The following is a 59,025-nucleotide window of genomic DNA, read 5'->3' as shown; positions in this document are numbered from 1 at the left end:
AAAAGGTAGTGCTTTTTGACCTTTTTGTGTCTAATTTTTTTTTTTTTTAATATTTTTACGAAATGTGCATACATGCGCCCACTCATTACTAATATTTCATACCTAATTATTAATATATTATTATATTTAAGCAAAAAATAAGAACATAAATATTTATATATTTTGACTTTTTTATAACAAAAATCAGTGACATACATTTATGACTATTTAATTTATAGATTATATTGTTAGTTTATTAGTGCTGTAGCGAAGTGTAATAGGTAGGTGTAAATAAATACTTTTACTGTTTGCAAATTACAACTATATTACAAAAGCTAACAAATTTAAGCGAGAGATGGCGAGACAAAACGTGTAGACTGGCTGACGAATGACAGACTGTACGGAGCGATGATCTTGCGCTTATTTGGCTGTCGAATCTTCTAGAGGCGGCGGCGGCAATGCGAACCTTCCAGAACATTACCGAAGACGCGCGGCGCGGCCCTCGAGCATTCTAGAGCATTCGACCGCCACAGTGCCTATTTAAAAAAATATCTGTAAGTTCATACCAATATTACTATGTTATTTAAAATAATTAATAATCAATTTACCTTGTTCCTCTCCATTTTTGATAATCAATGTTTAAATAAAAGTGTTGTCCACAAAACAAAAAAGCAAAAGTAATTAAAAAAAACACGTTAATTAATAATAATTGTATTATAGAATATCAATTAAACAATTTTGTAGAGATGGTGCTGTCTATCTCACTGACCATAGACAAATAAACCAGTATTATTCAATACAATTAAAAATAAAATTCATATGCATCACAAAAATATTAAAGATAATAATATCTCATATCTATTATTAGAATAAAATCCAATATAATATGTTTAATTTAAATAAATCTCTTTATTAAATTTACTGTGTATGGAGAACGCTATAGTGCGTTTCACAACAAATGTCCCTCGATACTAACGCGCCAGGTGGCGATTTTTTATTATGGCTTCCTAAACTAGTATCTAATTATGGCGGGAAATTTAAAATTAAATACGTGTTTTTTTTTTTTTTTTATTTAATTCGATATTTATTTAACAAAATAATCTTAATGCTTATTTCGATTTATACTTTTTTAAACAACTTATATGTGCATCAAATATCAAAATAATAAAAAAAAATACATACATAATAATTAATAATTATACAAAGTAATAAAATTTTGTACTTATTACACAATATACAGAATATTTACAATTTTTACATAAATAATGTCTTACATATTTTTAGTAGTCGTCCTCGTCTTCACTCTCACTTGAATCTTCGGGATTGATTGTCATTATAATTGGCTCCAATATTTCATCGCGTAAGCCCTCTTTGATGAAATCTTCGTCTTGTAGTTTATTACAATGTAACACGCACCTTCTCCAGTCATCGGTTGTAATGGAATCCAATGCGTTGTGTACCAATTGTTCGACATCTGCCATTTTAAAACTCGTGTTTTGTTCTGCGACCTTTCCTTTAACCTGTGCCCATATGAGCTCGATGGGATTGTACTGACAGTGATACGGAGGTAACCGTATAACTTCATGACCCATTGACAATGCAATCTCATCGAGCTCGTATTTTTTTTCATGTGGTATTAACCGTTTGATGCGTTCACGTAATTCTGACACGGTTTCCACGGGTAAAAAATCGACTTCTTTTTTTTCAGCCATTCTTGTAATTCTGTTTTTTTAGCATTACTTTTCGGGTAGTTATTTATTTGGACCGAATGGTACGACGCGTTGTCCATTATTACCACACAAGGCTCTTCTAAATTACTGAGCATTTGTATGAACCATTCTTTAAAGACTTCCGAATTCATTTGAGAATGGTAATCTTCAGATACACTTGATGTACAACGGAAGACTAATTTTGAATTTTTCACAAACCCAAATGATTCCGAACCAGCATGACATATAATAAGGCGACTGCCCTTACCTGTAGGTACTTTAAAACCTTCAGAGTCATCAGAGGCTTGCCAAATATGATGCCGAGTGTGATTTTGATTCACCCACGTCTCGTCCAAGTAGACGACTGGCCGATCATCATTATTTGTACGTAGGTCCACCATCTGCCTTAAGAACTGCACTCGCGTTGCCACAATGTCATTCCTTTCCATTAAAAATTTTCGACCGTCATTGCATTTTTTATACCTGAATTTCATTTGTTTTAAAATTCTCCACATCGAAGTTTTTGAACCTTTATAGCCAGTTTTCTCTTGATAATTAGATAAAATTTTTAATGATGTAGGGAATTCGCCTTTATCGTAAAACTCGTGCACTGTTCTCCGTACGACGTCTTCATCGAAGTCATCGATTCCTGTCGCATATTTAAGGCGTTTGAATGTCTTACGAGGCGAAGTAAATGATGGTTCTCCACTTTCTGTATTTAAAAGGGCTTTAGAACCTTCTGCAGTAATACGTTTTACTGATTTAATATGTATTCCACATGCTTCAGATGTTTTTTTGTTGCGCTTGAAGAAAAAATGTAGACACTTCGGGTTGAGACGAATCCTTGGCCAAGTTTTTAAAATAAGTATAAACATTAAAAATATTTTTTTTACTTTGTGAATGTATATCTCTTGAATGGTGATTCATATTAAAAAATAACAATTTTAATTAAAAGTACAATACTAAAAAAACAGTTTAGAAATACAAAATATTGCAAGCGCACGTTGAAACAACACTAAGTACAAGTAACGCGTAGCAACGACAGTCAATGACAAACCATTAAATCGACAAACAGTACAGGATCAGGTCCTGTACTCTCCAGTACAAAATACAATAACAACATCTGTCCTATATAGTGCCCCGAATTCCTAAATTACATAAAAATACATAAAATTGTATAATCACTACTCATCATACTTTAAAAAAATACGCGCTCATTATTTTCCAGCCCAAACTGAGAACCCCTGTTTTCAGTAAAAATCTCCACCTGGCGCGCTAGTATCGAGGGACATTTGTTGTGAAACGCACTATAATATAAACATTTGGTGAAAATTTCAAGTATTTTCAGTGATTAGTTTTTGAATTACAAACATAAAAAAAAATCCATTTGGTCGAAAACTGGTTTTGCGTAAAAATTGCCGTTTTTCCGTAATTTTTTTTTTTGTTTTTCTCAATTTTTTTGAAAACTGTTGGAAAATGTTTATTTTTTACCTCTATAATGCACCAAGCATATTCACTTTTATATCGGAAACCACCCCCATAATTTGAAATCGGAGCATTATTTCGACTAGTTATGCTGTACACAGACACAAAAAAAAAGAAAAAAAACACATCATTGTAAAATCAATACATTCATCACTTCGTTCAGAATCTAAAACTTCGAGTGCCCAAAAAAACTTGAAAATTTAATACAACGTTTCTTATAAATCGTTTGTATTGTACTTAAGAGAAAACAAAAATTGTTAGTCACAGTTTTTTATTATAATCGTATATAGATCAAATTTTTACGAAATATGTCAAAATCGCGAAAATTTTCAAATAATTTTGTAGTTGAAAAATCATAAAATTGTTTGTGTTTATGTCTAAGGTTATAAAATTCAACACTAAGTTTTCCATAAGTTTTACTTTAAATAGCTATAGAGAAAACTCGAAGCGTTATTATAGGAAAAATGTTAAGTGTATTGAATTTATTTAGTTATTGCATTATTATTTTGTAGTTATTAATTTAGGGCTCGGATTTATATGTAAATACACATTTATAATATGACTTGATAAATTAATTTAATCTTACATTGGTTTGATATGTTTCCATTAAGCAACAATGTTTTTTTATGGGACCTCATTCTTGAACTATTCAAAATTCGGTCGATGTCTTGGCATGGTTTTATATACTTAGTTGGTCTCATATATTTTTTTTTTTGGCGAGAATGATCGTTTGTTTTGTTTTTTAATCCCATCCAACTTTCTTGTTCTTTTAATGTGTCAACGCTATCAAAGGAACATGTCGATGATCTACTGTTGTGGCTCATTGTATCACATACAAAATTCAGATCCTGAGAGTTGTCATCGGATTTATATTGTTCTGACGTTACGATTTGATCATCACAAAAATCCATCCAACTATCAGGTTGTATTGTGTTGTTAGTGCTGCCTGATGAACATGACGAAGATCTAATTTTTTGTTTCATGTTTATAGGTTTTGGGTAGTCATAGTTGTCTTCGAATTCTTTTTCTGAGGTTTTAGAAAATAATTTAAGCTATTTAAATGTGTAATAACAAAACGATCCGCTGTTATTGGCTTAAAATCATACCTTAAAATTTAGTTTTTAAGTTCAGAAAATCACCTTCTACCGATGCGGAAGTTGCTGTAGAGTAAGGAGATTTAAAATATTCTGACATCACATTTGACCATAAAGGAAACTGTTACGAAATACGTAATACATTTTTACAAAATTCAGGATGGTAGTATGCATTTAAATCATCACTTCGTACTGATGATCTCGCGGAGCTTTTCAAATCAATATATCTTAAAAAATCATTTATAAACGAACTTGACTCCTGTTCAATATCTTCTTCTTGGTCAATAAAATCTTCAGTTTCAGAAGTATCTTGATCTGAAGTATTTAATCTCGGAATTTCAAAAACCCCTAATTAAAATTAATATACCTACTATAACTTTACTTAATATTCAATTTCATAAAAATTTAAATTTCAAATGTCAATGAAATAGTTATGCTCTATATTATAATATACATATATATATATTTGTCTTTTAACTTTTTGTTGTGGTTCGTTTACTTGACTTGTGAGCCGTGCCCCTGCACTTGCGGTTCGGTGATTGATATATGATATCGTTATTATAAACGCAGTTTTTTTTCATTATTATTATTATTATTATTATATTAATTTTCCTTAATATCTTATATGCATTTGTTGTTGTTTCTTTTTTTTTGTTTTTCCTATTATTATTTATATTAATTTGTGCTACGTGACAGGCCTAAAGACTTGACCATTTCTTCATCTCCTAACTCCAAGGTGAATAGAGGATCGCTGACGTCCTTGCCAATATGCTTCAGTATACTAGATGAGTTCGAACACCACTTCCTTAGAGGTAATTTTGCGGAGACTAGAATGGATGTTATCTCCTGGTACAATTGGATACATTCTTTTTTGGTTACGCCTCCTGTCATAAGGTCATCCATATAAAAATCCCTTGTTATCGTCTTCGGAGCTCTAGGAAAATTTGCACGCGTTTGTTGTGCCAAATTTATCAAACACTGTGTTGTCATAAACGATGCTGGTTTTGTGCCGTAAGTCACGGTAACTAGTCGATAAGTACGGAGAGCTTCTTTAGGATTATTCCGTCAGAGTATCCGTTGCAGGTCCCAGTCTAGTTCTGCTACAGCTACTTGTCGAAACATCTCTATATATGATGAAATTACATATTGATGATTTTGAAAACGCGCAAGGATTGAGAATATGTCCTCTTGCGTTTTTGGGCCTCGCATCAGTACGTCGTTGAGTGACTACCTGGAAGAAGTCTTTGCTGAGGCGTCAAAAACGATGCAAGTTTTAGTCGTCAAGCTTGAGCTCTTGAACACCGCATGATGTGGCAAGTAACTTGATCGCTTAAGAATATTCGATTCCTGTCGAACTTCTTGCATATGGCCCATCTCCAAATATTCCTTCATGAACTTAGTGTATTCAATTCTTAAGTCTGCATCTTGCTGTAATTTTCTCTCTACACTAAGAAATCTAGATGTAGCTAAGTTTACACTCTGACCTAAATTTGTCAAATCCGTTTTGACAGATAACTGCAGCACGAAACGACCATCCTCATTCCGTCCGAACGTGGTTTGAAAGTGTTCAAGTGCATGTTTTTCCTCTATAGAACACTGGTTTGTCTTTGATTGTCTGTCATACAATTCATCCTCGTGACCAAGAATTACCTTTGATTCTTCTTCCAACGATCTGCCAACACTTAGCAAACATGTGTGACTCATATCGCCAGTGACTATCCAGCCTAACTTGGTATCTTGCAGATATAACATTTTAATGTCAAGTTGTACACGACTTGGCTGAAAAATGTCTAAAAATGCACCACCTCCAATCAATAGGTCGATTTGCTTAGAATCACAGAAGTGTAGTGAGCCGGTCTTAACTATGTCTAATTCTTAATACTACCACAACCCATTTTATATTAAACTATTTGGGCGTAGTCCCCAAAATATACGTACGTGTCATGGTAAACAGGAAATTCGACTATAAGTTTCTATTTCATGTTTACTATGACCAATTATTTAAATACATAATTTTAATCTTAAAAATCTATATAAACGATTATTAAAACCATGTTCGTAATCCAATTATCTATTATTAAATATAATATATTAATATTCAGTATTCTAAATCTAATTAACTAATATCAGCTCAGGGTAACAGGAATGATGTAATTAAATAGTAATGTAATATGCCGGATTACTACAGAAGTGAGGGTCTGCTAACTGTGGTTCACTTGGAATTGTCCAGCCTTCAGATGGCGTAGGAACAGGATGTAGTTGTGACATGATGACTGGCAAGGTATGACAGGATAACTTGAAACTCGAGGAACCGAATCTGGATTCAACATGTACATTAACACATGTGCTGGACTGGAGTGCGTTTGCTCCTATGCCACAACTGGGAGTGTCAATCTTGTTGTCGGTTGTTGTAGTTGTCTTGCCAGACCCTTTGATATGAAGTTGATTTGCGAACCACTGTCTAATATGGCATTGCATTTCCTACGTTTTCCTTGACTGTCTCTTACTAGGACTATTGCTGTTGACAAAAATACATGTCCATGTCCTTGATGAACTAATAAGGCCTTTTTCGAGCTACCTTGATTCGAAACTGAAGCTGAGTCTTCTCCTGATTTTTCCTCAGAATTGATATTTGAAGATTCATTTTGCCTTTCATAATGAAGTAAAGTGTTGTGTTTTCCTTTACAAATAAAACAATTATATCTTGATTTGCATTTATCAACTGTATGAGATGGATGAACTAATCTTGCTGCACTATTCCCAATTATTAAATTGTGAGATCGACGAAAATGATATGGATGATGAAGGCCCTCTTTTTTCAAAATTCTCCATACAGAGGTCTTTGATACACCCAGCCTTGCAGATATGCGACGGATACTTGTAGTCGGATCCCTAGTAATTATACCCAACACTTCTTCTTCTAATTCTACATCCAACATTACGCCTTGTTCATTACGATTTCGTACTAATCCAAATTCTGCCAGGTGTCTATAAACGATAAACGATCGATATCCTAAAACAGGTCTTTCCGGATATCGGAGCCTATACTCTTGCACAGCGGCTCGAGCATTGCCATTACAAAATCCATACACAAAATGCATATCAGCAATGTGACCAAATGGCAAATCAAATAATCTTGGCATTTTGAAACCTTTTTTAACAAATTTACTTACAAATTATTAACTGAATAAGATGACACGACAAATTAAGTGTACTGAAGAAAACAAAATGACAATTTAACTAAAATTTACCGAAATAAATAAAATTTAACGATTAATTAACGAGCGATATTCGATTCTAAGAAAACCAAGATAGTGATTAGTGACCATTAACAACGTATAACTCTGCGATTATGTAAGATATGAAAACCAAACTTATAAGGTATTCAAGGTATTATTCTGTAGAATAATACATAACCAAAATAACCCATACTAAATATTGAATTATTTTGAGTAATACGAGATTTATTTTTAAAAATTCCAACTTTTGATAAAAAAATTTTTTTCAATTTAATAATAATAATTTACATAAGTTTGGTTTAATTGCGTATGTTGGTTGAAAGGACAATTAAATAGCTTTAAAACAAAAAAAAATTATGTTAAAATGTTGAAAAGTTTCGGAGAAACATAAAAAAATTCGTGGTAGTTTTTGTTAGGTTTAAAAAAACTTAAATTGCCCATAACTCAAAAAAAAAAAAAAAGAGTTAGACCCCCACTTTAACGGTTATTTCTTCGTCATTTTAGGTATACTTTCATATGACGGCGGCCGGTCACTTCGCTCCGGGACACATTGTATATATATATATATATATATATATTTGTAGTTTACATTACCACTCATTAAGAAACCAATTTTAAGTTTTAAACATTTGATGATTTTAAGTTTTAATTTAATTATTTCAAACTATTCCCATTTCATATTATGATATCGTAAAAAGACTTAATACACTTGTGTAGTTGATTAATATTTTGTTTATTTTATTTTATTTTACTTTTATTATTATATATACAGTGTGTATTGTACCAAACAAAACTTTGACTTAATAGCTCTATACTTATTTTTACTTTTAATTTTGTATTATAACAAGTAATATATTTTTTTAACAATATTTACCCTTCAACAATGATACATAACATAATTAATACTGTGCTGTGCTGTTGTTTAGGTTACACTTGCATACGGTTAACTATAATAAGTCTTATTGAGTTATTTTGCATACAAGTGATACATCATATGGCTTTGATTGTACAACAATACAATATTATTGAGTGACTTTGCCTTACAATACTTACAATTTTTGTTATTGCATCCACAATTCTAATATGAATATTTAGCAAAAATACCGAAAATTGAAGTGTATGATTGAACAAATTTCATAAAACATGATGTGCACTATAAACTAGCCTTACCTATAAACCATACATACAATACAACCAATCATACAGATAATAACTATAATTATATTATTAATTAATTACATAAAAATGTTTATATATATACTGTACACATATTATGTGAACATATATACATATACACATATGTTTTAATTTATTTTGTTACAGAAAGATGCGACAAGTATGGCAGAGGGAACAAGATGCTGCTGCTGCCAATCCCATGTTGCAACCGAGAAGGGTGACCATGCACATCATTGCCGACACAAACAATGATCCACGGCGATACAATCAACCAGCTGCTCATGTGAACGAGGTAGCTATCGTCTTTGTTGGTGAAGATAGTCAAAAAACATGTCTTAAAAAACACATAAATAATTTAACAAATAATGAAACGGGACAATGTCATAATATTAATTCATCTTTAGTTGACAATGGTGTTATTGTGCATGGCATAAATATAGTAAACTAACTGGTTTACCCGGCTTCGCCCGGGAGGTATTCAACTATTTTATATAAAAAAAATTAGGATGAAAAACTACTATTTTCTTATATTGTACCTTTTTTATTTATTAATTTATAATTATCTCTGTACATATTTCTATTAAGGTTATAATATTACTTTGTAAACAATATTTTTTGTTCTTCGGTGAGGCGCATACACATATAGATTTTTTGCTGAACTGACACGGGAACAAGCAACATAAAATTGTCCGTGGGTAAAACAGGGATTCGTGATGTAAAGGCCTGCAACCTTCAGTGTCTATTCCTGTGCCTTATTTATAGACATAACAAAACAAAGCTTTATAGGAAATTGGACTCGTTTAAAATTTAAATTCGAACGAGTATTCATTAGTAATCATCGGTATCCTAGCTGACCCCGTGCACTTCGTTGCCCGTTAAAACTGCCAATTCTATATAATATGATTCGAATTTTGATTAATTTGTTATTTAATATTCGGTTTAACGGTGTTCAAAACTTACGACATTTTCATTGACCGTTTTGATTCTCAAAAATCTTGTGAAAGCACCACTTTAATATGCGAATTTTGTAAAATGTTTTCTTATTGCACACTAAATTTGTGGTACGATTTTACGAATATACCATGTAATTTGCAAGTATCGATCTATCATTGTTCAGGCTCTACGTGACTACGTTTATTAGTCAGTGAGTTACTCAAGTCATAATATTATAGTCATTCTGCTTGCCGTTGCCGTAAGACTCTCTTATGATTATGCGAGCAGTATATTATCATGTAGGCAATCCACGTGGATTGCGGACCCCGCGAGATGTGTATGTAAGTTTATAATTTCTAACACTTAAGAAAAAAAAAAAAAAAAAATTGAAATTCAAAGTTATATCATTTTTTTTTACTACTATGGGTAAAATACAATTATGTGCCATCTCGTGGTTTTTATATTTAATTTTTATATATTTTTTTTAATTGTTGCCTGTTGGTAAAACAATAAAACTTGGTATAACCTGCATGTTGGCTGTTATGTTAGTCTATTGCTGTGAATTTGAAATTTACTGTGTACATTGACTTATTTCGATAATTTTTATTTTTGTTGTTATGGTTTTAACAAAATATAACAACAGGTCTATAACAATTATAATAAATTACAATAATAATCAATAGCGACCTCAATATAGTTTATTTTCTTGCTGGACTGCCTGCAGTGACAGTTGTTGTTTTTTGCATCCAGATTCCGAACTTTTCTGGTGGATTTTCCTAAAATTGTATTACATAAGCTCCTTTTCCTGCGACCAATAAGAGCGAATCATCAGTGAAAAATGTTAAAAAAACGTGGAAAATAAATAATAATAACAAAAAAATTGTTACCATGGTTACCGAAAATAAAATAGTAATAATAATAATAATAGTAATAATAGTTATCGGTATTTTTTATTTTTCGTTGTATTTTTTTTTTAATTTTCCGTGCAATTTTCTTAACTTTTTCTTACATAAAAACCTTCTCCTGGCAATTACGATCCAAACAAAAAAAGAATGAGCGAAATCGGTCCAGTCATTCTCAATTGATGAAATGTTATACATTTTTGTCTCCATTTTTATGTATATAGAAGATAGAAGATAGATAGATGGTTGCCATTGACTACCAAAAATAATTTAGTTTACTATTTTCTGGACAGATGGCGCCTCTATAATTTCATCACCACCTCGTCATATTTCTCTAACCCAATAACTTTCTCAAATTTTTCGTTCGTAAGAACCTCCTGGCAATTACGACCCAAACAAAAAAAGAATGAGTGAAATCGGTCCAGGCGTTTCGAAGCTTACCCGTAACAAAGATTTCCACTTTGACTTTTATGTATTTGGCGCTTCTGTAATTTTATCACCACCTCGTCATATTTCTCTAACCCGATAACTTTTTCAAATTTTTCTTCCGTAAAAACCTTCTCCTAGCAATTACGACCCAAACAAAAAAAGAATGAGCGAAATCGGTCCAGGCGTTCTTGAGTTATGCGCTTACAACACTTTTGCGATTCATTTTTATATTATAGACTAGCTGGCTCCGTGCACTTCGTTGCCCGTTAAAAATGCCAATTCTATATAATATGATTCGAATTTTGATTAATTTGTTATTTAATATTCGGTTTAACGGTGTTCAAAACTTATATATTTTCATTGACCGTTTTGATTCTCAAAAATCTTGTGAAACCACCACCTTAATATGCGAATTTTGTAAAATGCTTTCTTATTGCACACTAAATTTGTGGTACGATTTTACGAATGTACCGTGTAAATTGTAAGCATCGTCTATCATTGTTCAGGCTCTACGTTTATTAGACAGTGAGTTACTCAAGTCATAATATTATAGTCATTCTGCTTGCCGTTGCCGTAAGACTCTCTTATGATTATGCGAGCAGTATATTATCATGTAGGCAATCCACGTGGATTGCGGACCCCGCGAGATGTGTATGTAAGTTTTCAAAGTTATATCATTTTTTTATTTTACTACGGTGGGTAAAATACAATAATGTGCCATCTCGTGGTTTTTAAATAAAAAAATACATTTTACCTGTTGGTAAAACAATAAAACTTGATATAACTTGTTATGTTAGTTTATTGCTGTGAATTTGAAATTTACTGTAGACATTGACTTATTTTGTTAATTCTTATTTTTGTTGTTATGGTTTTAACAAAATATAACAACAGGTCTATAATTATTATATTCAATCATAATCAATAGTGACCTTAATATAGTTTATTTTCTTGCTGGACTGCAGTGATAGTTGTTGTTGTTTTTTTACATCCAGATTTCGAAGTTTTTTGGTGGATTTTCCTAAAATTGTACTACATAAGCACCTTCTCTTGCGACCAATAGGAGCGAATCATCAGTGAAAAATGTTACAAAAATGGGGAAAATAAATAATAATAACAAAAAAATTGTTACCATGATTACCGAAAATAAAATAGTAATAATAATAATAATAATAATAATAGTAATAGTAGTCATAGGTATTTTTTTATTTTTCATCGTATTTTTTTTTTAATTTTCCGTGCAATTTTCTTAACTTTTTCTTACATAAGAACCTTCTCCTGGAAATTACGACCCAAACAAAATAAGAATGAGCGAAATCGATCCAGCCGTTCTCAATTGATGAAATGTTATACATTTTTGTCTCTATTTTCATATATATAAAGATAGAAGATAGATAGATTATTGTGAACTAAAAAAAAATTCACTCAACAAATTTCAAATTTCCAAACTAAAATAACTATAGAAACCATAGATTATATTGATTGTACATCGATCTGATGTTTAGATGTCTACGTCTACCATAGAGTAAATAAAGACAATGGTATCAAGTTCAAATCCCAGACATCAATGAATAGATTTTGCACTTTTTCTACTTATTCGGTTGACTTTTTAAAAGTTTTCTTTCGTAAAAACCTTCTCCAGACAATAACAAATACTCCTAAAAAATAATTAGCGAAATCGGTTCAGCTGTTCTCAATTGATGAATTTTTATACATTTTTGTCTCCATTTATATATATATATATATAGATTTTTAATTTCTTTTTTTACTATGACAACGATTTAAGTTTGTATGTCTATTTGCATGCATTTTTAAAAACATTTTAAATAAATGATTTATTTTATTTAAATGGTTGCCATTGACTACCAAAAATAATTTAGTTGACTATTTGCTGGATAGATGGCGCTTCTGTAATTTCATCACCACCTCGTCATATTTCTCTAATCCGATAACTTTCTCAAATATTTCGTCCGTAAGAACCTTCTCCTGGCAATACGACCCGAACAAAAAAAGAATGAGCGAAATCGGTCCAGGCGTTGTTGAGTTATGTGCTTACCAACACATTTTGCGATTCATTTTTATATATAAGATAATATACCAACTGATAAATTTCCAGATGATGTACCTCTAATACCTAATCAAAATATATTTGATCTTAATAAAAGTATTCAAATATTTCATTCATTAGCTGTAAAATGTAGTCTTAATTTACATAATAATAATAATAACTTTTGTAGAAGTGATGTCCTTAATGTTCAAAATGATATAGAGGTTAAAATTATAAAACCCATTATTTCCTTGTTAGAAAATATTATTCAAAATGAAATTAAAGACCCTTTAACCTTATCCAAGTTCTCTACAGTTACTTCAGCAATTTCAGATCCATTTAAATTTTGTAGAACTGAACATTCCTTAAATATTTGGTTAACTGCTAATGACTTATTATCTGATAAACTTAAACAATTTACAATTAACAATGAAATAAATCTAGTGTGTCATAATGGTGAAACTTTGTATGACGAACAAAATGCAAAAGGAATTTTAATGCCTTTAAAATGTCAATTTAAAAATTATTTTGAACAAAATAATAATCTTAATTTAGCACTTGATCGTTATGATAAATGAATGAATCTTTCAGTCTTAGATAAACACTGTCATTTGTCTAACTTCATACAAGGCTTTTTATTCTTCTTCTTTTGGCTTTCACGGGCCATTTAGGTCCATTGTCGCAACAACCACTAGCCTCTATGTTACCTAACCTCTATGTTGAGCTAGTTCTTTTCCGTCATTCACTCCCAGTCTCGATGCATCTTTTGTAATCCTGTCTTTCCACCGCTGTCTCGGTCGTCCTCTCGGCCTTCTTATGTCCGGCTCCCAGTCCGTGGCCAATCCTATGGGGTCTCCGGATCTCCACACGTGACCAGCCCATCCCAGTCTACTACTCTTAAGGGCTCCAATTATATTTGTTTCGCCATATAGTTCTTCTACTTCTCGGTTCGTTCTTAATTCGAAGTCCCCCAGAGCGTTTCTTTTTGGCCCAAATATCCTTCTAAGAACCTTCTGTTCAAACGTAGCTAGTCTATTTTCGCCCGTCATCGTTGTTGCCCATGCACCGCAGGCGTTTAGTGCTACCGGTCTTATCAGAACTTTGTACAACGTTATTTTCGTTTTCTATGATAGGAGTTTTGACTTGATTAGGGGTACTAGTACAAAGTAACATTTATTTGCCGCTACTAGTCTTAGTCTTATTTCTTCATGACTGTCCGCATTTTCATTAATATTTATCCCTAAATATTTAAAGTTTGCTACCCTTTCAAAGATGTAATTATTCACTTTCATATGCCTTATTTCATGATTGTGTCTCCTGACTATCATGTACTTTGTTTTTTCCTCATTCACCATTAATCCAATATTTCCACTCTCTTCTATCGGTTTACTAGTCGTTCTTTTAAGGTCTTCCTCGCTTTCCGCCATTATTATTACATCGTCTGCGTATCCTGCCACTACCAGTTGCTGATCATTTCCTATTTTGATTCCCGTTGCTCCATCCAAAGTCTCTCTCATTGCTGATTCCAGTGCTTTATTAAAAAGGGCTGATGATAGGGCGTCTCCTTGTCTTAAGCCTGTCTTTACCTCAAATTCTTCTGATTCCTCCCCTCCGTACTTAACTTTACATTTCGACCCATTCACAGATGCTCGAATCATTCTTATGATCTTTCTTGGTATCCTCAATTGATCCATTACTTTCCATAGTCTCTCTCTATTCACTGAATCATATGCAGCCTTGAAGTCCATAAACAGTAGATGGACATCTTTATCAAACTCATGGCTTTTTTCGATTATCTGTTTGACAACATGGATTTGGTCCAGCGTCGATTTGCCAGCCATGAAACCAGCTTGATAATCTCCAATAATTTCCTTTATGTATGGCTTTAATCTATTGAGTAGGGCATTCGATAACACTTTGTACGATGTATTGAGTAGGGAAATCCCTCTATAATTTGTACAGCACATAGTGTCACCCTTTTTGAACACCGGACATAGTACGGAGGTGCTCCATGCTATTGGTATTTCCTCTTTATCCCTGATTTTATTAACTAATTTTTTTTTTTAAAAATTATTTTTTTTTTATAACTAGTATATTGAATCAAAAAAAAAAAAAAAAAAACTGTCATGCTTATATTATTATGTTTTTTTTCTTCATTTATTATTATATATTTGTACCTTTCTATGTGTTAAAATGTATTATACTATATGACGGTAAAACTTAAAAAAAAACTATCTATGCCCAATTTGTGTTGAAAATTTGGGAGGCTACAATTTTTCTTTATTTAATCTATAGCTTTACTATTATCTATTTATAACTGCTAATTTAGGAGACTCAATCTCCTTCTAATTTATTTCTGTGAACAATTAACCTAGTTTAAAGTAAATTTTAAATGAAAAGTATATACATTTAATAAGTTTGTTTATGAACATAAAAAATAATTTTTTAAAAACTAAACATGGATTTTGTTAAATGAATTGGGAATTAATTGTTAAAAGTACATAAGTTAATTGTTAAAATTATATGGTTTAATTGTTAAAACAACAAATTTTAACAACACTGCTGTTTAAAAATTTAACAAACTACTTTGTTACATTAAACCAGCAATTTAGTGAAACAACAATGCAGTATGTTAATCTACCGATTAACAAAGTTTTAATTTTGAAATTAACAACGATGCCTGTTGGCCCTATGTTAACAATGAATTTTTTGATTAAATTGGTATTATTATAAATTTGAACGAGATTTTTCGTTCTGTGTAGGTATGGTCCGTGGAGGATGGAGTGGGGTGTGCTAGTTGAAAATGATACCAAAATATTTGGCAGCCAATGCGCCCTTTTAGATTCAGATAGTATATGGGTAAACGAGTCTAAAAAGCACGGGACACAAATTTCTCCTCCCCCCCCCTAACGGCATTGATAACATTATCAATATGGCCGCCAAATTGTTGTGATGTGGTTCTACATATTCTTCCTAATACGCATCCTAATACGAACTGTGGATTCAGATGTAGTGGTTATTTCAATATCACTGTTCCCACAATTACTAGGTATTGATGAATCATGGACTGAGTATGGTTGTAGGAAAAACAGGAAATTTATTCCAGTTCATGAGATTTGTGCTACACTCTCACCTGAAATTTGTAGAATTGTAGCTTTTCATTCTGTAACTGGTTGCGATACAGTTTCCACATTTTTTGGAATTGGCAAGAAAACAACTTGGAGGGTGTGGATGTCATTTCGTGAAATTGATTGTGTATGGCATCGGCTCTGTACAGGCACCTCTGATATTGATAAAGAATATCTTTATCTATTACAGCGTTTTGTTATTCTACTTTATGATAAAACATCAGTTCTACAGGACATCAATGAGTGCAGACGAGTGTTGTTTACAAAAAAGAATCGAGCAATCGAAATTATTCCTCCTACAGTCGATGTTTTGACACAACATATCAAACGAGCTGCTCTCCAAGCAAGAATTTGGAACAACAGCCTTGATCCGCAATACACAATACCTTCGCCAACCAACTGGGGTGGATACAAACTTCAGAAGGATCATATCAACCTGTGTGGACAACAATTCCAGAAGTGTCAAAACACTCTTTAGAACTTACTTCTTGTACTTGCCACAAACGATGCACAAGTGAGAGATGTAAATGTGTCAAAATGGGAGTACGATGTAAGTAGGGTGAAATGGCCGGTTCTGGTGACCCTCCGCTTCACCCCCCCCCCGCCCTCCCAGCCGACTCACCATGTCCCCCTAATCCCCCGAATCAATATAGTGCTATTGTCGGTCGATAAACTGAAAAAATTTACACTGATGTCCTTCAAAAGTCCACATATTTTTGTTTCCAGAGTAATTATTTCATAACATCCGGTCGGTATTTTAATCTTTGTCGCCCCCTCCAGCCCACCGTGTATAATATGTAGTGTATCACATCCGGCTTCGACGTTAGGTATAGAATTATATGTCTGGATGCTTAGAAGTCCGATTACGGATTTATCAGGCAATTCTAGTGGCGGGAAAAAATGACATTACAATTCGGCACTGTTACCGCTCAACGATACTGTTTGCGACGTCATGCCGGCGGCTGTATATTATATTATATTATATTATGTTGTGTTATATTATATTATTATTATTATTATTTTGCGGTTAAAAATTTTAAACATAAATGACCGCAGTTAAAAGTATCGTATACCTGCGTTCTCTCGTAGTTATATTCGATATCGCAGCCCTTAAAATATTTTTCCAATTCTAACGGCGGACGAAGATTACCAAAACTATCGAAATACAAAACTGATTTTCCGGTTTTTTTATAGCACACCCAATGCGTGCCCTTATTTTTTTCAAAGTCTAGATTAACGACCGCAGCTTCTTCACGTCTAGGTGCGACGGGTAACCTGTCTATGCAATATACGCCTCTGAAATGAGATATTTTCGCGCGTTTAGCGTATTCGCTAATTTCAAAATCGTAAAGGGCACGATTGGGCAGAGTTAGTTTTTTGATTTCGGTGACTTTTTATTAGATTTAATTTTTCGAGATTTATTATTTTGTTTTTTTCGCGTCGCCGATTTTTTTTTTTCGTTTGTTAGTCCGCGGTGTAATGACGCTAGATTTCCGTGCTATAGTATACGAGCCCGCGCTTTTATACGGCCTTAGATATACGCCTTTACCTAAATGCGCAAATGTGCCGACGTCCGATCTAATACCGCGTATCGTTCTAACGATGTTAGCAACGCCGCCGGCCAAGGTGCCGAGCGCCGAGAGCCCCGCCAACACCGGGATTAAAGTTAAAGAGCCCTCCGTTTTCGAAACTCTGATGACGCGAGGCGGTTTATTTTAATTTATTTTTTTTCGACCGGCTCCCCGCAGCAGAATTTACATGTTTTCGCGCGACAAGGACAGTCGATTTTATTAAACTACTAGCTGACCCGACACGGCGTTGCCCGTGTGTTACTTTCTTTTTTTGCATTTTCGTATGCCGTGTGTTAATTTTTAATTTAATCTTATTGATAGTGCTAATATTACGTTGAATTCACGACGAAAGATTTGTAATGTGGCAGTTTTTGTGCCTACGTATTTTAAAAAATTCTCCTGAACAGAACCGTCACCCTGGTGATAGGGCGTTGTGAATAAAAAATAATTAAATAAAACATATATAATGATTTAAAAGTAAGTAGTTATAGTTTTAACTGTTATAGTTTTATTTAATTATTTTTTATTCACAACGCCCTATCACCAGGGTGACGGTTCTGTCATGATTTAAAAGTAAGTAATCGCTTTATTGTTAATCATGTGAATCATAATTATTATTATTATCATTGTAGTACTTTGTGGTATACGATGTTTCTTGTTTGATTACCTGGCGCATAGATAAACAAATCTGATGGTTTTCCAACACGGGAACAGGCAACATACAATTGACCATGTGAGAAACATGGGTTTTCTAGATTAATACCACAAACACTTAATGATTGCCCCTGGGACTTGTTTATAGTCATAGCAAAAGCAAGACGCACTGGAAACTGTAGTCGTTTAAACTCAAATGGCACATCAGTCGGAATCATTGGGATGCGCGGTATGAGAACATCTTCTCCTTTATACTTTCTTTCCTTTGAGTATAGTTGCTTCTATCACATTGTTTAGTAATTTTTTTATCGCTAACCGTGTACCGTTGCAAAGACGCGGTTGGTTGATATTTCGCAACATTATAACCACCGATCCAACCTTTAATTGAAGATTGTGAGGTGGCAATCCTGGCAAATCCAGCGAGTTTAAAAATTCCGGTGGATAGTTGACTACATCATCTTGATTAGTAGCCGAATCAACTGATTTATATATCATCAATTCGCCTGTAATTTGTTCTTGAATTTTGAAATTTAATTCATTTACATCTATGTTTTTTGCAGCCAGTATAGCTCGTTCGCTCAACCAATCATGGTTTCTGTAATTTTGAGAAACATCTGGAAACACCTTCTGAATAAGTTCATCTTTTGATCGAGTTAACTGACAAAAACTTAGAGGAAAGTTAATGCAGCCAGTCAACATGTCTATAGGAAATTTGCCATTACCAATGTCAATGAGTTGTTTAGAGAATATGTTTCCAGATTGGTCATTTTGCAACTCGACACGCATATTCTTGCTTAAATGAAGTACTTTGACATGTTTCCACAAACTGGAGGACTTTAGACATGCATTGAGTTCATCAGCTGGCGTTGATCGTGGAATCACCGGCAATGTTTGACGAAAATCTCCTGCTAATAAAATCATTGCACCACCAAATCGGTTATTATTGCTCCGTAGATCTTTTAAGGTTCTGTCCAAAGCCTCCAAATTTTTTATGTGCCATCGTGCATTCATCCCAAACAATCAATTTACATTGCTGCAAAACCTTTGCCATTGCAGAGTTCTTCGAAACGTTGCAGGTTGGAGTTTCATTGCTATGCATATTTAATGGCAATTTTAGTGCTGAATGGGCTGTTCGACCACCTTCAAGCAAAGTTGCTGCGATTCCCGACGAAGCGAGTGCAAGTGCAATTTTATTTTGTGAGCGAATTGTTGCTAATATTAATGAAATCAAAAAAGTTTTTCCTGTACCACCAGGTGCATCTAAGAAGTAAATCCCTCCAGTTTCATCATTTGTTACTTTCATAAGAGTTTCAAATACATACTTCTGTTGTTCATTTAACAGTGGAAGATTTGTTGAATTAATTCTTTCAAATCGTTGAGATCATACAGTCTTTCTCGATGCAACTCTTGGTTAAAAGCGTCATGCATTGGACGATTGGGCGCGGTCAGGCCTAATTGAATTAATAGTTTTTTGACATTATCAAGCACATGTCCTCAATTGAAATCAATGCTTCATTGTAAATTTCTTCACTGATTTGTATATTTGGATTTCCCATTCTATTCTGTATTTGATACAAAATATCATCACACATAATCTTTGTACTTGATCCACAAATCAATTGGGCTTGATGGGAAGCATGTAGATATGATTATAGAAAACAATGTTCGTATTTGATGAGCGTGTGATGATATTACAGCATCATTGAGAGTTTGATCCCAATGAGCGTCATTTTCAAGCAATTGCAAACGTTGACAGGCTTCTCTGTAGGATACACACAATTCACCATCAACAGTTCGTAACTGTTGGAATGATGTTGGGCCACGTACATTGACTAATAGCAGTCGTAAGTAAAAACATTCATCATTGCTTGGATGTACTGAATAAATCCGGCCAATCGCATCGGTGGAATATACATCTGTATATCCTGGAACTGGTTTTCCTTGTTTCCGTCGTATAAATCTCCTGAGGATTGATTCCAGGTATAATATTTTGGCATTTCAGAATATAGCAATGTTTGTGCGAAATCATCGTTTTGGCATGTCTCAAAAAACTGGTTAATGTAGTAGATGGTGGCTGAGCAGCTCTTTGTACTGCGTTCTGTGCTGTAAAATACACTCTTTGTCCATTTTCTAAATGCACAGCTAAGTGAACAACAGAAGGGTGTCTCTCATGAATAGGAAAAGAAAATATTCGCCAAACTGCTTCATTACTACTGACATAGCGGCCCATTTGGTATTGGGTAACTTCATCATTGGAATTCTCTGCACCAATTCCAATCACAGCCATATCACTCCCTTTGGCTACATATTTGCAAATGTATTTAATAGATTTCACTGAATGGCAAGATTCAACGTTGATGTGTGCTTTGAATGTCTTTGATAAAATGGGTGAATATGGAACAATCCAACGATTATCTATTTCAATATCTTGTTGATTTAATTTGACAATTGTTGATTTTCCATTGTCTGCTGTCGATCTGCGACGATACAATGGATAACCGTCATTACCAGTAATTGTTTCCGATATTAATGTCCGTGGATATCGTTTTGAACATTTACCATCCATCATCATACACGGTGAATTTTGATTAAGAGTTCCACAGGGACCATGTATCATGTTTTTGATAACTACCTCATGCAATCCAGGATCTACTTGTACATTAGGGATTTCAGCTGATATCACTGCATCAACTTCATTTGGCCTTATATTTTCAACCAACCAAATCAAATGTGTGCATGTGGCAATCCTCGTTTCTGCCACTCCACAGAATACATCCAGCAGCGTGTCTCACCAAACACATTATGTTTTACGATGAAATCCATTAAAGATTTCAACTTTTGTCTAAAGACTCTGGCTGTAATATCATGACGATCAATGGGTGATTGCCCAGAGAATAACTCCTGATTGATTTCTATCCATTGCGGATTGCATGTAAATGTGATGAACAAATCTGCTGTACCATAATGACGAACATACGACATGGCATCTTGAGCATATTCGTGCATATGCCGAGGGCTTCCGATGTATGTTGCTGGAAGAATAGTCATCCGACCGACATTCTGTGCATTTCCATCAGTATTAATCGCATCTCGAAGGTGAATATACTCTTCAGATCGGAGTTTGGTTTGATTCAACCTGATGAATGTTAATCTTTCCGTTTCAATTTTAACATACATGTCAACAACATATTTGTGATATAATCGCCGACATTTCAATATGTGATTATCTTCATTTTCCCGAATCATTAGGCGGTATGAATAATAGTTCATTGAACTGACTTTTTGTTGGTTTCAGAACCTGTAAATAGATTTTGTTTTAATAACATTCAAATATAAAATTAAAATACATAATATAATGACTGAGATATTATCGCCATAGCTAAACTAATATTTTAGTTACCTGCAATGGGATTTATCATTTTTATTGAGAAATCGTAGCCATCTTCACCTTGCCAAAATATATGGGATATTGCAGTGCATCATATGAGCGGTGTGTTTCCTTTATACGTTGTAATTGATCATTCCGACGACGTAAAACAATATCACGGATTCCAAGTTTTCTCCAACTACAACGATAGCAACTTCATCAATAGTTGGTGCATTAAAACGTCTTGTATGTTGACCTGCAGGTGTTTTATCAGCTCTGATTACAATTTTGTGATTATCGGATGGCATCAGATCCAGGCAGTTTTCAAATAATATTTGATCTTAAAAGTATATATTTAGTTTTAACTAATATCTATCAAATATAAAATATAATAAAAGTGTCACTGAAACTGAAACACCATATAATATGATGACTAAGTGATATATTTCGTAATGATTAAGAAATTGAAGATTAGTGACACATCTTAACTTTGGTGACAGAAAATTTTGTTCGCTAAAATAATTATGAGTAACTGCTATAATACATACCTTGAAAGTTGGCATAAAATTTTCCCGAACTACATTTGTTGCCCCAAATGAAGTCATTTGAAAGCAATTGTTATATTGTTGGATATTTGTCAAAAAGTGTATAGAATCTGTTCCTATTCCTGAAACCAATGAGTACAATGGTTCTGGTGGTGGATCCAATGGTATCAATTTCACTTTACCATTTGCGCAACACAATCCATTGGCTTCGTTTTTGTATTTTAATGCCTTACAGTGTGAGCAAACCGAGTTCATAGAACCAATAACAACACATTGGTAGTTACTGTAGTCAATTGACACATCGTAACTAAAAGCAGCTCGATTCAAACTTGCTCGCGCTTCACGCGTTTGTGAATTAGATCGGTAATTAGCTTGGTTTGTAGCATTTCTGGTTCTTCTACCTAAATTGCTTCGTCTTATAGGAGGCATATCAAATATAAATTATTTTTTCACTAATCACGAACTAAACAAACACTAACTAACTAAACACTCTGCACAAAACACGATTGTTGGTTGCCATGGATACGATCAGTATTATATTATAAATATTATAGGAAGGGCTATTTTAAAAAGAAAAGGGCTATTTTTAGGGTTTTTCCAGCAATAATTCTAATTTTTAGCCGTAAAAACCATCCTTGGACTTCAACGAACATTTGCGAACATTTGCGTGGTTTGTATGTCTATTTGCATGCATTTTTAAAAACATTTTAAATAAATGATTTATTTATTTTAAATGGTTGCCATTGACTACCAAAAATAATTTAGTTGACTATTTGCTGGATAGATGGCGCCTCTGTAATTTCATCACCACCTCGTCATATTTCTCTAATCCGATAACTTTCTCAAATTTTTCGTCCGTAAGAACCTTCTCCTGACAATTACGACCCAAACAAAAAAAGAATGAGCGAAATCGGTCCAGGCGTTGTTGAGTTATGCGCTTACCAAATTTTGCGATTCATTTTTATATATAAGAAGATTATAGGAAAGGCTATTTTAAAAAGAAAAGGGCTATTTTTAGGTTTTTCCAGAATAATTCTAATTTTTCTAGCCGTAAAAACCATCCTTGGACTTCAACAAACATTTGCGAACATTTGCGTTTTTGTATGTCTATTTGCATGCATTTTTAAAAACATTTTAAATAAATGATTTATTTTATTTAAATGGTTGCCATTGACTACCAAAATATTTAGTTGACTATTTGCTGGATATGGCGCCTTGTAATTTCATCACCACCTCGTCATATTTCTCTAACCCGATAACTTTCTCAAATTTTTCGTCCGTAAGAACTTCTTCTCCTGACAATTACGACCCAAACAAAAAAAGAATGAGCGAAATCGGTCCAGGCGTTGTTGAGTTATGCGCTTACCAAATTTTGCGATTCATTTTTATATATAAATTCATATTCGGTGTTCCCGAACACGATTTTAGTGATTTTTTTAACGCTTTTTTACACGCCCCGACTATACTAGAGAACCCGCAGCCACTACCGATTTTTCGTTTAGCCTTCATACCCGTAGTTACAAACCACGCGGCGGCTTTTTCTTTAAAATCGGCGTCTTTTGCCCCCGCTCTGCTCCAAGCACGTTCTTCCAATACACTGTCAGCCGCACTGCGATCAGTCAAAGAATTACTTTTATCGTAAGCTATATCGTGTTCCCTGCACGCCGAATCCAATCCGTTTATTCCCGGCTGTCCGAGAGTGAGTCTTTTTTTTAAATTAGTCCCCGGCCCGCAGTACTGATAACCGGGCAGATGTAATTCAAACGGTAGACTATTTATTACGGTGTTCAGTAGACCTGCACCGCTATTGGACTTGTACTTCGAACGCGATAACATTATATGAGCACGTCGCTCGAACGTCACGCGTATTTATACAATGCGGTTTGTCGACCAAGTGATAAAGCTCAGAGTCGACAATATCGATCCGCTATCGTTATGTAATAACGGAGCTGCACCGCGCGCCCCGAGACATGGAGCGCTGTTTCCGAACACAATACGCGCGCTGATCGTAGGCCCGTCCGGATGTGGTACAACAAATCTTATTTTCACGCTTTTGGTTCACGAGAACGGGATTAAATTTGAAAATGTGTATATTTATTCAAAAACGTTAGATCAAGCTAAATATGTAATGCTCGATAAAATTTTGAGCGGTGTTCCAGACGTTAAATTATATAAATTCAGCGAGAACGAAACTGTTATTCAGCCGGAAAAAGCTCTACCTAACTCGGTTTTTCTTTTTGACGACGTCATAACTAATAATCATAACATTGTTCGCTCATATTTTACCCGCTCAAGACATCATCTTATAGATGTGTGTTACTTGGCACAATCGTATTCACGCGTTCCGAAACAATTGATCCGTGACAACGCTAATTTTATAGTGCTTTTCAAACAAGACGAAATGAATTTAAAACACGTCTACGACGAGCATTGCTCTGGCGATATCAAGTACTCAGAGTTTAAAGATTTTTGCATGGCGTGCTGGCGGGGCGGGCGATTTGAATTCGTCGTTATCAGTAGTGAAAACGCGCGTGATGACGGTCGTTACAGGCACGGCTTCGACAAGTACGTCATTATATAAAAAGACGGCGAGCTTAAATTTGCTACATTAACTCGGGATCATGGATAAGGAGAACAACTCGACAGCATCATCGCCTACGATATTGACGGATATAATTCAAGCGAGGGCGAATATAAAACAAAAATATAACTCGTTAAAAACGGGCAGGTTTGAAACGGATGCGTTAATAAATAACACATTTGGTGCCATAATCGAGCCTCTGAACGAGATACGTTCGAATAACAAAAGGAAACCTTTCTAGGCCACATCGTCTCCGCCCGCATCGTTACCGTCGAGGGCGACGTCGCCATTGCCAGATGCGGATTCTATTGTGAATCGTTCCCCGCCCCAACAGACTTCGCCTACAGCGTATGTAGATTTGAATGCACGTTTCGGACCTTGGACAAAACCAGTGTTGGACCGAATATACGGTCCAAGAAAATTATCTAACGACGCGTTCGAATTGGGCGGAAAAGAAATACAATTTTTTGATAACGTGATACGTATAGAAGGCGATACACGTACATACCCGGTGACGGCAGGACTTATCGATTTGTTATTCCTTAAATCCCCCGAGTCGGGGAAATATACACAGGCGGATTTAAATGCGTATAAACTGATCTTAATTCTGACATCGGCGCACAGGACGTTGAACGGTGATCGTATTCGTAAATCTAAAGGACCTAAATTTGGAATAATATCAAATTTGTTTTCGAGAAAAAATAATATTTTAACGGGTGCGGGTATTAATATACGATTACAAAAACACAATATCACTTGTTGGAACGATCCTAACGAGTTGGTCGATAGACTGCGCCTACTGTATTCGTCTCTCGCTGCGGGCAACACGGCAGTTCGTAACGAGATAATATCGATTTGCGAAGAATTAGTCGAGGCTAAACTATTGAAAAAAATACCCAATGTCTAAGCTGGCGATTGCGACGGAACTTCACGCGTCGGCCAAAAGGAGCTATCCGCGGCGTCGAGTCATTGTTTACGGTAAAAACGATTTATTCCAAGCAGACCTCGTCGACATGCAACAATATTCCGCCGTGAATAAATCATATAACTATATACTGTTCATTATTGATTGTTTTACTAAACGTTTATTTTACGCGCCCTTGAAGACCAAAAAGGGTGAGGAAGTCACTGCGGCAGCTGGTAAAATTTTTGCACAGAGCAGACCTAATCTATTACACGTTGATAAGGGTCGCGAATTTTACAATAAAAATTTCGAAGCCCTAGTGAAAAAACACAATATAAAAATGTATAGTACTTTCAGCGTGCTTAAAGCATCGATAATAGAAAGGGTCAACCGCACGATTAAAGCTCGTATGTTTAAAGAATTCACTAGCAGAGGTTCGCACGTTTGGATCACGATTTTACCCGCGTTAGTCGACGGTTATAATAATTCAATGCATAGAACGATCGGTATGACGCCGATGCAGGCCGACGCTCACCCGTCGCGGGTAAAACTAAAATACGATGTTGAAAAAACGGGGAAAATAAAATTTAGCGTCGGTGACAAAGTCCGCATTAGCGTGTACAAGGGTGTTTTCACCAAAGGATATTTACCCAATTGGTCTACGGAAATATTTACAATTATTAAAGTGAATAAGACTACGCCGGCAACATTTATCCTTGAAGATTATACGGGGAGCCCGATCGCCGGCGGTTTTTACGCTGAAGAAATACGTAGGACAATGTACCCTGACGATTATCTGGTGGAAAAAGTAATTCGCACAAAGGGTCATCGTGTTTTCGTTTGATGGTTAGGCTTTTCGGACGAACATAATAGTTGGATAAATAAGGTGGATTTAAAAATATAAGCACAGTTACCGCGGTACGATGGACGCGTTTGGAGGTTCACCGACCAGTCGGTTGAATAAAATAATCGCGGATATAGAGGAAAAATACGAAAAAGAGTTCGCCTTACACGTCGATTTAATCGAGATAATCGATGGTAAAATAACGGTACTCGGCGGAAATTTCACAAAAGAGCTAGCTATACATAGTAATATAATTGACACAAACGTGGAAAAAATCTCGGCACTCGTACCGTATATCGATAAATATTTTTCGGAAAACGAAAATAAAATTAAATCTTTTATAGAATCCATAGACAGTATAAATAAAAATATTGAAGATTTGAAAACTGACTTGACGCACGCATACACCAGGATAGTTATACTCGAGGATAGAATCGATGGATATCAGTATTCACTCAAGACTACCGCTAGTAAGACGTTATAATATATTATATACCTATTTATATATATTATAATATAGCTCTTGCAATCGCAAGAATATTATGACTTCGGCTATTCTGGATATCCAGTGCATACTTGGTCCCCACTCAAAGTACATGATAAAAGAAATGTCTATAGTAGACTTGAACGGGTGGGCTAGCCAACATTGGATTTTTAAACATATTAGAACGCGCGAAAATACGCCAAAAGTCAATGCTGTCAACATGTGGCTGTATCGCAATTACCATCAACTGTCACCGGTTTGCGGGGACGTCCAATATTCAGAAATAGGAAAGATTTTAACATCGTTACATTTCGATTGCATTTACGTCAAAGGCGAAGAAAAACGGCAGATCATTCAAGACTTCATTCCCAATGTCAAAATCATCGAGATGGGCACAGATTTGGACTGTCCGCGACTCGACCAGCTACATGCGGGGCCGGGAAAAAATATACAACCGTGCTGTTTATCCCATATGAATTTAGATAGCACGCAATGTACATATAATCGAGTTTTCGCATTGCTTAAATGGTTTAAAAATAATTTGTAAAAATAATGTGTTATATTATTTAATTTTTGTATATAATATTTCTGAAATATATGTATATTATATTATATAATCGTGTAAAGAGTTTTATTACGCATATATCTGTGTGCGTGTGTATAACATGTATCTACTCCACATCTGGGATTGACGGTTGGTCAGCGTTACACAAACGACCTCACATTCCATAACACAATTTTTAAAAATAATTTGTAGAATAATATGATTTCATTTCTGTATACACGATATTATTATATAGTCTCCTGCAAATAGATATATACATAATAAAATGCCCACGAATGTCGAGTTTTTCACACAATCGTATTCGTTAGCCACATCTGGACAACCCTACAGGCGGTGTGTAAACATTCCGATTACAACGCGCAGGATCCGCTCAGCGGACCACCCTTTTCGTCCGTAATATGCGCATATGCGTTTATCAATCGATGTATCCGCTCGATATTGTACACGTCTGTGGTGATACGGTGTTATCACCACTACACCGCGGACGCAGTGTCGCGGTGTTTATCGTCGCCGCGTTAGCGCACAATTATTGTACCATTATATTATCGTATTATTGTATTATTATATTATTGTGTTATATCTATATATGCCTATTGTAACGATGTCGCGATCTCGCGCTACCCCCCGCCAGCCCGCGCGAGCGACCGATCCGCTTTTCTCGGCTCATTACGGCCGTTACGCGGATTTCGCGGTTCCCGTTTTGTCACTCTTTTGTCGACATTCGAACTGTGAAGTCACTAGTTCTCTGTCCGCCAAACTTTCGCTCCGTCACGCGACTTTGTTTTTTCTACGACAACGCAAAAATTACGCCGCGCGTATATTTTTGTCTCCGCGAGCATCAATACCCTTTCATACCGCTGTATTTATTTATTTTATTATAAAATACGTTTACCCTCGTTGTTTCTCTACAAATAAAAAGTTTTATTTGTCAAGCTTGTTGTTGTTTGTAGTAATTACCTTTTCTTACTTCGAGCTCCGATCGAAGCTCGTAAGTTATTGGCTGATAGTGTGCCAACAAAAGCCACTATCACCAAACGTCGATATATTATGGTGGGGATGTCTGCTGATAATAATTTTAGACAAGCGGGCATCGGTCAGTGAATATTAAATCAGTCGTATTTTCTCAACTATCCGAAGCAGTCATCTCTTCATATTATCGTCCATCTACACTACAGTCTAGATTTTACAACATCTCCGTTCAAATAAAGTGAGTTTTGTTTAATAAAAAATAATATTATTATTATATGCAATCGAGTGTAATGTCTATAATTTTTAAAATATCATTCGTTTGTATATATTATATGAAACTAACAGGAGTTATATTTTTCAGTTCTGAATTCATTCTCTTACCACATTCAACAACGTCAATATCCGCAACTATACGATCTACTAAAAATACAAGTGACTTCGGTTCCGTACATTCATCAGATCAATACCGCGAACTTAAAGTGAGTTAATTTTAAGTCTAATAAAATAATTAAATATTTTTTAAAAAATAATAAAAATATCTATTCACGCATAACGACACGCGCATACACACGCGTTTACCAAATTTATTTTTATCTAACATTTGCTGTTTCTGTTCTCAGTACGATTATGGCATTTTTACAATCGCTTAAGGCTCAATTGAACTCTGTCAACCTTTCTGTCGGGGAATTACGCAAAGACGTTCGTTACCTCATACGGTCGATGAAAAATGTCGAGACGAAATTTGGAACTGCAGTGTCCTGCATATTATCGGACCCCGATGGCGCCGGTTCAATAAATATATTTCTACCCAAGGCGATCCAGATGAACGATGTAGATATTGAAACTTATAATTTAGGCGTTGTACCTCCTGTTAGTCTCATTTATAAGGGATTGAATAGAAGGAGCTTTATCATAGATTTTGAATGAAATCTATAATCGAAATCCTCTATGAACGGTTATCGATAATTTTCTATTATTATTATTTAATTGCTTTATTATTTTTAATAAAAAAAAAAAAAATTCTAAGTTTATTCTTATTTATATTTTATCTCAACCCTATGATGATAATAATTTATTCGTAATAGTATAAAAGGTTTAGTTATAAGGTTTCGATATTTCTTAATATGTATATCTTAACATGTATTTATACGCATTTAGGAATTGTATAATATAATTATATATATTTTGCGTGTTGAATAATTATTCTAGCAAAGATGAGATAGTTAAAAAAAAAAAAAAAAAAAATATGTTTTTAATTTTCATTTTATCTAGATCCTATAGTTTTAAGGGACATATAATATAATTATATACATTTAACAAGTTATATAATTATTTTGTCCGAGCAATGAGTTGGTTTTAAAAAATATATTAACATCGGTATTCTATAAAATAATATTTTATTTACATAAAATTAAATATATTACATTTTAGTGTTAAATTCAGATATTATTTTCTTTTTCCAATGTGGGGTATTTTCTTTACGGGGAATATCTTCCCACTCAAAGTCACTCAAATTAAATGATTACGCGTCATCTGAAAATATGATACGTAATTTAAAAAAAAAAATATATATATAATAATTTTATCTATAATATTAAGACTCACTTAATATTTCTCTATCGTTGGGGAATTGTGCAGATAATAAATTTAGGATGGACGGTGAATTCCAGCTCGACATCTCCTGCGTAGACTGTTGCAATGGCGGACTTGAATCGGGTGATTTCCACGGAAATTGTTGTCCGGCATGAAACCCGAGCGAATAATCGACGCTGGGTTCACTGTGTTCTGCAGCTACAGTAAGCATGAAGTCACGCGGATCATAAGACTCGAGGAATAATGGTGGCGACTTAAAATAAAATAAAGTTTAATTTAAGTAGTTGTATGAGGTGTGGTACAAAATGATGATAAAAAAAAAAAAAATAAATAATAGTTGAAAAACTTACCACGCATCGTTTCTTAGGGATATGGTCGAAAAATGAGCACTCTGACATATTAATATATTATTATCACACGTTCGAAAATACTTAACTCTAAAGACTGACTGATGAAGAAATGACCATCCATGTTCCTGTAGGTATGTTGACATATAAATCCCCTCTACACCCCATCCACGTCTTATCACACAGCGACTGAGTGGGGATTTTTAAAATAATAATAATATTACCGAAATCGTGAGATTTGTCGGGCAAGTGTGTGTACGAGTGTGCGTGTGGTGATAAGGACGATAAGGAGTAATGATTAACTTCGCCCCATCACGTGTACATATATTTAGCTCAAGAACGATAATATTAGTCGCAGTGAGTATAGGAACGCAGCTGTGCGTATAAGGGGTATTGTATAGTTTATAAATATATTTAACTCGATATAGTATGAGTTGAAATACTAGGGGTAAAGCATAACTATAATATTACTTTTTAAGGGGTTATGTATATATTATATATATATTTTACTCTATACTATACATATTACGTCGAAACACCACGATCGACATTATAACTATATGATTCATAAGAATACCGAAATGGAAATAATAATAATAATTTAAATAAACGGTGTTAATATATTTTAACATCTTACAATACAACGAATTTTTATACATTTAAATACACAATATAATAACAATAATAACAATTTAATAATTTATGCGATGATGACCGTGTGCGTACGTGGAAATGTTATCGGGTAACACATGACGCTTATCGTCATCCCTGTTTAAAACTAATTTCATAGTCTTAATCGTACGCAATTCGTGTTTAAACGACCGAATAGAGACATTTTGTCTATACGGTGTAAAAGGCATATAGGTATAACAATGTGACGGATGTGTGATCGACGGTGAATTTGTTGCAGACGTTGAGGCGTTCCGATGAATTTGAGCGACAGCTTTCAGTGCGGAATCGGCTGCGATCATTTTCCCCATATTTGCGTCGAACTCATTGTCACACTCGTCGGATTCTGCATTGTCGTCCACGTCACCTAATAAGCACCGCTTATGGTCGGCGAAAGTGAGGTGATTACGAATCACGTGCCTCATAACACCCTTCGCGCGAATGGTAATCTCTTCTTCCACGTCGTACGCATAAGACTTGGCGCGCAAAGCTACAAATTCGTAAACGGTTCTGGAGCCACACTCGAATTTAAAAAGTCCTGGAATGCGCTTCCGAGCAGCTGTATAGCACTTGTGATCGTGTGCGAAATTTGAGGTGTCCATAAACCGCATCAAATTAGGATTTTTTATCAGGTCAGCGAAGAAATCGTTGGTCATCACGAGGTAGAATAGTGAATCTGAAATATGAAATAATAATAATAATAATAATAATAATAATAATAATAATATATAATATCTGAATGAGTCTGCATGAGATTTATATAGACGTACCAGTATCGGTATAAAGCAGCTCGATCTTATCTCCGTAATGTCGTTTCATAACGTCATAATGAAATCCGTACATTAAAACTTTACTCAGTTCCAGTACAGCAAATCCTATGTATATCGGCTTACAAAAATCGACTTCTTTATTATGCTGCGTGACGACCGAAAGATTTTCATTGTAAGTCGTGCAGTATTTGAACGTCGGGTGGTTTATCAGTTTCCGCATTCGGACTGGACACGATACAAGCTCCAAATCAAATCGTAAACGCATATTCTCGAAAGTTTTCCCTGCATACATATACATAGTTATCATGAAGTAAAGTTGGAGCAGGTTAAAGTTCAATAAAACATGTACAATTTATAACAATAACATACCGTACACTGAATTATTTAAATCCTTAAAAAACTTTTCTTCAAATTTATTTTTCGCCTGCTTCCGCAAGTCCGTGTTGAGATTAATGTACGGAGCCAGCCATGGGGATTGTCGGAACTCTAACACCCTGTGCGTCTGGAATTAACGGGAGGGAAATTATAAGAATCGTATTCGTATTTGTCAAATAATAATAATAATCACCTTTTCGACTACGACGCCGTGGGTCATGGCCTGTTTTAAATTCATATAATGCACCACGTAGTGTTCTTTCCGCAGAAATGTGACCATCAACTTTCGGACAGTCGACACGTGCGGAATGCTGGCGTGAGGCAAAAACGGCATATCGTTGTGGGCGTCGTGTAGATCCTCCGGGTATATTATATCCACTTCGTAAAATCTACCCACATCGTCCGTCGCGCGCATCCACTCTAACTGGGCCAGCGCGACCTCGGGATTCCCCGTGTACCATACGAAATCTCCAATCGGCATAAACTGACACATCGCGTACCCGTACAAATTGTTTGCTAAAAAAATACGGAAAAACATGAATTAATATACGTGTACATATAATTTATATTTTATAATCACCATCTAAGTATATGAGCGACGTTTTAGGTTCGTCGGCATTGTATCCAGGCGTCTCGAGATTGTTGGCGCGCGCGTGGCGCTTGCTCGCCTGCACCAGACCACCGCGTGTACCAGACTCCAAAAACAAAACTTTCTCGAAATCAGTTAAAAGTTCAAGTTGAACTTTCGTGAACTTTAACATGCAGTCAAAACTGAATCCGGGTAACGTGAAGTAATGTGCGGGGTCGAGGTGATATGTGGCCATACATATATCCCTGAAATTCTCAAACACGTCGGCGCTTAACAACACGTCGACTTTAAGGTATAAATCGCTATAAGCGCCGAGTGAGGTGCAGCCGAAATGATTCCAGACCCTGGTCGCGTGACTATAATCCTCGTCACTCACGTGCGTCTCCGTCAACGCGCTGTAGAATTGGAACTTATCCGGTAGCGACGTAGGGTCCAATTTATCCCACGAATCTGTATATTCATACGGATATACGCCTTTCCGCGTAACCAACTCCATCTCCGACGGGGCGAACACTTTCGCGACTTCACGAAACTTATCAAAGTTCGCGGAGGTGAGGTTCTCCGCTAAGTGCGCCAAGCTTGACGCCATGAATCGACACGTGTCTAGAAACCTAACGGAGAACGAGTTGTTAATATACTTCGAGAACGAAATATATTTCTCCTCGGTGTTCGCTATTACCGATATTCGATTGTTGTCGCCGTCGCACGCCAAATTCGTTACGATAAAATGGGCGTCGTAGTTGGACAGATTATGCAGATAGCACGGTACAAAATTCGGTGTTTTCAACTTAAGGTTGCACGTATTGCATAATGTTTTTAGAAAACGTCCCGACAAGTGGTCGTGGTGTGCAGTGTTACAATTGCGTTCGCTAAACGTACAATTGCACAAGTCGCACATTGTCTTGAAGTCATGCACGTGACAATCCTCAACACTCATAATAATCGGTACATTTACTTCCTTATATAATCTTGCTATCTTTTTGGTCACGCCGAGTACGTCGCTGACAAAGCGTTTGGCAACATCGTCCTGAGTAGCTGAACCGCGGAAAATGACCGGAGCTCGCGGTATGTCGAACTGGTCGAGCAACTCTGTCGGCACCCCCTCCACCGCGACAACATGGTACCCGTAGCTCATTGGATGGTGTTCGTGTATCGCAGTGGTATTTTCACCTTGTTTTCGCCCCGTTTTCAGTAGTAGGGCTTCAAAGTCAGCGTATACCACGAACGGCAGGCGACCCGTCTTACACCACGCCTTGAATTTGAGCGTGTTTCCTTCTTTCGGCATAAGAGGAACAACCGGTTTGTGTGAGCCGCACAGTAAACGGTGGTTGGCCAGTGCCCTCTCTCCGTGTAATTTATATTTTAATGGGCGGTCCTCAAAACTGGCAAAGCACCGTTTGCAGTAAAATAATCGATGTTGGTGATTATTTTTTTGCGAACTGGCTAGGCGTGAAAAATTAGAAATGATCGCGTAATGATTCTTGTCATCCTTCCCGGTAATCAGTAGCAGGTCAAAATGATTCTCCTTTTCTTCATCCACGATTCGCAGAGGGTACTCGACAGATTGTGTGGACGACTTTTTATTATTTTTATTTTTTACGCATTTTCTTACGCCGTATACATTAACGGAGGTTAATCAAAAAGGTTAAAAAAAATCGCGATCGACCAAACGTTCGACATTACTGTGCCCGTATAATTCACGGGCCGAAGTTTTAAATGCGCGATTTTGAGCTGAATTGGGTAAATTTGGTACTACGTATGTGGCCTCTAATTTCAGGTTATATTTGATCGGGTTAATACGCACGCACTCGCGTAATTTTGCGATTAATTCGGACTCTATCGAATTGAGGAACGCACGATAACTGGCTACGTTATCAACGTTCTTCCTAAAATACCATACGAATATACGATCGCCCGTTTATGCGATGACTCGATCTCGATAAAGCCCGGCGTATTAACCTTTTGCATACGCGCCTTTTTACGTTTGATGTTTTTACTAGTATTTTCCGTATGAGACTCGCCTTCCTCGACGGACGGTGGTGAAAGTGAAAGTGGAAGTGCGGCTATTCCGCCGATGATAGCCTGTGCGGGTGGTGGGGAAACGATAACCGGTGTGTGGGGGGACGATGATGATGAGGCTTGAGGCGGGGGAATAGATGTGTCCGCACAGCGGCGGCTAGTCGAGATGTCCGTCGGAGTCGAAACATCTGGTGGAGCGTACGGGGTAGTAGCGGGGGGTGCCCAGTTTATGACTGATGCGCGACCTAACATACATTATTAATATTAAAATAGCTGCATTATTATTATTATTATTATTTATATGAGAAAAAATTATTTACCCATTGAACCACCTACTCGTACAGCGCTGTGAAATTCGGGAGTGTTTTTAACGATCTCTATTTAAAAAATAATTTAATTAATAACCCTGATTTAAGCAAATCATCTATGTGTATATTACGGAACACTATCGATTAATATTCAATGTACTTACTATGACAATTTTGTACGTGGATGCTGAGTTTGTCTCGGCGGTTGAATATCTTGAGGCATATTCCACATGAAATCACCGATCCATCGTGAGTTTTGACATGTCTGTTCAAACCACACTTATGAGCGTACACTTTTCCACAGGTCGTACAGTTAAACATTTTCGAGAATGTAATACAAACAACGTTTTAAAATAATAATAATAAAATGTAGACGAGACTATGAATATACGCAAGAACGTCGAACGTGTTTAAACTCTGTAGGCCGTCTGATCTGTATACGTCGGGACCGTTGGCATTTCGATTCAATAACTAATCGACCGCTAAGAAAAACCAGCGCTATGTTTCGGGCTATATTATACGAGGAGTATATTATGTTATATATATATAAATTACACACGAAATATGCGCGTCGGGGAAGATGTGTTAACAATGACACTGGTGGCGACATCATACCACACATCTGTATGGTCAACAACGACGCGACGGCGGCGGCGGCTGTTATTTGATAATGAGGAATTATCGACATTGAATTTGCTATTCAAATATTTTAATTCATATTATTTTTGTCACTATTATTATTATTATTGACGCGTATACACCACGCGCGAACTATTACCATATATACAGCCGTCAGTCGTCAGTTACTGTGAGACCTTTACACTGACCGCAAGTGTCTTATTCGCGATCAGACAGCTAAAACGAATTGCATGCGATTTTAAAACAATTATTTTTATACGTTGTATTGGAATGGAATTATTAAAATGTTCGACTGATTGCCGATCACTAGTGCGTTTGGTACACGAGAACTCGGATCCGGAATATCCTCAGTATTCAAGCTTTTTATCAAGACTTAAAACATTTGATTCATATCCAACGCGATCGCATCAAGATAAATATTCGTTAGCCGAATGCGGGTTCACTTATACCGGAGCTGGCGACTTGGTTCAATGTCACTACTGTGGCATATTGTTGGTGAATTGGGAGGAAAATTATGAAGTTTGGCAGCAGCACGCCGTGCATAACCCTAAATGCGTATATGTGTTATTATATAAAGGCGCTCAATTTATTACGAATGTTCAAAATGAATTTAATGACATTCGTAATAATCGCGGTAATAGTAATGATCAAGTCCATAGATGTAAAACGGAATCGTATGATGTCGTCGGATAACATGTAGATTATTCATGCCGGTTATAACACGATAACCTGTATAATATATTTTTATTGAATAAACATCTAATTATATTAAACGATTCAATAGTGTTAGTATTTAACTCCTTATCCTACAAAAGTATGCATGTATGTACATGATTTACACATTTGTGTATATGTTTTATACGCGAATGTATGTGTTTTACACATTTATGTATATGTTTTATACGTATATGTATTTTTTATACGTATATGTATATGTTTTATACGTGTGTGTACTCACGGCACTCGTGGTACAAGTGGCGGGGGGATAACGTGATAACATGGAGATATCGTACGGATGCGAGGCGAAAAAACCACATCAGTCGCATGTACTGACAGATGGCGCCACCGTCGACGACGGCGATAATAGGACATGATAATAGTGTGATGGGCGGGGCGACAGTGACGCGGTATGGGCGGCGGTGCTCCGATTACGTAGTGTATGGGGGTGGGGTGGGGCTCAGGGGTCTTGTGACGTCGGGTGGGTCGGTATTGGGGGGCTCGGGGGTCTTGTGACGAGGGTGGGTCGGTATAGGCGGGGGTGGGTGGAGGGGGTAATGATTCGGGGGGTTAGGGTGGGACATGGTGGGCGTCGGGTGGGTCGGTATTGGGGGGAGGGGAAGGGTTCGGGAGTCTTGTGACGTAGGGTGGGTCGGTATTGGGGGGGAGAGGCTCGGGGGTCCTGTGACGTAGGGTGGGTCGGTATTGGGGGTCTTGTGGCGTAGGGTGGGTTGGTATAGGCGGGGGGTGGGTGGAGGGGTAATGATTCGGGGGGTTAGGGTGGGACATGGTGGGTCGGCTGGGAGGGCGGGGGGGGGGGTGAAGCGGATGGTCACCAGAACCGGCCATTTCACCCTAATGACACGATATGAGATTGTTCATATTATACTATATTGGTATCATAACCTACTATTCACACATTGTCCACGATCCGACGCAATCGGATTGCCTACGTGGTGGGTGGGTTTAATTGCGTTTAATTCGATTTTTCCCAATGATAACTGACAACTCGATTTTAGATTTAAATGTTATTCGACTTTATACTAATTATCCTACAATACAACATTAGACTTTTAACGTCGGAGGAGCAGGTGAATTGTATTGTCAGATATAGATTTAGGATACAGATTTAGTTACGTGATGTGATGATTGATAGCTAGACACTCGACTACCATTTTCGCTAAATACATTTTTTTTATATACAAAAAGACAGGGCATGTAATGGGAAACGGTATTACACCAGTTTAGGACTGATAGCTAGACACTTAATTAAAAATTTTCGTATTTATTTACTCGACTTCAGTACTTTTCTTACTTTTTTAGTGTATGATTTCTTTTCTAGACACCCGATTACAATTTCCGACCGAATTCCTGATAACACGATTTTTACACGACCCCTTCGAAGGCGCCAAAGGCGGCTTCCACCAGCCCAGAAATCGAGGCATGACCCCCTCGAAGGTTAGGTTAACTAAAATTGTGACTACTAGACTTTTTACGATATTTTCTTTACAGTCCCGTCTCCGACCTAGGGTACTCACTTAGAGCGAATATCACTTAGACCGAATTTCACAGCAGAGCGAGGCACATCTAGTTACTATATAAATTACTACATACCATAGCCAACAATAACCTAAACATCGAGGGTGCAACAGACATTTTTATGATAGGGGTATAAAAATATTACTATAATCGGATTCTAAAAGTGAGCAGGAGATTAAGTACGGATTTTTTAATATATTAATATAAGTCATCAACGGCGGCGGAGCGGCGTGAGAATGCCGGACGCAGCGACAATAGTACATTGTAACAAATTATACTATATGTGGCGGCATCTTTCAGGGTCAAAGACGGATCATCGCACGTATGCTTGTCACCGGGTATAAAATATTATAGGCACACAATTACCATCCGATAGAATGATAGGAATATTGTTTGACGCACGACGTTGCGCGGATAACGCAATGCGTGGGAAGAAGCGGATGCAGGTGCAGATGACCAACAGGGATCTGAAGGTACCGTGGGAGTCCCTGGACGATATATAAGGGGGCCTAGATTAAGCACAAATCAGACGTGATTCACCAGAGTTAGAGCGAGCACCTTCACGTCACCCAGTTCAATAGTTTTGTCATTTGGACTTAGAATATTTTTCACAAGTTTAATTTATTTAATTATTTGGACTTAGAATAATTTTCAATAAAAAACACTTAGAATTATTTCAAGAGTCTTCATTTTTTTTACAACAACCTATCCGATACTACATCATTCTACTGATTGTACGTGGCACGTTACACTTGTAACTGGAGAAGAGAAAATGTTAAGGATATGGAGTTTGGTCGATTTTCTCCTCCAAACCTTTATGATACACATGTCTTACGTAAAGTTAAAGAGGAATCAGTAAACAAAAAATTAGGAATTACTAACAAATGCACAATAGAATCTCTTTTAGAATTTCAATTCAACTCAAAATACTCTGGTTCAATACATAGTGTAAGTATCTCTCCATTTATAGTTCACTATTGGAGTAATTATTAAAGTATAATATATAAAGACGCTTCAAAAAAATATTGCAAACTCAATTGATGCGACCGGTGGTTTATTAAAGAAATTAACACGTACATCATTAAATTTATTATCTGGTCAAATTTATTTGTACGAGGCCGTCGTGAGTACAGAGGTTGGTCATCTTACAGTCACTCAAATGGTATCAGAAAAACACGATACGTTGACAATTTTTTATTGGTTAGGGCAATGGATGAAATGTGGTATTAAAAGCCCCAAATGAAGTTGTATGTGACTTTTCGAAGGCTTTACTTGGAGCAATATCAAGGGCTTTTTGTATTTTTGTAATGGTAACAGTCTATGCGCCTATAATGAAAATTGTTTTAAGGTATTAATCGGCCACGAAGAAAAATTGCCTCCTTGTTATATCCGCATTGATGTCGCACACATTATAAAAATATTTTGCAGAATAAAATGTTTAATTGGAATAAAAAATAAATATTTGAAAGAATTTTACGTTCGATCATTACGGCTTCTTCTGTCAAGTGAATCTTTACTCGATTTTAATACCATTTTGGAAGCGTTATTTACTGTTTTGCTAAGTGAAACAGATGGCTGGTGTATTGATAATGAAGATACCAAAACACCTTCAGAATTAAAAAGAGAATTTATTTTGAATAAAATTAAAGGATTGCCAGAAATTGAACTTTATGAAGGGGATGATGAAGAGGTATGTGATATAGACGATAATCTAGTGAAAGAAGATGCGATTGATGATCATGAATTTAGTAGTATAGCTAATCATGTAAAAAATATCTATGAGAATAGTAAATTAAATGCATTGATAAAAGGTAATCGTTTATCTGCTTACTTTTTGCCAGACATTACCAAACATGTAATACGGTTATGTAATGATTTTCCATTATGGACTAATGTTATGAAGTTTAAATTTAAATCTACATATCACATTGCAAGTTCAGCCGTCGTTGAAAACGATTTTATGGAACTAAAAACCCAAATTCTTAAAAATTACGTTCGGCCTATGAAAGCAGATAAATTTATAATAACCCACTTAAAAAATATTGAGTCAAATGCAAAGCTATTAAGAAGTTCACAATTAAGAAATTCTAATGAAACCGTACAAAATTGTCAAGAACAAACAACTCCATCTATTAATCTAAATAATTAAATAATTAGTAGTCAACAAAAGTCACCTTCAATAATTCAATCATCACTCAATCACTTATCAAATGTGGACAGTGATTCAAGTGACTTAAGTACATCAAAACAAGATTCATTTAATTATGATACCGACAAATGTTCCTCCTTTAAAAATGTCTCAAATATTGATGATAAAGGTAATGATTTGGCTTCATCATTAGATGCTATAGAAAACTGGCGCGGTCAAGGCAATGGCAATCAATTAACATCTACAATTGTAAATTTTCCTCTTAAAAAGAAACGAAGTACAAAATATATGCAATCCACACCAGAAATTGATAGAATTCTGAATAATCGAGTTACTCGTTCAACAGCAGAAAATTTGTTGATTAATGGAAACTCTACTACTCCTGTAAAAATTGGTAAATACAAATATTTAATTCACAATACATGTCCATTTGACTCGGTATCAGTAATAATTACAATGGCATATATTGATAATCCTCTTTATAAACAATTTATTAATGAAAGCGAAAACTCTTTTTTTAAATTTTGCAAAAACTTGGCCATAAATGGTACTTCAAAAAAATCGTACTGTGATCGAGGTACTTTATTGAAAACTATTTTTACTGAAAATACTGGATTTACGGATATTAAACTTATAAACTCGGAATGTAATGTCATATATATAGTAACAAGTCTTTTAAAAAATGAAACTTCAACAAAAGAATATATTTTTTGTTTAAATGTGAATTGCGTGAATTATACAAAAATGATACCTTGTCCATCAACAAGTCTAACAGATGGCTTTAAGTCTTTGGAAAGCAGTTTTAACAAGTATACTTATTTAAATGAATATGAATGCACTGTCGGCAATGAGGTCATAACATCATTTAGACATCTTCAAAATCATTTGTTTATTGAAACTTATGTCTTTGCTGATCAAAGTAAATTTACACTGGACAATTTTCTTGTTGATATAAATATAAACGACACAAGGTATGTACTTAACATTTGAAATAACTTATAATTATTAATTATTATTATTTTTAAAATACAATTGGTTTTTCAGTTATACATTTTATGGTGCAGTGGGTTATAGTGGTAATCATTACGTTGCATACATTAGAGTTTAGACGATCAAATGGCAAGTGGGAAATGCATAATGATCTATTTAAGAAAATCACTGAAATTAAAAACTTTGATAAATTAGAAATATGTCCTCAACTTCTTATTTATATTCAAAATTAATTATAAAATTAAAATTGTTTAATGTTTATAATATGTTAATATTAAAAAAAAAATATTTCCAATGTCCATGATGAAATGTTTCTGATTTTATAGGTCCAAAAGCTTGGAAGTGTTTATTACCTTACTTTTTTAATTCTTGTTATTATAATCATAGGCGTGCGCAGACATTTGTGGCAGGGTGGGCCAAAGCCAATAATGATTAAGATACTTGAATATTAAAGGAAGAAACAATAAAAATATTTCATACTTTAATTGAGCTACTCGTTATCACCTACTATTGAGGGTATAAAATATATTTTAAATATCTAATAATCCATATAATAAAAACAAATACATTTTTTTTTTAAATTAAAAAAGAAATATATTAATTGTACAGTTTTAAAATTGAAATAAATACATTTTTTTAATCTTTAATGATAATATGGTATTATGAAATTTTATGGTATAAATATTGCAGTTCATAACTCCATTCGTCTTTCAATTGGAGTTAAGGTTTTAAATGTTTCAATCACCTCATCGACATTGATATTGTACGCCAATTCTTGCTCGATGAACATTGTCAAAAGTCCGTCCAAACGTTCTTGCTTCATTGTACTGCGGAGCTTTGTTTTAACTATGGTAAGTTTTGAAAATGTTCTTTCGCAAGTACAACTTGTAACTGGAATAGCCATAAATATTTGCAAAGCTTTAAAAAAATTAAAATATATAGTTTCTCTTCCACTATAAGGTTCAGTCAGCCATTTAATGCATTTATCAATATTTATTTGTCCATCATTTGGTATACCATTAGTATGTTTTAGTAGATCAATTTCGATTTTTAGAACTTTACTGTCTAGATCAAATGTATCTGTTAATATGTTAATATCATCACTACTAATTTTAAGGGTTAATAACACACCAACACTTTTTATTATATCAATTGTTTCTTGATTAAACCTGATATTTAAAGCAGAAATCATATTGTCTAATGTACTGTAATAGACTTTTCTCATTTCTTGTTCTTTAGTAAAGTAATGTTGTGTGTGACTTGAGCAATCTATCTTTGTGGAAATTTTTCTTTGTCTTTTGACAGGTATATAAATGTTTTGATCATCACAAAATCTAACAGAATTTTTGTAAATAATATCAAAATTTGAAACATTGTTTCTCATTGAATTTAATGAATTTTTTAATGCTTCAACAAGTTGCATTGCAGTTAATAAATTTATAGTAGATGATTGTAAACACGTACTGGTTTTTAATACTAAACAAAGAATTGGATCTAGTAATTCCAAGGCAAATATAAAATCAAAACTTTTCATATGAGATAAGATACCTAAACCCTTGGCTCTTACATCTTCTGATTAGTCGAGTCAGTAATCTCATCAATTGCAATTAAAAGAGAAGAGTAGTTAGCCTTTATGGCACTAACCGCTTCAGAACGGCATGCCCATCTGGTAGTTGAAATGGACTTCAAAGTTTTAAGCTTTACATTTGTAGTGTTAACTATTTTTTCAAAAACTGCATGACGCATACAACTACCCTCAACAAAAGTGTATATCAACTGTATGTATCCAAAAAAGTCAAATGCAACTCTATTATCCTTTCCAATGGTGTCAACCAGAACTAAATTTAGGCAATGCCCATAGCAATGTACAAAATATAGTCTTGGATTTTTTTCCTCAAATTTTGCCTGTACACCTGCAGTACTGCCGGACATGGTTGAAGCTCCATCAAAGCAAACTGAAACCAAATTTTCCCACTGTATGTTATACTCACAAATAATATCGCTCAATACATCAAATATACTTTGAGCGTTTACTTGAGTCATTCGTTTCATACAAATGAACTGTTCGTATGGACATCTTTTTTGTGAATCATAATATCGTATAACAATTGCCCACACAGCAAAATAACGTTTTCAAAATATTTTGAAAACATTTTCATAGATAATATTAATATTTTCAGAAAATTTTCAAATATTTTCAAAATATTGTCACATCACTTATTGGCAGCAAAACAAATATTGTCATAATATTTAATATCAATATTTTGAAAATATTTCTCATACAATATTTTATAATATTTAAAATATATATATTGAAAATATTTCTCATATAATATTTTATAAAATTTAAAATATATATTTTGAAAATATTTCTCATAATATATTATTATAGAAATGTTATTGAACAAATTTAATATTGTAAAAATATTCTCATATTATTCAACAAGGTTTATATTTATTATTATATACCTGAAGGCTAGGTAATAATACTGCAATCATTATTATTTTTTTATGTCACATCGACATCTTATTTCCACAAAATTAGCAACATTTTGTAATGAATAATGATGTTGTGTAAGGATATAAATAAATAATATAAATACTTTTAAAATGAAAATTCTCTATTTTCAGTATTTTAGAATATAAAATATTTTACATAGTTAAAAATCACAAGTTATTTATTTATATAAGATGCACTAGTTAATATTATACTTTTAAAATGGAAATTCTCTATTTTCAGTATTTTAGAATTATAATATATTTTACAGTTAAAAAGCACAGCAATAAAATTATTCATTTATATAAGATGCACTAGTTAATAATATAATACTTTTAAAATTAACATTCTCTGTTTTCAGTATTTTATAGAATATATAATAATATATTGTACATCATTAAAAATCATAACAAATTATTTATTAGTATAAGACGTACTAGTTAAACATCACTAATAGAGATATTTATTATAGCTTCATTTTTTTGTGCTAATTTCTTCAATCTGGGTGTAGCCTGACCCATCCAGTTTTTGATTGGTTTTTCTATTTCAATATCAGTTGAATCTTTAAATTTTTTCATCATTCTTATCGACTCTATATAAAGGCCAAATACAAAAAAAAATCAGTATAATATTTAGTAACATTATGGTTCATTTTATTTAATTTTAATTACTATAAGTTACATGATATTATAAATGTTAAGTATTTACCAAAAATGACGGCACAAGTCTGAAGGGTCGAGAATGTTTTTTCCCTTTGAATCTTATATAAGAATATCCTGATAATATTTCATCATTAAACAATTTTTGCATTATCTTTCTTATGGTTTCCGGAATATTAGAACTACACAGTCGAGATAGTTCCTTAACCTAAAAGAAAAAAAAAAATTTTGAATCATATATTATTATTCTCATAAAATTTCATACAATAGGTACTTAACAAGTATTAATCGTTATAAATGCGATTTTGATAGCTGTAATGTTATATTATTAGCATCAACTATTGGTTAATCAAATGTTGACTTAATATGTATGAAATATAAGAACAATATAAATATGGTTTTTGTGATTATCATAGCCACTATTAATACGAGTATAATATGAATATTTTAAACCAGAATTAACACATCACAATTCTGGTTTAAAATATTTATATAAAATAACTATTTAAATATTAAAAGTAATATAACAGTATATTATTTATTTTATTAAATTTATTTTAGATTTAATCTATTTACGTTTCTTTTAATTTTGTTTTATCTTGAGTTACAATAGAAGTATTATTACTACCTATATAATTCATCATCACTTTATTTGTACTTTAAAAATAAAATAATAGGTAAGTATTTTTGTTTTTATTCTACTCAATAATTAAAAATGAATTTGTCATACCACTTTACTTCTGAAGATATTGTCTTTTAGTTTTTCCTCTATTAAATTTCTATCTCACTATCAATAAATATTATGCCATCATTTTCTGAGTCATAATGATAATCAATCGCTTGAAGTGGTTGCAGGATACTTAGTTTGTCCAGTATCTTTTCTTGCATTGTCACTACTGAATCTAAGCGATCGTGGAAGTTTTTAATTTCGTGTTTAATTACAGTAACATTTCTTTCTATTCCTCTTAAAGCTGAAGTTAAGACTAAATAAGATTCAATTAAATAACTGATTTGCTTAGGACATTTAAAATATTTATATATTTACCATTAAGTTTGTTTTCCAATTCGTAATTTATTAGTAGAGTCCCAGCAGTCAGTGTTTGATGTTTATTGATTGAATTTAATATAGTTTGAGGTGTTGATGGAGATTCATTTTCTGGATTATAATGAGACGTTGATGGAAAATCATTATATGATTTACTGGAAAGAGCTTGTGACAATGATGGAGAATCGACTAGCGTATTAGATAATGATAGAGATTTGACTTGATCAAATTTTAATTTTTTGCGTGAAGAACCAGAAGTCTGTTGATGTTCAAAAGTTAAAGAATGATTGTCATCATCACTCATCATTGGTGGTGATATGTTATTTTTATTGGTTGACAAGTAGCTAGTTTTATCATATTTGGCATCTTCATTTGATTCTATAGATTTTTATTAACAACATAAACACAATAACTAAATTATAGATAATATATTTAGGGCGTGTACTATAAAATTTGTCTACTTAAAAACATTTTATTCTGAAAATTGAGAATTTTACCATCGGAATCAGCATAAATGGGTGGACTAGATATTTGTAAGCTGTCACTTTTGAAAATTGATTTCTTCTTAATTGTCCTAGGAAAATCGTTATACAGGATATCATTAGAAGAAACATCAGAATTTTCATGAGCTAAAGCTCAAGCTTTTAAATAAGTATCTGAAATTTAATTTTCGCAAGTTAAAAATAATGAGTAATGCGTGTTGTAGTTTATAATTATCATACCAATATTTTTAAATAACACTTTTGCTTTAAAATATGAAAATTCTAGGGTATTTGGTTTTGCTCTTTTTGTAATCAATTTGCTATTAAATTTTTTGGGCCATGCACACATGGTATTACGATACCAAAATTCTGGAACAGCAGCTACCGAGTTATCAGATTGAAAATTTACTACTGTCCACATTCTGTTCTGAAAAACAAAAATATACATCATACAATCAGTTTAATAATGTGACAGTAATAATATAATATCAGTCTAACCTGTAATGTAATTCAGCAAATACTTTTTTTGCAATAAAATTATATATACTTAAATATTAAACATATATTATAATATGATATAATATATGATAAAAATATTATAATAGTAGTCATAACATTCTCTGTTATACTATATAAGTTTATAAATTTATGATACTTTGACGCGGGTCCTGGTGTGGGCACGGCGTCACGAGTGTAAGAGCTGGGTGGTGAGGAAGGAAAAATAAAATATAAACACTAAAAAAACGGGTTGTTGGTAAGCGGGAAATATTTATTCGAAGAAAAAAAAACAGTAAAAGAAAAATCAGGCGAATAACAAAAAACCTGTAAAGAAAAAAAATAGTGATGAAAAAAGATAAGGGGGATAGAGTCGACAAGCTGTGTGCTGGAAAGCGCGGGTCACAAGACTAGTTCGTCTCGGTCCGGTTCGCGGTGTCGGCGGCTCGGTTGGTCCGCGTGCGGTTATCGCACGTCGGTGTCGTCCGTCGTCATCTGGTGGTTGGTAAGAAAATTAATTAGCGGTATTCCGCGTAAATGCCGTTTGAATTCAAATGGCTATTACGCAGGGCCGCGTCATACTCCCCCCCAAACCGCCTGGGACGGCGGGTTTCCAGCTGACAGCGATCGGGTGATGGGTGGGGTGGTGGGTGACCGGTGTAGGCACTATTCCGGGTTAGTACCACGTGTTCCAGCCGGATATGGCGGACGTGGTCCCGGGTGTCTACTCCGGTTGTGGTGGTGCGGGTTCGTTGAGGTATCCTCGGATGGCTATGTCGTAGACGGCCTCTATGTCCACGTCCTCGGGATCGGCGACGTCACCGTCTGCCAACAGCTCCGCCTCCTCCTCCGGCGATATTTCCATATCCTCCGGTGTGGTGGGGGCGGGTGTTGGCTGTTCCGGGGCTCCGACTGTTCCAGTAGGTATGCTTACCTCCGGCGTCGTGGCCTCGGCGACTGGTGAGATCGCTTCCTCCGTGGGCTGTGGACCTGGTGCCGTTGGGATGGTGGTTGGTGACGGGGGGGTTGGTGGTTGATGACGTAGGGGTGGTTGTTGGTGTCGCCTTTTTCAGTCGAAACTGCTGTGATGGCCCGTCCCCGGCGGTCCTCCTCTTCGCTGACCGGAACTCAGCCATCCTGGTCGCGTTTCGGCGTTGGCGGTAGTTCCTCGCTGGCGGTGGTGTCGCTACCGTCGTCGTCGTTGTTGTCGTCGGTGTCGTCGCCGTTGTTATCGCTGTTGGTGCTGTTAAAAGTACCGGCGGCCGTGGGACGGGCGTGGCCATCAAGGGTAGGGGGGGTGGGCGAAAGAGGTGCGCAGACGGGGGAATCGCGGGCGGTCGCGGCATACCCGCTGATGGTGCATGCCGTCTCGGGCTCCGGGACCGGTGCGTTTCCACGGGTGGTACGTCCATCACACTGCGGAATACCGCCGTGCGGTCGTCCCACCCGCGGTTGTAGGCGGCCCACAGCACCGGGTCCCGGCGCAACTGCTCCAGGGGCATCCGGCGCACCCGTGCTGCCGTTGTCGCGGGGGGGTTTTCGGCGCTCGCCGTGTGTAGCAATTGTTGGCTACGTGCCAACAGGTCCGCGGCCTGTTGGAAGGGGGTTTGCCTTCGGTCCATGACGCGATTGACTGTCCGACTGTTTGTGGTGGATACAAGAATACATGATTAATACGGTAATAATAGAATAAGCATATTTATATATATATATATCAATGTGTATACCAATATCTGATATATTACTATTTGTTAGCGGTGGTGTCGGGTGAGGGTTGCTCTGTGGGTGTTGCACGTTTTAAGCATGATACGTGAAGTTTGCGCGGTGGCTGTTGATCTGTAAGGAACACGCCTTTGCCTACGCGCGTTTGTAATGTTACCGGTCCCCACCACTAGGGTGTGAAGCCGGCGTGGAACTTCGCGTGCGCTTTCGATAGGTGGTGCGCTTTGTAGTACACTGTGTCACCTGTTTTATAGGCCGTGCACGTCTGGTCACCTGTCACAGGTGGTATTTCCAGTACGTGTCTCTCGCGGCTTTCCCTACCCACATTGATTTGTTCGATCGGGCCGTCCGTTGTCCGAGTCAGTGCCCATTCGCCCGGCCGCTTCATCTCTCTGCCGAGGACGAGTACCGAGGGGGGAAATCCTGTCTGGTCGTTACGTCGGTTCCTAATCGAAAATAATATGGGGGGTATTTTGGCGTCCCACGTGTTGTGGTTGCCGCCGGCGAGTAGTGCGCGCAACCTTTTTTTATGTCCTGGTTGCGCCGTTCGACGGGGTTGGCCCTAGGATGGTATATCGGGGTTGTCCAGCCCTCGGCTCCCCACCGTTCGATCGCGCTGCGCATATCGTTCGCTACAAATTGGGGCCCGTTGTCGCTTAGGCACACACGGGGGTATCCGAACCGGGAAAAGAATTTTCTTTCGAGTGTCTCGGTTATCGTCTTTGTAATGGCTGTTCCGAGTGGGTATGCCTCGGTCCATCTACTAAACATATCCGTGGCGACCAGTAAATATTGTTTTCCCTTGCTCGTGCGTGGGTAAGGGCCCATGAGGTCTATGCTAATTACCTCCCAGGGGTGGCGGGGTGTTCTGGCGGTCACTGGGTCGTCTGCGCGTCTGTTTAGTGGTTTGGTGCACGCGCAAATGTGACACGCCTTAACGTATAGTCGTACGTCGTTTTTTTAACCTTTCCAGTAAAACCGTTGTTTTATTGCCTTATACGTTTCCTTCCAGCCTGGGTGGTTTGCGAGGACGTGATCGTGGTATGTCCATATCACGTTCTGTGTTTTGGTGCGCGGGACGACTATGGGCGTGTGTCCGCGCATATTTATTCGTAGGAGACCGTCGGTGACAACATATTTGTTGTTTTTATTCACGGTGCGTCCAGTATCGCGCGTCGTGACGTCCGGCGTCTCGTTCTCCGCTAAATCACACGTGTCGGGGTCGTCGGCCTGCCAGGCTGCGAGAGTCGCGTGTGTGATGGTGGTCCCGCCGGTGGTGTCTCCCGGGTCCGCGGTGGCAAACAAATTGTCGACCGGCGCACTATTAACGGTGGTGCGCAGTGTATTTGGTGCTCCTACTAGTCGCTCGTCGAGGCGGTTGTCGTCTACAGGGGGCCCGGTGGCTGGGTTGTGGGACAGCATGTCCGGCGCTTCATTCTGTACGCCGGGCACGTGTATGGTGGTGTAATCCAAGTTAGCCAGTTGTAGTGCCCACCTGGTTAACTTGGAATTGGTGTTTTTGGCCCGGTGGAGCCATGTGAGTACCGAGTTGTCGGTGAATAGGTCAAAATGGCGGGCTTCTAAGGATGGTCTAAACTTGTCGGTCGCCCAGATTATCGCGCTCTACCGCGGCGTACCTAGTCTGCGTGTCGCTAAACTTTTTGCTAGCGTAGGCGATTATCCGTCTTTCCTCCGGTCTGTCACCCCGTTGGAAAAGTACGGCACCTCCTCATATTTCGCTAGCATCGGTTTGTAGGCAGAACGGTTTTCCGTAATCGGGTGTCGATAGTTTCGGCAAATCGTACAACGCGTGTTTTATTTTCATAAAAGCTGCCTGATCGATTTCGGTCCACGCCCATTTAGTCCCTTGTTTGAGCCTATTCGTTAGGGGTGCTATGGTGTCCGCGTAGTTGTCTACAAATTGGCTGTACCAGTTGCAGACGCCTAAAAACCTCCGTAGGTCCCGTATTTTCGTGGGTGGAGGAAATTGCATGATGCACTCTAGCTTCTCCGGTTGTTTGTCTATCCCGTCGGTGTTCACTAGGTGTCCGAGAAATGCGATTTCGGTCGATCCGAAAGTGCATTTTTCGGTGTTGCAAGTTAGCCCGTATCGCTGTAGACGCTCTAGAACTTTGTCTAGGCGACACTGGTGTTCGTCCGTGGTGTTTGAAAACACCACTATGTCGTCTAGGTAGACGCGGACGACCTCGTCCAGATATCCCCTCAGAACTTCGTTCATAAGTCGTACAAAGGTCATGGGGCTGTTTTTGAGGCCGAAAGGGAGGACTCGGAACTGGTATAGACCCCGATGTGTCCGGAATGCCGTGTATTTTCGCGCGTTTGGATTAAGAGGTACTTGCCAGTATCCCGACTTAAGGTCCAAAATGCTAAAAATTTTTGCGCCTCGCATTTGCCGTATTAACGTATTGAGGTCGGGCATCGGGTACGCGTCGGAATCAGTGACGTCATTGAGCCGTCTATAGTCGATGCACAGTCGGTGCGTTCCGTCTTTATTTTTCGCTAAGACGACGGGTGCCGCCCACGGGGAGGTACTTTGTTCCACGAGTCCCTGTTGCTCCATATCCCGTACCATGGTGTCTATTTCTACCTGTTTCGCGTGCGGATAGGGATATGGTTTTAGCGCTATTGGTGTTTGGTTCTTAAGGAGGATGTCGTGTTCGATTAATCTGGTGCGCCCAACCCTACCGCTGAAAACGTCCGGGTAGTCGCGAACTACTTCGGTTATTTTCGCGCGTGTGTGTGGGTCACCGTGTATTATTAATTTATCGATATCTGCGGTCGGGCGGGGGGTGGCTGTCCGGCCTTTCCAGCACGCCGATGTCCTCCTATGTGTACCTAAGTGTATAGTGCTCGTCGTGTAGTCCCAAGTGACTTCGTTGTCTACGAGGAAGTCGTGTCCTAGGAGCACGTCGCAGTATAATGTGTCCATTATTGCTGCGGTGAAAGTGACCGTTAAGTCGCCTAACCTGGCTTCGAATGTGGCGGTACCACTTGTTACTGTGGTGTGTCCGTCCGCCATTCGTACGTGTGTGGGTTGTCCGTGGTGGGGTGTGCCATGTGTGACGTGTGTGTGCAATGTTCGGGCTTATGTACATATACATGCCTGTGCACACGCATTAAACAAACTACCTAATGACAGCAGTAATGCATTTTATTTAGAAGATGCAACTATTGGAGAACAAGAAGGATTGATAGAGATGATTTCTCAGCCTTCTATGAAATGTACTACACTTAGTACACCTGGCATAAGCGGAAAAATTATTAACAAAGTAGAGCTTATCCGTAGTCTATGTGCTACAAGCGAAGTTAGTGAGGAGGAGGACATGTTACTTAATAAAAAATTGGACGATATTATAAATATGTTAAACAAAACAAAAAAAACTTTATCTTAATACTGTTGAAAATGTTAATATCCAAAAAAAAATTACTGGCCAAATGCGTTTATATTCAACAAGAAAACGAAGATTACATAAAAATGATATTCATAAGCCAACTGTAAATGAAACAAATGCTATTCGTGATGGAATTGATAGCCAAAACAATGAATATGTTAATATTCACCAGACATTTGATCATGGTTACCTATGATTAGTATGATTAAGTGTATCAACATAATTGATGTATGTTTGTTTTATAAATCACGTATTTAAGAGATAATTAGAATATTAAGACCTTTAACTCCATTCTTGTAAAAAAAACTGCATTTTTCTAGTAATTAATATTTAATAAAGTTGTTTAATAAGTCCAGTCTCCATTGCAGCATTATTCATTTGCTCCACTACCTATCTACCACATAGGTACATTAGGACATATAATTTATATTCATCAAATGTAAAGAATTTATAAAACTATGTGTTATAATTAATATATACCTTTTAAATCAAAAGATATCTTCTAGCTCCACAGTAATGTTAAAAATTAAAGTAATATAAATTATTATTACCTACTATTTTTTTTAAATATTTACATTTTACAATTTAAAATTATAATAACGTTTTTTTATGATAAGCCAGCCAAATGCCTTACTGCGGGGAAGCGTTCGTATCGAACCCGCTACCTCCTATCACCTATCATGGAAACCTAACGCCTTATCCTATCAACTACAATTTGAGTTGGAAATGATGCCGTATCTCAAGCACTTAAACCGTTTCTGTGCTGCGACGAATTTTTCGTTCAGTTCAGTTTTAATTCGTATAATTCGTGTGTAATAAAGCTTAATTATTCGTATTAATGATCTTTTTAATGTATATCTGTAACACTACCTACTTAAATACACTAATCATACATCTATTTAACGTATTTAATAATAAATCTACAAAATAAGCCGTAACGTTTCTCAAAGCAACGTACAGTTGAAATACTCATATCTATAGGTATTTTTATAACATATAATCATGTACACGAACATTGTATTGTTTGGTGAAATGTCGTCTAGAAACACACAGTAAAAAAAACAACCAACGGTTGAATATAAAATAACATAATTTTGTATTATAATATACAAATTATCAGACAGATCGGAAAAAACAGTCGAATAAAAAAAAAAAATCGAAGGAAAACGTCGTCGTACTCGGAAGACTCCAAAACGCACGGAACGGAACGGAAAACGTTCGGAAAAGTATGAAAATCGTAAAAAAAGCGAAATTTTTTCGAAAAACCGCATAATCGAAAACGCGTTATATATATATATAAAATACTATAACAAAAGTGTCATAAACATTTCCTACAGAAACTCTTAGGTATGATTAAGAATATAATATGCAATTACAACTTTGACTTACCTAACTATACCTGTACCTAGTACCTAACTCTTTCAGGGGCTTTTATTAATGAAATATATCAATTTTATATGTATGTGTGTGTGTGTGTGTGTGTGTAAATAAATATTATATTAATAATATGATGCAATAATAAAAAAAATGAAGAGTATAGAATTGAGATGAGCCATCATATATACCTAATACATTTTTCGTATAATTCGTGAGTAATAAAGCTTACCTATATTAATTGTCTATTTAATATAACGTTTCTCAAAGCAAAGTACACTTGAAACACTCATACCTATAGGTTAGGTATTTTTATAATATATATATATATATCCGTAAAATGGGTTGAATATACAAATAAAAAACAACATATAATTTTGTATTATAATATAACAAACAGCCGATAAAAAAAAAAAAAAAAAAAAAAACGTTAAAATCGTCGAAAACCCGCGTAATAATCGAACCTAACGTAAGAAAAACGCGTTATCGAGACGGCGGCGTTGGAGAACCGTCCGTTTTCGATAACGACGGCGGCGGGCCATGGAGCATAAAAACGGCGACCGAGGCGCACTCTTTTTACAAGGAAACGAACCTCTTCACGCTTTATTATATAAGGAGAAGATTATATAATATCATTTTACTATTTTTGATCGTGTTTGGTGACGACACTAATATTATTTGTTTTTTTGTATATATTATATAATTTGAATATGTGGCCATAATTTTTAATTATTATATTTTTTTGTATTTATAATTTATTAACATATACATTTACGCCAAGTCTGGCTGTGCACCTCTAGCGTGTGCTGTGAAAAATATAGTACAAATGATTTCAATATTTTCATTTTCTTTATATATAAATACAATTCAAATGTGGCCATCATCACAATATACCTACAGATTAAAAAAAAATTTATTAAGATCGCCCCGCATGTACGACGTTCTCTTAATAAAAATAAGGTAGTCTTAGATAACAGGATTGTGATGTTTTATAAAAAAACAGCGGTAGTCGCGATAACGGAGGTAGTCTTAGGTGGTAGTCGCGATAATAGCGGTAGTCTTGTATAACAGGAAAGTACCTACTACTATAATATTAGGTTGTTGTTATCCTTTTTTTTATTAAAACGTGTTAACAAAACATTATATAGGTACAAATTATAAAATAATAACTTATTATTTAATATAATTAAAGTACCTATGACTAAGAAAATATTATTAATTTTATACTAAAATAATTTTTTTCTTGATTTGTTCTGAGCAAAGGCATTGATTATTTCTTCATAATTTATTGTTTTTGATATCTCTTGTTCAATAGAAAGCAATGCAAGAGCTGATAATTTGTCTTGTCCAATTGAATTTCTTAAAAATGATTTAATTATCTTGAGTTTCAAAAAACTTCTTTCTGCTCAAGCCGATGTAACTGGTATTGTCAACATTATTCGAAGTGGAATTGTAATGTTTGGAAATGATCCATTAGTATTTTTTAACTCGGATAAAGCTTGAAGTGGTGTAATTTCTTCGTCAACTAAAGTTCGAAAAATTAAGAGTTCTGCAAATAAATCCTGTCCATCTATATCTTTGGAACATTCGTCCGAAAGAATCATGTGTAGGTCTTTGCAGTACTTCATTAGTTCATCGTCTTGCATAGCTTTTAATTTACCTATGCGGTATAGGAAACCAAAATTATTTGAGTATGATTCCAGTTGTTTAAAACGTTTATCCAACGATTTAATAGCCTGGTCCAATACGACGAAGAAATACGTTATTTTAAAATGTTCTTCTTCATTTTCAATAACTTCATCATTACCTTCATAATCGAATATTTTCTTTTTTTTTCTAAGTCGACACTTTCTGAAAATTGTTTCTGTGCCAACTAGATTTGCTAATTCATTTGATTTGTTTTTGGCTAATTCATAACCCTTTTCTCTGTAATTTTTCAAATATTCAAGAAGACCAAAAACTAATTTAGTTGAAACACACATGTCCATGTTATGACTCTGTAAACTTTTACTTACGATATTTGTTTCTATTAAAATATCGTACCAAATGATCATACTTAAAATAAATTCATAACTAGAAACTTCTTTTAGTAATGAAAGAGCTTCACTTCTTGCTATTAAATCATTAATGTCATCAGAAACCTCTTCTAAAGCATTTATTATAAATGGCAACTGAAAACGCAATGCTTTAACGCTATTTAATCGACTCTCCCATCGAGTGTCGGACCATTGTTTGACTGTAAATTGCTGACAGTTTCTTCTTAATATATCCCAACGACAACAGAAGCGGAGAATAAAGTATAAACGCGACGTATTATACCAAAAAAAGTTATAGCCCTTAATGAGTTTTTCGCTGCATCACAGAGAACTAGATTAAGACTATGGGCAGTACAAGGTGTAAAAAATGCCCTAGAATTTATATTCAAAATTCGAGATTGTACTCCTTTGTATTGTTCGATCATGTTAGAGCCATTGTCATAGGCTTGCCCTCGGCAGTCTTTAAGATCTATATTATATATTTTTAGTTGTGAAATAAGTATTTCAGATAAATTCAATCCCGTTGTTGATTTTACATTAATAAAATCTAAAAAATATTCATTGATCACCGGAGCACTTGTCGTATTTTTGTTGTCCATATTTATAATTCTAATAAGAATTGTAAGTTGTTCGTTGTGACTAATATCTGGAGTTGTATTCATTATGATTGAAAAATATTTCGCAGTTTTTATTGAATCGATTATTCTTTGCTTTACTTCGGCTGCCATCATTTTTATAAGTTCATCTTGTATCTCATACCCTAAATAATGAACATGGGTTTCTTTGTTTTTAATTCGATTTACATGTTCTAATATAACCGGATCAAACTTGGCCGACATTTCTATCAAACCAAGAAATTTTCCGTTATTTTTAGTATATAGAACATCCGAAGATCCTCTAAATGAATCATTATTAGTAGCTAAAAATTGAATTATTGATAAAATTCGAATAAGTACATTTTTCCAATGGTTGTGTTCTTTTTCGATTAATTCTTGATGTCTTTTATCAATTGTTTCATTCATTTCTATTCTAATTTTTAATTCGAACCAAGACTTCACAGACTGAATGTGGTATTGTGATCTTTCATGAGATATAAGCTTGTCTGACAAATGTCTCCAGTCACTTATACCCACTGTTGCTAAATCACTGTGACATTTTTCATTTGAAAACATTTTACAGCAAAAACAGAATACGCAATCTTTAATTGGAGAGTATACAAGCCAAATACGGTCTACTTTTTCATTATTTGCCAATACTCGGTAAAAGTATTTTGGAGAAAATTTTCTCTGAGATCCATCGCTTTGAATTGTAGCTGGAAAGTAAAAATTATTTAAATGTGTAGCTTCTAATTTAACAATTTTATATTTAATTTCTTGGCTTATAAAATTTGGCCAATTTCCTGGATCTTTCCACTCATCCGAATTTTTAATAGTCAATTCATTTTCTGACATAGTTTTTTCTATATAATCATAATTTTTAAATAATTTATCTTCATGTGATTTATTTTTACTATCAAATACTTGATCACTTTTTAAATTATTTTTTTCTGTATTATCATTTATTTTTAGTGATTTATCTTCATCTGAATTACTTTTATTATCACATACTTCATCACCTTTTAAATTATTTATTTCTATATTATCATTTATTTTAAGCAATTTATCTTCGTCTGAATTTTTGTTTTCAATTTTTTTATCAATTCTATTCTGAGTTGTGTTATCTTTGCCAAAATTCATTTTCATCGAAACAAATCTATCAATAGAGCGTCGTTGTTTATTAATTAACTCTTCATTCTTCTGTTTTTTCTGTCTTTAGCACTACCCGATTCATACTTTCTAAACATATCTCGTTCTCGACTAGCCATAATAATCTATGTTATTTTTTTTCATAAAAAGATTGTATTAATAAATTAAAATTTAAAATTTAGTATAATTGTTTAATATAAAAATACGTTCTTTTTGAATATTTCAAAAATAGGATGATTATTTTTGAAGTCAAGATAACGGAGAAATAACTATGCGATGCCGATTTTAATGAAACATAATATCAGGTACAGTAAAACTTAGAGAAATATTGTATTCAACAGAACAGGTTTATTAAAAACTAAATTACAATTTGATTTTTTTTTATACTAAGAACAAATTAAATTTATGATAAAATTAATTCTCCTATCATTTATAGCTAAAAGAATAAAGTTTTACATAAATTCATTTCTATTTACTAATTTACACGCCATTAATATTGAACGTGTAATAACATAATCGTGAATACGTGAAAGCGGATACACATGAGATAGCTCTAGAAGTCGAGACTTACAAATAACACTGAAACAATAAGTAGTAATTTAACCCTGATATTAAGGTTTTTTACACTTATAGGCTGAAATAAGATCACTACCTAATTTACATATTAATATTTCAGTCGAAACGGTAATACGGCTTTGCTGATCCGCAAGTAGTAAATATTATACTTCATAAAATATGATCTATGTATACTATAAACTAAATTAATTCAAATAATTATTTTATAAATTGTTAACTTACTCTGTTAGTACTTAGTATGCAGAAATAAATGAAAAAATGATCTCACGCGTCCAAATACGATCAAATGTCGAACCAATTATCGAATCAATCATCAGGCACGGCACTAGAATTTTTTTCCAGGGGAGGCAGAGTGGGGCAAATATTTTTTTTACGTGGGCTAAAATTTTTCAACAAATACTGAGGTTATTTTAATGAAATATAAATATTTTCGTATCATATAACATAATATAGCTATTATCTATATAGTATATACGTTTTATATTGTATGCTCTAAGAGTCTAAACAGATAATATATACAAACTTTTGAATACTTAAAAATGTTTTAAGAATAATGTCAAATATTTTTTTTTGTACCTTTTGTAATAAAATGTCTAATCACAGACCTTCAACAACTATATTCATAATGATGACATGATACACAAAAATGATAAGTTCTTTATGACTTAAATATTACATACCTTTGTGAATGAATAATTATGTTTCTTTTACTTACCTACATTTCATAAATATAAATTAAAGTAATTGTGTTTAGTAATGAACAATTTGTTTCAATCATTTTTAATGCAATGATTTGGGATACGTTTATTTGTTCATTTTCATCTAGTAATTAGTACTCAATAAAGGTAATAAAAAATAAATAAAAGATTTTTTCTCATTTTACAAATTTCAAAACACATTTTATTGAAATTGTAGTAAATTTTTTCCTTATTAGACAAGTAATAAATTTAATTTATTCCTCAATTTTTTTAGTTGTGACAAATATATTATATAAGCTAAATATTGATATTTTACACAATATCGTACATATTTTTTAGTGGGGGGGCTGGCGAAGGGGCTGATCTGTTTTCTGGGGGGGCTAGAGCCCCACCTTGCCCCCCCTTGGCGCCGTGCCTGTCAATCATCAGTTAAATAAAAAAATATTTTAAGAATATAACTCTTGTCCCTTCCATAAATGATAAAACAGCTGTACGCAAATAGTGTTCCAAAATAAAGAACTAAGATAACAATAATTTAAAATTATTTATATTACTATTTATTATAGTATACCCGTATTCCTACTCGGCGGGTATACCTTAAAATATATACCTATATATCTCTTGAATCGTCGACTGTCGTATCGATAACAATTTATTTTGTACTATGGCTAAATTTAGATATCGTTTTTTTTTAAATAACCAGTGATAGGAATTATATAGATATTAATATATTATACATTTATAATATACTACTATAGAAAGGTTAGCAGAAGTTTACGCGTTACATGTTACATTTATGCTATTTTTTTTTTTTTTTTTTAAATCAAGTCATAAAAGTGAAAAAAATTAAATGTACCTAACAAAAATAACAGAAGTGTACATCAATGGAATGTCAACTACACAATAATAAAATACAATTTTTTCAATCTGTCGATTATAATATAATAGCTTATAATGCCCACTCGATTAAATAATAG

At 35.1% G+C, this 59,025-nt stretch overlaps 6 protein-coding genes and 1 long non-coding RNA gene across 7 annotated transcripts; 2 read left to right on the top strand and 5 right to left on the bottom strand.

Moving 5' to 3' along the window:
* Positions 1-18,592: 18,592 nt before the first annotated feature.
* LOC126554706 (uncharacterized) lies at positions 18,593-19,264 on the bottom strand. The gene has a single exon (XM_050209753.1). The coding sequence runs from the start codon at positions 19,262-19,264 to the stop codon at positions 18,593-18,595; it is 672 nt and encodes a 223-aa protein (XP_050065710.1).
* Positions 19,265-19,927: 663 nt separating this feature from the next.
* Positions 19,928-21,520, bottom strand: LOC126554705 (uncharacterized). Its single transcript, XM_050209752.1, has 3 exons — positions 21,304-21,520; positions 20,458-21,130; positions 19,928-20,306 (listed from the first exon to the last, which is right to left on the bottom strand). Exons 1-3 carry the CDS (start codon positions 21,518-21,520, stop codon positions 19,928-19,930), a joined length of 1,269 nt encoding a protein of 422 aa, XP_050065709.1.
* Positions 21,521-28,721: 7,201 nt separating this feature from the next.
* Positions 28,722-29,553, top strand: LOC126554708 (uncharacterized). The gene is made up of 3 exons (XR_007606714.1): positions 28,722-28,840; positions 28,964-29,081; positions 29,223-29,553. It is a non-coding gene; the product is annotated as an uncharacterized LOC126554708 (long non-coding RNA).
* Positions 29,554-30,196: 643 nt separating this feature from the next.
* LOC126554704 (uncharacterized) lies at positions 30,197-34,230 on the bottom strand. Its single transcript, XM_050209751.1, has 6 exons — positions 32,937-34,230; positions 32,550-32,872; positions 32,351-32,483; positions 31,982-32,263; positions 31,484-31,887; positions 30,197-30,448 (listed from the first exon to the last, which is right to left on the bottom strand). Exons 1-6 carry the CDS (start codon positions 34,228-34,230, stop codon positions 30,197-30,199), a joined length of 2,688 nt encoding a protein of 895 aa, XP_050065708.1.
* Positions 34,231-34,811: 581 nt separating this feature from the next.
* On the bottom strand, positions 34,812-35,781 carry LOC126554703 (zinc finger protein 148-like). Its single transcript, XM_050209750.1, has 3 exons — positions 35,437-35,781; positions 35,285-35,341; positions 34,812-35,209 (listed from the first exon to the last, which is right to left on the bottom strand). Exons 1-3 carry the CDS (start codon positions 35,591-35,593, stop codon positions 34,812-34,814), a joined length of 612 nt encoding a protein of 203 aa, XP_050065707.1. The 5' UTR covers positions 35,594-35,781.
* Positions 35,782-36,181: 400 nt separating this feature from the next.
* On the top strand, positions 36,182-36,619 carry LOC126554710 (death-associated inhibitor of apoptosis 1-like). Its single transcript, XM_050209755.1, has one exon. It carries the CDS (start codon positions 36,182-36,184, stop codon positions 36,602-36,604), a length of 423 nt encoding a protein of 140 aa, XP_050065712.1. The 3' UTR covers positions 36,605-36,619.
* Positions 36,620-54,399: 17,780 nt separating this feature from the next.
* On the bottom strand, positions 54,400-56,765 carry LOC126554709 (zinc finger MYM-type protein 1-like). The gene is made up of 4 exons (XM_050209754.1): positions 56,621-56,765; positions 55,434-56,341; positions 54,868-55,164; positions 54,400-54,729 (listed from the first exon to the last, which is right to left on the bottom strand). The coding sequence occupies exons 1-4, from the start codon at positions 56,763-56,765 to the stop codon at positions 54,400-54,402; spliced, it is 1,680 nt and encodes a 559-aa protein (XP_050065711.1).
* Positions 56,766-59,025: the final 2,260 nt, after the last annotated feature.

The sequence above is a fragment of the Aphis gossypii genome, unplaced genomic scaffold (assembly GCF_020184175.1).
Source record: "Aphis gossypii isolate Hap1 unplaced genomic scaffold, ASM2018417v2 Contig00581, whole genome shotgun sequence".
Taxonomy (NCBI): domain Eukaryota; kingdom Metazoa; phylum Arthropoda; class Insecta; order Hemiptera; family Aphididae; genus Aphis; species Aphis gossypii.
Note: the sequence above shows the minus strand (reverse complement) of the source record. Positions and strands in the feature narration are given on the sequence as shown.

Excerpts from the sequence above, each read along its gene's own strand:
- LOC126554706 (XM_050209753.1), bottom strand. The coding sequence starts at position 19,264 with ATGATTTTATTAGCAGGAGATTTTCGTCAAACATTGCCGGTGATTCCA.
- LOC126554705 (XM_050209752.1), bottom strand. The coding sequence starts at position 21,520 with ATGTATGTTAAAATTGAAACGGAAAGATTAACATTCATCAGGTTGAAT. Across the intron at positions 21,131-21,303 it reads GTCGTATGTTCGTCATTATG|ACACGCTGCTGGATGTATTC; the intron begins GTACAGCAGATT and ends GTGTTTGGTGAG. Across the intron at positions 20,307-20,457 it reads TTAGAAAATGGACAAAGAGT|GAGATTTATACGACGGAAAC; the intron begins GTATTTTACAGC and ends ATCAATCCTCAG.
- LOC126554704 (XM_050209751.1), bottom strand. The coding sequence starts at position 34,230 with ATGCCGAAAGAAGGAAACACGCTCAAATTCAAGGCGTGGTGTAAGACG. Across the intron at positions 32,873-32,936 it reads GTCGCTCATATACTTAGATG|CAAACAATTTGTACGGGTAC; the intron begins GTGATTATAAAA and ends GTATTTTTTTAG. Across the intron at positions 32,264-32,350 it reads TTTAAATAATTCAGTGTACG|GGAAAACTTTCGAGAATATG; the intron begins GTATGTTATTGT and ends ATATGTATGCAG.
- LOC126554703 (XM_050209750.1), bottom strand. The coding sequence starts at position 35,593 with ATGTTTAACTGTACGACCTGTGGAAAAGTGTACGCTCATAAGTGTGGT. Across the intron at positions 35,342-35,436 it reads CCACGTACAAAATTGTCATA|AGATCGTTAAAAACACTCCC; the intron begins GTAAGTACATTG and ends TTTTTTAAATAG. Across the intron at positions 35,210-35,284 it reads ACGAGTAGGTGGTTCAATGG|GTCGCGCATCAGTCATAAAC; the intron begins GTAAATAATTTT and ends AATGTATGTTAG.
- LOC126554710 (XM_050209755.1), top strand. The coding sequence starts at position 36,182 with ATGGAATTATTAAAATGTTCGACTGATTGCCGATCACTAGTGCGTTTG.
- LOC126554709 (XM_050209754.1), bottom strand. The coding sequence starts at position 56,765 with ATGAATTTTGGCAAAGATAACACAACTCAGAATAGAATTGATAAAAAA. Across the intron at positions 56,342-56,620 it reads TGAAGTATGTGATAATAAAA|CTACAATTCAAAGCGATGGA; the intron begins GTAATTCAGATG and ends TTTACTTTCCAG. Across the intron at positions 55,165-55,433 it reads TGATCGAACAATACAAAGGA|TTGCCATTTATAATAAATGC; the intron begins GTACAATCTCGA and ends TTGCGTTTTCAG.